We start from the raw sequence: 72,089 nt of genomic DNA, 5'->3' as shown, positions 1-72,089 counted from the left end.
GTTAGACTCTCTCAGGCAGCCAAATCTGCACAGCAGAAACAGAGAAATCCATATGAGCACAGGGAAAGGGGGAATCCTAGAATCAGAGAAACAAGGCCCACAGAACAATGAGTTCTCAAAAGAAATTGAGAAATTGTTTAGAAAAAATGCAACCTTACCAAATGTATTAATCCAGGAGTTAAATGATCACAGGGGACCAACACTCCAGCTTTGGGGATAAAACCCTCAGCAAAAAGAAAATGCAGGAAACCAACACTTGCAACAATTATTTACCCGCGATTTTATAAATAAACATCGATTCTGCAGGACAATAAAAAAATAAAAATTGAGGAGAACTGCCACCAACAAAAAAAAAAAAATTTAATCCCTTTTTTACTAAAGCAAGGATAACGTTTTTACACTTTTAAAGAATCTCAAGTCCTTTACGACACAAAAACTTAAACTTTTGGGTGCACACGGTTGCAAGGTTGGAGCAAAATGGATCTCAAATCAGTCTGCTACCACCTTTTGTAGCCTTGACCTAAACAATGGGGCAAATTGCTGAATTACTACCACAAATTAAAATTCTCAAAACCAAAAATGTCTTCTTTTACATACATGCCACAAATACAATAATAATCCATTTGTGAGTGTATGGGAACTCCAATGCGAAAGAAAAGCTACAAAGAACATAGAAAAGAAGTTAACATTCACCACTATGGCTAAGGGGAAATTATAGCAACTTTTCAATATGGAGACAAAGTGCTCTAAACCTATGATTTGGTCGGACTTATATGTGTGGATGTTAACAACCAAAACCATTTTCCACCTTATCCAACAGTTGTCAAAAGAAAGAAAACCAAAAGGAAAAAAAATTAAACAACTCATTTGAACTTTGATGTGATCAAATGATCAAAAAAAAGAAAACAAATGAAATGAAACAAACAAAAAAAAAAATAAATAAATAAAAAATATAAATGTATAAAGAAACACTGCTGCCGGTATTCGAACTCACGCTCACCGGTTCGTAGGCTGTAACGCTTCCCCTAGGCTACCGCCTATGATGCGTCTCTGTTAGCTAAGTGATTATAACACATGATCACACTAAGCTTTGAATCATCAACAGCGGTCAATGTAAGTGAATCCAACTGTAACAGTGCTACAAGGAAGAAGAAGAAGAAAAACAGCATAGGCAAAGCTCCAAATATGTTCCAATAAGGGAACAACATGAGACAAGCAATCACAACAACAAAAATACTCTAGCATCCACATTGTATGTTAACTCGCGTTGGGGTTGGAAAAAAAACAGGAATGTCCATATCTATTATCAGGCGGGCCAATTCCAAGAAATATATTCATATTGGGTACATCGACATGCGCCACTACAAATACCCCCCGCCAAAATCAGGCTTAATGGACAAATTGGAGATTAAGTCTGATACCGCATGGAGATGTAATCTATTGCCTCATATCTTTTGCATGATATGTACCAACCAACTTGCCTTGATGATCTTCAAGTTCATAATAACAAGTACCAATTCTACGACGAACCCTGCATTTAATAAACGTAGGCGCAAGTTTAGCATTGTATCCTTTTTCAAAACTGCTTTGGCTAAAATTTCGCCTGTACACCTCTTGACCAACATTATATGACACTTCACGCGAACGTAGGTTGTATTGTCTTTCATTACGATCATGTTGCACTCTCATCACATTAGCAGCTTTAGATCTAACAACATCAAAGGTGTCCGATCTATTAAATTGTATCGCCCTATCCTCTAAAGCATTCAGTTTTCTTAGCAGTTGGTAAATAGAACCATTAGTCACCATATTTTGACCAAAAACCATAAAATAAGGGGAAGTCCCAATGGCAGTATGTACTGTCGAACGCAAAGCACACGCAATGTGGCTTAGTTTTTCATCCCAATTTTTTTGATCGGGTTTTACATATGCTTTAATAGCAGAAATGACGGATCGGTTCACCCGTTCAGAGGCATTAGCCTGTGGCGAATGAACTGCGGTATAAATATGAGAAATCTTATAAAAATTCAAAAGATCATTAAATTTCTTTGCTTTGAACTGCGTTCCATTATCCGAGATAACGCTCTCTGGTACACCAAATGTGTGAAACAAATCTTCTTCCATATACTTAATAACAGCATCAGCTGTAAACTTTTTAACCGGGCGGAGAAAACAAAATTTTGAAAAATGATCAAGGACAATAAAAATTCCAATATTCCCTGAACTGGATCGAGGGTAAGGTCCTATGAAATCAACATATAAGCGCTGAAAGAATCTATGGGATGAACCAGTGTCACCCATGGGTGGTCTCATAACAACATTAGGGTGCTTTGTACTCTTACAAACTTCACACGAGTTAACATAACTCTTAACATCCCAAACTAAGTTAGGCCAGAAATAGTATCTGCGAATTCTTTCCAATGTTTTATTAATCCCACAATGCGAAGACAAAGGGTCATCATGATGTTTCTGCAATACCTCTGGAACCATACTTTTAGGAATCCATAGCTTCCAAATCATGTCATCAGCAAGCTGTTCTCCAACGGCGTGTTCCGTTCGTCTGTATAAATAACCATCGATAATCTTCAAGTCGGGAGTGGAATCGATATTATCTTCAACCCTTCTCAATAAGTCCTTGTAGTCGTCAGAGGAAAAATGTTCAGATTTTAAATCAACAAAAACCCCGCGTTCATTTCCTATCTCGGACAGACCGCATATTTCGGACAAGTCATCGGTATTCGTACGCGAAAGCGCATCAGGAACTATATTCTGCGACCCTTTTCTATGCTCAATTTTAAACCGGTATCCTTGAAGCTTCAAGGCCCATCTAGCTAGCCGCGTGCTTAAGTCAGTTTAGGACATGAGCCATTTAAGAGAGGCGTGATCAGTAATCACCGTGAACTCATGTCCCTCGACATAAGCTCGAAACTTTTTGATGCAAAGCATTGCTGCCAAGCATTCTTGTTCAGTGACACTATAGTTACGTTGGGCTTGGTTAAGTTTCTTAGACATAAACGCCACAGGGAACTCATCGCCCTCCGCATTCTTTTGCACCAAGACTCCTCCTATTCCTGTTTTGCTGGCATCACAGTGTATAAAAAAACGGCTGTGAAAAATCAGGACTGTGCAAAACAGGGGCTGAGCTAAGAATGGATTTCAAATCTTCAAAGGATTTTTGGGCCTCCTCGGTCCATACGAATTTTCGATTAGTCTTTAACAAATCAGTTAAGGGACTAGAAATAGCAGCGTAATTCCTGATGAACTTTCTGTACCACCCTGACATACCTAGAAATCGTCGGACTTGTTTAACCGATCTCGGTGCCGGGAATTCAGTAATGGCCGAAATTTTTCCTGGATCGGTACGAATGGTCCCGTCCCCAACTACATGGCCTAAATATCGGACTTCTGTCATACAAAATTTGCTTTTTCCTACGTTTATTGTAAGTCCAGCATTACGAAGACACTTAGCCACTTCCTTGAGTACCTCTAGATGCCGATCAAATGTGGGAGATACCACTAGAAGATCGTCCAGGTAGACCAAAACCTCAGCTCTGAGAGATGCCGGTATCACCCTATCCATAAGCCTGCACATGGTTTGCGGGGCATTACATAAGCCAAATGGCATAACTTTAAAATGATAAAAGGGGTCTCCCAGGAACCGTGAATGCAGTCTTACCTTTCGACGATTCATCTAGCGGTATCTGCCAGAATGCATCCTTCAAATCAAGGCTGGATATAAATTCAGCTTTAGGCAAACGACTCAAGATACCATCGATAGGTGGAAGTGGATAAGCATCCCCCTCTGTAACAGCATTAAGTTTTCTACTGTCCAAGCATAAGCGATTCTTGCCTGGTTTTCTATGCAAAACAATCGGTGAAGACCAAGGACTAGTGGACTCCTCTATTACACCCATAGCCAACATGCGATCAAGCTCTTCGTAGATTAGCTTCTCAATCGCCGGAGAGACAGGGAAATGCCTTTGTTTTATCGGGGTTGCACCACCCGTATTAATAGTATGGCAAATAACATTCGTTTTCCCTAGGCCCTCTTTCGCGAACGAAGGAAATAAATCAATAGCACATTGCAGCTGAAACTTCTGATCCACCGAGAGATATTTCTGGTCTAAATTTTGGGCATCGCCTGCTGAGAACGATAAACTGGAAATTCCATTTAAAAGAGACTGAGGAAGAAGGTTATATTTCCTCCAAAAATCAATGCCAAGTATCAAATCCTGTGACAAATTAGGAACCACATAAATAGTAATGGGCTCACTTTTATTTCTAAAAACCACTTCAGTCGTAAAAACACCCGCAATCCTTTGAGGTTTACCATCTGCCGTATTGACAGTGGTGTTTAATTTCTTATAAGGAATCTGAGATCCTAGAAAATCTATAGCGGCTTGAGCACCAAGACACGTCACGGAGGCACCAGTGTCTAAAAGACCTATCACATTTCTATCTAACAAACGCACCTCAGCATAAGGACGAACATCGCCTGGCCTCTCAAGTACTGAAACACTAAAGTTCCTTTTTAAATTCTTGACAATTTTCCAAAATTTTCTCATTCTTTTGCTTGACCTGGCAACCCTAGGCTCTTCATTGAATATCCTGTCTCTGACCTTGAGATAATTTTTTAACCTCACATGAAAAGGTATTATTGGACGAGGTCCTGTAGGGCAAGTACTTTGAATCACAGTATTATCCTGGGTATCATGATTTTTATTTGAATATTCAGTATTATGGGTTTCCTCAGGTTGAGTATCCGAAGGAAAATTTGAACGAGAAAATATTTTTACATGGTCTGTGAGGATTGTTGACAAGTTTTCGGTCTGGGTGCACTTCTCAGTGCAGAGCTCTGGAAGTTTTTTTGATTGTCATTACATTTCCTACAATTGGGTTTATATACTTGTGGAGTACCACAACCATAACAAAAAACACTGCGATCAGCTAAACATTCTTGGTATCTATGACCTGTATGCCTACAATTCCAACACACAGATGAGACCTCCGAAACTTCTTCAAACTCAAGTAATTCAGGCTCGTTAACTTCATTGAATTCAACTTCTGCTGCACGCTTTGAAAAATGATTATGCCTGCTACCGGAGAATCCATGCTTACGACTCATATCCTGTAGGAAGAACTCCCTACGCCGACAAATTTCACGCAATTGACCAACCGAGCTAATCGACATATTTAATATTTCATGCTGGATATCTGGTTGTAGATTGCGACGTAAGATTTCAACCAGCGTTTTATCATCAAGGGGCTTATCAAGTCTATCGACCAAGTCTATGACTGAATCATAAAAAGTGTCGAACGGTTCGTTTGGCTTTTGCTTCCTGTCGCGTATTAATTCTCTTATGTCAATATCAGTTCTGGAGTCCCTATAATGCTGACGTAATGCTCTACAAAGATCGAACCACTGAACAACACGTACAGTACGGTGGAACCTCCAAAACCAGTCACTGGCTTTGCCTTCAAAAAGTGCACTTGCGCTACGACAAAGGATGTCAAAATCACCATTTAATGTCTGTCTAGCTAGGGCTTCAACACGATAAATAAAATTATCAACAGGTAAGCTGTTCGAACTACCATCGAACTTAATCTTCCAATTGGCAATTATTTGGCTAACCTTATCAGGACGAAAGGCTAAATCATGGCTTAAATTTGGGGCACTAAATCGAGATCGGCTTGCAGAATTGCCATCATGGTTACTTCTACCAGAATCATTATTCACCTGTTCATTATTTGAATATGGCAACCCCAGCAACTGCTCTAATGTCCTCTGCTCAACCTCACCTACATTCAGCATAGAGGGACGGTTTCTATTGACTACCGGCGAAGATGCGTTAGCAATCTGTGGAGCCTGATTAATATTTAAACGAGCAAGACTAACCTCAACACTCTTCTCGACCCACGAAGTTACCTGATTGGAAAGAGACTGAACAATCTCTGTTTGTTGCCTATTCATCATTGCAGTCACTAAGTCCTTTATGCTGTCCAAAGTCAAGCTGGGTTGAGGTAGTGACATACCTGCACTAGCATCTAAATTTGTAGTTATATCCTGGTTAGAGGATCCTTCAGCCCTATTGGCATCATAGCTCTTGGCTTTTGCAGACGACCTAGTTGCAACCGATGAAGTTGTTTTCTGCGAAGTTGCAAGACCGGACTTTTTGCTGTCCTTGACTATGTTCGACCCACACACTGGACAATCAGACTGAGTTTTAATGTAATTCGTAATGCATATTTTATGAAAGGAATGTCTACAGGAGGTTTCTGTTAAAAGTAATGGATTCTGAATAACAGAACTACAAATCTGGCATAAAAGCAAGTTACCCTCAACAGCTGTTCCAGCAGCTGAAATATGTTCAGAACTTCTTTCAAGGGGCATTTTCAAATAACATTAAAAAAATCAAAATCTAAGGTAAATCAAGACAAAATAATAACTAAAAAAAAATCAAAAAGTAAATAAAAACAACAATTCAATCAAGAAAACCAAGTTTGATTTGTTCGGGCATAGGAGGTAAGGTAGGATAGTAATAAAAAAAAAAAATTATCGAACTATGCGAAAATAGATGGAAATAATTAAGGAGAAGAATAACAAATTGATAGGGGAGACAGAAAGAAAAATGGTTATTTACGATGGGTAAAAACATCCTCGATAATATTCATACATTCCAAATCGCAAATAGAGAAAACAAATAATAAAAGTTTCCAATCAGATATACGCTGAAGCCAGACTTAGAGCCTAGTCCAAAACCTGTATTCATTCAACCTGAACACCAACTGAAACTTTCACACGAGAGAAAAAAGGGCAGGACAACCTAACTCCTGGTTATATGCTTCAGCACCGCTGCATATCAAACATATAAATTCCAACGAAGTTTAGTTATCCCGACAAAAGAAAATAAATGGGGAAAAAAATAAAGGCAGTATAAAGAAAAGAGAGGAAAAATACTAGGAGCTGAGTGAAAAATCCTACGATATCTGAAATATCAAGCCGTTCAATATAAAAAAAAAATTTTAATTCACTCGGGCCCCACGTTGGGCGCCAAAAACTGTAGTGTGCAAGGGTCTAGTCTGAGCAAAACTCCACATAAATGTCTATAGATGAAACAAAACGGCATGGCACGCATATTTCACCGGCCTTATTGCTCGTCGGATGGGGGGGATCTTGCCAATGTTCATCGTTTAATTTTACCAACTACCAGCTTTAATGTTAATGCGTGCACGAATGATAGCAAAACCAAAACAAAAGAAAGTCAGATAGAATAGACAAATACACAAAGTATAAGGGGGTCACAACACCAGAGGATCTATTTCCGACATCATTCGATCGGCTGTGCTAAGGAGTAAGCTGCACAGCATGCCCTCCCTTCCTGTTTACCAAAAGCATCCAAAGAAATTGCTTCTTGGTTGGTAAACCCATAATATTTACCCTACCTTCCTTTACCGACCCTACAAATCAAACTCAAAGGTTTGGGCTTACTCCATATTTAACAAATTCATTAAATTTATTAAGAAAAAGTTCATTATCAAATCCGGTCGCTCACTATAGAGATGAATCACATCATACTTTAAAAACAGACAAAAAAAATATAATAAAAGAAATATTAAAGTCAAGGCTAACAACCAATTTTTTTGTATATCTAAATTGATCCTTTAATTTACTAGAATTATTTTCATAACTCTAAAAAAACTAATCATTTAAATTAAATCTCAAAACTTAACAAGAAGGGTTAAAAAAAAACACGGCATGAAAAAAAATATTTATATAATATATCAAATAAGAATCAATAGGCGAGTTTATTTGAATTCATAGCACGGCAGAAAAAACTAAATCGGCTGTGAAACAAACTTCATTTAAAAGGCTCATTATGAAAAAAATGATATGTAGCTGTGTGAGTGTATTTCCATTTGTACTTCTGTTAAAGTAAAACAGCTGTGAGTGCATTGACCCCTTTTCTCCCTTACTTCATTTTTTTCCTCTAATCACACATACATCAACACAACCCACTCGGTTGTATAAAACGAAAAACTAATTTTAAATCGCGAAGTTTTGACTAATATGCAGCCAAATTTCAATAAAAATGGTATCAAATGTAAAAACAATATTTTATAGGCATACTGGGCTAGATATGTCAATGATCAAAAGGCACAAAACGTACATTCATATAAAAAATATTGCCAAAAAAAAATGTATCAAAGCTATTTCAATCGAAGCAGTGCTTTTCAGACCCAAGAACATTTTCTGAGAGTCTTGTTAACAGCGAATCAACATAGTTAACAGAGGTTCCAATAGCATGTTAACACTTTAGCATTGACATATCCACCAGCACAGAATCAGATATATATGTATATGCAGGATATTTAACTGAACAAACACAAACAGATCATCTGAAAGTTGCCAACTTGCAAAAATTCCAATTTAAAAATTATGGGGGAAGATTTAAAACATTTTTAAATTAATTTAAAAGAAAAAAAATTATTTAATTTGACAAAAATTACCTGAGAGAGGTAACGGCATCTCTCTCACTCTCCGAAAAAAAAATAAATCTGTTTGGCTTTGCTCAGTGGTAGTATAACAGTTTGCACTTACTTGGTTTTTGTTGGAGCTCCCACGTTGAAAGGCCTTTCGAGGGGTGAGGGGTTATTAAAACAAACCAGCAAACTCCAGCCAATTGCAAGTTTTTAACAAAATACGCGGCATACACAAAAAATCACTTTTTTCAATATAGTCTTTAACATTTGATACGATTCACTCTATCGGTTTTTTTTATATTCGCCTTTTTCTAAAACATTGGATTGCCAAACTACTTTTACCAAAAAAAAAAAAAAACTCTCAATTAGGCATTAACTTTTTGTTTCACTTCCGATTCGGTTCTCCATCTCTGCCTTACAAATGAGCAAAAATTAAACTATATAACACTTGAGGCAAATTACATGGGCAAAAATACGGAAAAATAATTATTTTTTTAAGGTCTTTGTTTTAGCAAGTTACAAAACCTAAGAATTAGCACGCAAGAGTCTTTTTTCCTTTTCGAGAGTGATTTTTCAACCAAAACGCGTTTGTTTCGATTCCCGAAAAACAAAAACTAAATGAGTTGCACCAATCCCGACGGCTCTTTTTTTTTCTTGTACTTGAAACCAAGACAAACGATCCATTTAAAACACCAGAATCCACTGATCAAAAAAAATGAAAAGACTTTTGTTAGACTCTCTCAGGCAGCCAAATCTGCACAGCAGAAACAGAGAAATCCATATGAGCACAGGGAAAGGGGGAATCCTAGAATCAGAGAAACAAGGCCCACAGAACAATGAGTTCTCAAAAGAAATTGAGAAATTGTTTAGAAAAAATGCAACCTTACCAAATGTATTAATCCAGGAGTTAAATGATCACAGGGGACCAACACTCCAGCTTTGGGGATAAAACCCTCAGCAAAAAGAAAATGCAGGAAACCAACACTTGCAACAATTATTTACCCGCGATTTTATAAATAAACATCGATTCTGCAGGACAATAAAAAAATAAAAATTGAGGAGAACTGCCACCAACAAAAAAAAAAAAATTTAATCCCTTTTTTACTAAAGCAAGGATAACGTTTTTACACTTTTAAAGAATCTCAAGTCCTTTACGACACAAAAACTTAAACTTTTGGGTGCACACGGTTGCAAGGTTGGAGCAAAATGGATCTCAAATCAGTCTGCTACCACCTTTTGTAGCCTTGACCTAAACAATGGGGCAAATTGCTGAATTACTACCACAAATTAAAATTCTCAAAACCAAAAATGTCTTCTTTTACATACATGCCACAAATACAATAATAATCCATTTGTGAGTGTATGGGAACTCCAATGCGAAAGAAAAGCTACAAAGAACATAGAAAAGAAGTTAACATTCACCACTATGGCTAAGGGGAAATTATAGCAACTTTTCAATATGGAGACAAAGTGCTCTAAACCTATGATTTGGTCGGACTTATATGTGTGGATGTTAACAACCAAAACCATTTTCCACCTTATCCAACAGTTGTCAAAAGAAAGAAAACCAAAAGGAAAAAAAATTAAACAACTCATTTGAACTTTGATGTGATCAAATGATCAAAAAAAAGAAAACAAATGAAATGAAACAAACAAAAAAAAAAATAAATAAATAAAAAATATAAATGTATAAAGAAACACTGCTGCCGGTATTCGAACTCACGCTCACCGGTTCGTAGGCTGTAACGCTTCCCCTAGGCTACCGCCTATGATGCGTCTCTGTTAGCTAAGTGATTATAACACATGATCACACTAAGCTTTGAATCATCAACAGCGGTCAATGTAAGTGAATCCAACTGTAACAGTGCTACAAGGAAGAAGAAGAAGAAAAACAGCATAGGCAAAGCTCCAAATATGTTCCAATAAGGGAACAACATGAGACAAGCAATCACAACAACAAAAATACTCTAGCATCCACATTGTATGTTAACTCGCGTTGGGGTTGGAAAAAAAACAGGAATGTCCATATCTATTATCAGGCGGGCCAATTCCAAGAAATATATTCATATTGGGTACATCGACATGCGCCACTACAGTGGCGTATTTGGGTTAAGGTGAACCTATGATTCCTTCTAGACAAACGTATACAATCTATGAAAATGTTAAGGAAATTGGTTCAGCCAAGTATTATATAGTCATTATGAGTCTAATGGCGTTTTTGAGGGGTGGCGAGACCCTCTATACTTCGATCTGATTCGAAGTCTACTCTCGAATAACTTTTATTTGAGCCCCATATTGAAATGAACGTCCAATATGTCTGTTTGGGGGGTTTTGGGGTTGGTGCGGCACGATGAGTACATAGACTAGAATTTGATACCATATTCGTATTCTACTCTCCAATACCTTTCATTTGATACCAATATTGTCCCGATCGGTTCACTTTTGATAGGATAGGGGGAGGGTCCGTCCCCCTTCAGATACCGAAAATTACGTAGCCTATGTTTCCTTCCAGACCAACCTACACAATTTGCGTAAATTTCGAGAAAATCGGGTTTTCAGTCTATACGGAAGAAACAAAACGAGTCCCATATATCCGTGATTGGCTAATGTGCTAATTCGACATGAATTTGTATGCCAGATTCGTTATCTACTCCCGCATACTTAAAATAAACCTATTTTAAGGGGTTTTGGGGCTTGGCCGGCCTCCCAGGTACTTGGACACAACTTTTATTATGAAATTCGTACTCTACTCTTGAATACCTTTCATTTGAATCCCATATTGTCCCGAACGTTCCACTTTTTTTTTGTTAAGCACTTTTGGGGTAAGTGGAAGGGTCCGCCCACCTCCTTATATCAAAAAATTATATAGCCAACCTACACAATCTGTGAAAATTTCAAGGTAATCGGTTCAGCCGTTTTTGAGTCTATACGGAACAAACCGACAAACAAACAAACACAACATGGATTTCATATATTGAGTGGAACATAACCTGCCCATGGACTAGAAAAAATCTGTGCAAGTTTTTATCTCAATATCTCTATTTTAGAAGACTGTGATGTGATTTCAACAGACAGACGGACGGATAGACATGGCTAGATCGTCTTAGATTTTTATATTGAACAAGAATATATACACTTTATAGGGTTCGGATGTGTTGCAAACGGAATGACAAAATGAATATACCCCCATCCTTCGGTGGTGTGTATGAAAAGCAGAAAAATAAGAGGGAATGTGGAAACTTTAAAATTTACTAAAAACAAGTAAAAGCGTGCTAAGTTTGGCCGGGCCGAATCTTGGGAACCCACCACCATGGCTTCCGATAAAAATGTACCCTTATTAACTAAGATTGTATTAGAATTATTTTGGTCTCAAGAAGCCATATAGGGTCATCGGTACTTTGAGGGGGCTATATCACAATATTGACCTATTCGGATAAATCATGGCACTGATGTTGTAAGTCATAAGTAAACCATATCAGATGTAAATTTCGGTTTCTAAGGGCTGAAGAAGTCAAATCCGGGGATCAGTGTTATGGGCGCTATATCTGTTTATAGAACGATTTGGATCATACTTAACATGGTTGTTGCAAGTTAAAACTCAAGTATTTTTTTCTAAATTAAAGCCAAATTGGATGAAAATTAAGTTTATTAAGGGCTCAAGAAGTCAAATCCGGGTATCGGTTTATATGGGAGCTATATCTGTTTATAGATCGAATTGGATCATTCAGTATGGATCATGGATTGGACAGTATGAATATTGAAAGTCGTAACTAATGTCTATATTCTAAATTTCAAATATGTTCTAAAAGCCAAATCGGTATAAAATTGAGGCTTCTAAGGGCTCAAGAAGTCAATCCGGGATCAGTTTATATGGGAACTATATCTGTTTATAGTGCGATTAGGATCATACTTAGTATGTATGTTGGAAGTCATAATTCAAGTCTATGTTCCAAATTTCAGCCAAATCAAATGGAAATTGAGTCTTCTAGGAGCTCGAGAATTCAAACCGGAGGATAGGTTTTTATGGGGACTATATCTAAATCTGAACCGATAAGCAGTCCCCAACGACCTACACCAAAAAGAAGTATCTGTGGAAAGCGGCTAGCTTTACGCGTTCGACGGCTATCATGATTTCGACAGATGGACGGACGGAAGGACATGGCTAGTTAGACTTAGAATGTCAAGACGATCCAGAATATATATACTTTAGGGGGTTGCATATAAATATTTCGAGGTGTTACAAACGGAATGGCTAGATTAGTATCCTATGGTGGTGGGTATGAAAACTAGTCATATTGGCTTTCAGATTGCGGGGTGGTTTGATGTAAAAATGCGTCCGTTTTGCATTTTCTTAGGAAAATACAAAGAAATGATTATATCTTGATGCCAAAAGTTTCCGAAAACTTGTTGGAAATATAAGTATCTTATTAAGGCAATTTTGCAAATTTTTAACAAAAAGTCGCAATGTCAACTTTTTGCAAAAGTCGAAAAAGGCCCCGAACCCTTAAAGTTACTAAAATTTTGTATATGACGTCATACCTAAAATAAAAAGAAATCATTTTTCTTATGTGGCATATACTTTAAAGCCGTGAAAACTATGAAGTCCAGCACCATAAAAATGTCTACAAAACTATTCCAACTGAATGTCAAACCTCGCTTGACAATGACTGTTTCTCAATAAATTACGACAATATTGTATTCTTGAAACACTGGTAGGACTTCAAATGTCACAACAAACCATCTTATAGGTTCCAATCCGTATTTGGTTGTATTTGTAAACCGATGACACTTCTTAAAAAACTCCTACAATAAGGAATACGACAAATTTCTTTATGAAGTGCTTAATGTTCATTTCAGTTGATACGAAGTTAAAAATTCGTATTATTTCATATACTGAAACAGCCGTGATACACATAACCACTCACTAGCGAAGTTCCAGAAAAACTGATTTCTTTACAAGTGTCAGTACTTAGAAGGGCCAGCAAAGTATCTGCAGCTCGCTCATAAAGTCTGAATACTCACCACAGCTAGCTCCTACGTATTCATCTTTGCTGTTCGTTTCGCATGATGTCGTATTCGTTGGTAATAAGAATGTCCCTCTTGAAACTTACCTTTCTTGGGTATGTTTAGCAATCATTTCTTTATATGCATGTATATGTGCACATATACCACTAACAAAGATGCTTAGATGGAGGTATGGAAATCCTCGACATATATTTTTTTTTTTTTTGCTTTGGCATATTTGTGAGGGAATATATGAGAGCATTGTGTTTGTTTGGCATTCGAATTCCTGCATGTTAAGCAACAATTTAAAGGCATTACAAGTATCCTCAGCTGCTTCAAGTGAAAAGTGTGATGTTGCACAGTGCTTAAAATGGATGTGAAAGTTAATTTTTTTAAATTTGTTTTGGTACAATTAGTTCTTAATTTGGTATAAAGTGGATTTTGGAACATAATTCTCTGCATATGGTAAGGGCATCTGGACGACAACGAAAAGCGAGGTGGCATTCTAGTTGTCATAAAACAAGACATGATGTTGGCTGTAAATTTATAGTAGGTTAGGTTAGGTTAGGTTGAAAAGAGGGTGCAGATATTATTCCGCCACATGCCTCTATGGACATACAGGTGTATGTCCAAAGTCAGTAATCGGCTTGTTGGGCGCTCTAAAAACTATAAAGTAACTTCTAAAAAGAAAATTTTAAGTTAGGAATTCCGTGCTACTTACAAAATCCTTAATTGTTTCCATTACCACTCTCCTAAGTTGGTTCATGTCTGATATTGTGTCTCCACCTAAGTAAAGGTATCTGTTGGACGCGAAAGCCGGGCAATGACAAAGTAAATGCTCCAACGTCTCATCATCTTCCCCGCATGCCCTTCACATGCTATCACTTGCCGCACCGATTTTACATAAGTGAGCGCGTAGTCCTATGTGTCCCATTATGATACCATACTGATAACTATACTGACCTCCTTCTTGCTTCCTTTCAGTAAAGGCCTCGTCTTCTCACGATCTGGATCGCCCCATAGGATTTTCGCCGTCCTACCGACCGTTTCACTGTTCCACAATGTTGCATGAGCATTTGTCGCCCACTCCCTTAACTCGGACTGCGTCGACCCGAAAGGTTTCGGGTTAACCAAGTTTTATTGACGGCAGTCCTCTAGCCTTCAACGTCAAATCGACTGCCCTTTTATTTTCCCTTACTCCGTTATGACCCGGCACCCAAACCATGCTGATTTTGCCATCCTCAGAGAACGGCGTTCTTACACTGCAAGACTGTTCGTGACCATACAGTCCTGGTTGTTATTGCCCTTATGGCAATTTTACTGTCCGTAAAAATTTTCATACTCGAAGTTCTCGCGTTATCACCACACCACTTTACGCATTCCGTGATCGCCCGGATCTCACGGAGGCAGTCTAAAACAGATCTCAGCCCCTGGGTTCTCAATGTAAACCCCTAGGCCCACTCTGTTCTCTAGCTTTGATCCATTCGTGTAACATGAACTTCCAGATGCCAATACTAGGGTTCCGTCAATCCAAGACTGTGCCGATTGAAGCCGTACCTCGCACTCGACTTCAAGGTTCATCTCAGGTATCCTATCGGAATCCTCCTCCCTTCCTTCCAGGTTTCCTATCGTCGCCTCGATTCTACCGCGATGGTTTGAACTACTCCCATCCTCAATCCATTCTCCCATCGCCTTAAGTCTCATAGCCGCAGTGGCTGCCTCACACTTAATCTGTTTGTCAATGGGTCGGATATCTAGAATAATTTCCAGGGCCCTAGTGGGCGTGGCCCTCATCGCTTCGCCTGTGCCAAGACAACATGTTCTCTGAACCGATTGTATGGTCCTTATTTTGCACTTTTTCTCCATAGCAGTCCACCATACTACTGAGGAGTAAGTAAGTATTTGTCTTATCACGCTCCTGTAGAGCTAGTGGACTATCCTAGGATTCAGACCCAATTTCGAGCCTACGGCACGTCTACATAGTATCAAACATCTTTGGGCCTCCTCAGTACGCTCCAGAATGTGACATTTCCAATTCAGTTTCCTGTCCAAGATCATACCTAAGTATTTGACCTTGTCAGATATCGAAATCGTCTTATTGAGGAAACATGGTGCGTTAAATCCCTTCTCAGTCAGCATCCGTAATAGGTCATTTATAGTGTTCACCCTAGTGGCTAAAAAATATCACCATAGTGGCTATAAAATGTCCCCCTGTGGCGTGCCCTGTGCCACTTTCTCCTTTATATTGTATTTATGCCATGGGACACATAATTTATCCATCGTTCCTTAGCCAGTCTTTAAGGACTGGGTACACTCGGTACTGATCAAAGGATTGGATCAGTGTGTCGGTCCGCACATTGTTAAAAGCCCCCTCGATGTCAATGCATACCGCCAGTGTCTACGTTTTGGCATCGAGGGATTCTTATATTTTATTTACAAAGTCGTGCAGGGCAGTCTCCACCGACCTTCCTTTGTCTTAGGCTCACTCAATAATATGAAAAATCAAAAAGGTCTATTTTAAGAGAAGTTCTCTACTTCTCGAAAATCGGCGTGAAAAATGTAGAAGTATTACCAAATGAGATAGACAACAAAATAGACAAATTATGGTTTTTCAATTTTTAAATAGTTTGGGGGTATATACATGTTTGTTATAGCCTTCAATAAAGTACTGGAGTAAACTAAGTTCATCATTCTGAATGTATCACCTCGAAATATCAAAAACACTATAAAGTATAGGTGAGGTTAGGTTGAAAAGTGGAAGCGGATATTAATCTGCCACATGCCACTATGGACATACACCTAAGACAGTAATCGGCTTGTTGTGCGAGATTTGCAATAAGTAAGGAATTCCGTGCTACTTACAAAATCCCTAATTGCTTCCCATACCACACCCCTAAGTTGGTTCATATCTGGTATTGTTTTTTTTTTCCTACGTACCGATGTCTGTTGGCAACGAAAGCCGGGCAATGATATAGGAAATGCCACAACGTCTCATAGTCTTCCCCACATGTGATACACATGCTATCACTGGCTGATCCGATTTTGCATAAATGTCCTGCTATGATACCGAAAGCTATACTGGCTTCCTCCCTACTTCCTTGCTGCGATAGCCTCGTCTTCTTACGATCCGGATCTTCCAATAGGATTTTCGCCGTCCTACCGACCGTTTCGCTAATCCACAGTGTTACATACACATTTGTCACCCACGCCTTTAACTCGGACTGCGTCGACCCGAAAGGCTTCGGGTTAACCAAGTTAATTGACGGTAGATCTTTTCGTTGCCAAATCGTCTGCTTTCTCATTCCCTCTTACTCCGGCATGGCCCGGCAACTAATCGATGAGGATCGTGCCATCCTCAGAGAGGGCTCCTCCTACACTCCATGATTGTTCGTGATCTTACCGGCCTGGTTGTTATTACCCTGATGGCCAGTTTACTGTCAGTAAAAATGTTCACATTCGACGTCCTCGAGTGAAAACCACACCACCTCACGCATTCCGTGATCGCCCGCATCTCCGCATGCAGGACCGTATTATGGTCATACAGTCTAAAACAGATCGCAGTCCCTGGGTTCTCAATGGAAATCCCCCGGCCAACTCTGTTCTCTAGCTTTGATCCATCCGTGAAACATGATGGCAATACTAGGATTCAGTCAATCCAAGACTGTGTCGCTGGCAGCAATGCCTCACATTCGACTTTAAATGTAGTCTCAAGTATCCGATCGGAAATCTCTTCCATCCCCTTCAGGTTTTCTATCGTCGTCTCGATTATACTTCGAGGCATAAGTCAGTCTAGGTCTTATCACGCTCCTCTAGAGCCAGTTGAGTGTCCTCGGATTAACACCCCATTTCGAACCTACGTCCGTTTTGGGGGTGGGGTGGTCCCTCAGACACCAAAAAATAAATTTTTGTGTCAGATTTGTAGTCTACTTTTAAATACCTTTCATTTGATACCCATATTGGCCAAATCGGTAAAAGTGTCCTGTTGGGCGGCGTTTTTATGGTGGGTGGTAGGCCACCGACACTTAGGGTAACATTTTAAGGGCAAGTTCGTACCCTACTTTTAGATACCATTCATTTGATACCCATATTGCCCAAAGCGGTGAAAGTGTCCTCTTGGGGCTTTTTTGGGGGCGGGGGACCCCCCGCAAATTAAGAGTGCAATTTGTATACCAAATTCGTACTCTACTTTTAAATACCTTTCATTTGATACCCATATTACTCCATTCGGTGCACATGTCCGTTCGGGTGGGTTTTGGGATGGGACGTCCCCCAAGGTTATTTGACCACGAAATTTTTTACCATTTTCGTGTTTTTTGGTACCATAAGATGGCAATACAAAATTTCGCTTAAATCGATGCACTTATCTCCGAGATCTGACGTTTTTGAAAATTGGAATATGGGGGAGGGTCCGCCCCCCCCCTGCCACCCCTCCGAATATCAAAAAATTTAGTTTCATGGGGGGACCAAACTCTACCATTTGTGAATTTCATGAAAATCGATTCAGCCGTTTTTGAGTCTATGCGGTACAGACGAACAAACTAACAAACAAATAACAAACAAAGCGCGACAATTTCATTTTATATAATGGAAGATAATAGATGCCTTGCTATTCTATATTTATATTATCTAGACATGGAATACTTTTCTAGTCCCCTTTTTAGTTTTGCAAGCAAATTCTCAAAACTATAATTATTATAAGTTACATACATACTCTCACCACCACAGTGGTTGTGTTGGATATAAAACAAAACTTCAAGATCTTGCCGCAAAAATGCACCACAGGCAGCTACGCCTGAAGAAGCACATAAAATAATTTCAAGATACAGTGTAGGTATGAGTATAAGTGGTAACTTTAGTACCTCCACCGAAATGATATATAAACAGTTCTTCTCCAAAATATTGCTTAAATTAGAACAGATCCTTCATGAAATTGCTTCTTTACCCTTGGCGGGTAATAAAATCAACCCACGGTTCATTATATTTGACAAAACTCAGCAGTTTGTTCCCTTGTTGCATTCTGGCTTAGAAATGCCAATCTCATGTGTACATGTATATGTAAAACTGAATGTGTGTGTGTGTATGGACTTTGTTACATTCTAAAATAACCCATTAACCCACAAAAACCACAACACGAAGAAATACAAGCAACCATAGCAGCAAAAGCCATCCTCCATCAGAAGCAACAGCAACAGGACGAATGTTTACAAACAACACAAATTATAGGCCATGTAATGGGAATTTTATGACACTCTCATGCATCGTAAAGTTTTGTTTTCGTTCTTCTGGTTTTTTGTTTTTACAATGAATGGAAAAGCCAAAAACAAAACCACTGCGGCAGTAAACAGAGCCTAAAAGGCATCAAGCAACAGATGAAAACTATGGTGAGCATGCGCTTTGAAACAATGATTTTTCTTTTTCTATGTTAAAGGCAGAGAGAAAGTACGAGAGAGAGAAAGATAGAGGTTGAAAATATTTCCCTACATTTTATGTTGTGTCTTCAACGTTGGGTATGTTTTCCATGCATAAAAGCCAAAGAATTTCAACTTTGTTAGATTTAGCTAAAAAGTTGAGATATACAAAAACAAGACAAACATCCAACATAAGAAATTCCGGATAGTGAAAACGAAGAATTATGACGACATAATCTATCAACCGCTGTGCTAACGAATGGAGAAAGGTATAACCCCTGTTGAATAGCGCCAAGATAGGGATGCCAAATTTGAAGTTCTTACCAAGTACCATTTATAAATAGCGATGTCTCGATTAGGTTTCGCGAAAATCTAGCGCCATTTAGCGGGATTTAGCACTTAATTTTACAAACGAACAACACTTGCAAATTGCAAAGCAAATTTTGCCCATGAACATTCCACTAAGGAACAGGGGCAAACTTCTCACATATCAATGAGTGCAGTCCGATTCAAGTTTCAGTTCAATGATAAGGGACCTCCTTTTTATAGCCGAGTCCGAACGGTATGCCGCAATGCGACACCTCTTTGGGGAGAAGTTTTATATGGTATAGTAACTCACAAATATTGCCAGCATTAGGAGGGAAAAACCACCGCTGAAAAATTATTTCTGATGGTCTCGCCAGGATTCGAACCCAGGCGTTCAGCACTTTACACAGGCGTACAAACTTGCAAATTATTGAGTTTTATTATCAAAGTGCGTGCTCTGTTCAGAAAGTTCATCGCGCACTTCTTCCATTCAGCGACGAAGCTCATTTTTAGCTCAGTGGGTACGTAAATAAGCAGAATTGTCGATTTTGGTGTGAAGATCAGCCAGCAGCAGAAAAAGTCACAGCTTGGTGTGGTTTACGGGCTGGTGGCATCATTGGACCGTACTTCTTCAAAGATTATGCGAATCGTAACGTAACTGTGAATGGTGAGCGCTATTGTGAGATGTATCCAACTTTTTTTTGCCAAAAATGCAAGAGCTTGGCATGCATGACATATGATTTCAACAATGGACTTATTGAGAGGGGTAAGGATCCGCACCAGCTAGCCAGAAGGGCCGAAAGGGTCTTGCATATGGTATATGACTGGGCTAGACCACGAGGACGACGAAGGTGGGCCAATTTGACGTACCACGTTTCCTCAATAAAACTATTTCGATATCTGACAAGGTCAAATACTTAGGTATGATCTTGGATAGGAAACATAATTGGAAGTGTCACATTCAGGAGCGTACTGAGCCGTAGGCTCGAAATGAAGCCTGAATTCGAGGATAGTCCACTGGCTCTACAGGAGAGTGATTCTCCCAATACTTACTTAAGCCTCAGTGGTTTGGTGGACTGCTATGGAGAAAAAGTGCAATGTAAGGACCATACAGCAAGTTCAGAGTACATGTTGTCTTGGCATACGCGGAGCGATGAGGACCACGCCCACTAGGGCACTGGAGACTAATCTAGATAACCGTCCCATTGACATATGGATTAAGTGTAAGGCAGCCAGTGAGGCCATGAGACTTAAGGCGATGAGAGATTGGATTGAGGATGGGAACAGCTCATACCATCGCGGTATAATCGAGCCGACGATAGGAAACTTGGAAGGAAAGAGATTTCATATCGGATACCTGAGACGACACTTGAGGCCGAGTGCGAGGCATTACAGCCAGCGACACAGTCTTGGACTGACGGAACCCTAGTATTTTCGTCTGGAAGATCATGTCACACGTATGGATCAAGCTAGGGGACAGAGTGGGCCTTGGGTCTACATTGAGAACCCAGAGACTGAGATCTGTTTTAGTCCTGCAGGCACAGATCCGGGCAATCACGGAATGCGTGAGTTGTTGTGGTACTAATGCCAGGACGTCGAGTGTGAACATCTTTATGGACAATAAAATGGCCATAAGGGCAATAACAAACAGGTCAGTAACATCACAAATAGCTTTGAAATGTAAGAAAGAGATTAACGTCTTCACTGTGGATGGCACAATCCGCTTCGTGTGGGTGCCGGGCCAAAAAATAGTAAGGGGAAATGAAAGGGCAGACGATTTGGCAGTGAAGGTCAGAGAACTGCCGTCGATTAGTTAACCCGAATCATTTCGGGTCGCCGCAGTCCGTTAAGGGCGTGGGAGACAAACAGCGAAACAGTCGATAGGATGGCTAAGCTCACTTATGTGAAACCGGTGCAGCATGTGATGGCATGTGTAGGGCATGTTGTTGGAGCATTTCCTAAGTCATTGCCCGGGTTTGACAGGATTGGTCAATTAATGTGCTTGCAGTGGCTCTAGAAGTGAAAATCGGGAGATATACATATATGATAGCTATATCTAAATTTGACCCGATTTCTATGAAATTCACCAGCAATGTCAAATTTCGATGGAATCGGTTAACAAATGACCACATTATTGCAATATTAGTCCAATTCTGGTGAACATATATATGGGAGGTATATCCAAATCTGAACCGATTTTTTCCAATTTCAATAGGTTTCGTCTCTACGCCAAACAAAATAATGTCCGAAATTTGAAGATGATCGGTAATAATTGCGACCAGTACTTTGTACACAAATAAACATGGACAGACAGGGAAACGGACATAGCTAAATCGAAATAGAAAGCGATTCTGAGTCAATACCGATCGACTCAATAGGTCCCACCACTATAGGATGGCGGTATACAAATCTAGTCATTCCGTTTGTAACGCCTCGAAATATTTGTTTAAGGCCCCATAAAGTATATACATTCTTGATCGCCTTTTAGTTCTGAACCGATCTAACCGATCCGCCTGTCGAAATCACGATAGAAGGCGAACGCGTAAAGCCAGCCACTTGAAATTTTGAACAGATTAGCCATATCAGTTCAGATTTAGGTATAGCTTTCGGCTGGAGCATGGATAAAAAAACTCATAGTCTTGAGGCAATGAATTGGTTATTTTTCATCCGATTTCGATGAAATTTGGCACAGTGAGTGCTGGTAAACCCCTATTCATTTCTGTGGTATGGGGTTCAGAACGGACTATATTTGGATATAGCTGCCCTAAGCCCGACCTCCCGATCTCCCGTTATAGGGTATTAAGGCAGTAATAGATCTATTTATTACCAGAATTTGATGAAATTTGGCACAGTATGTTCTGGTAGACCCCTACCCATTCCTGTCAAATGTGGTACATATCTCTGGATGTGATACCGATCTCCGTATATTGTGTAATGAGCCAATAAAAACATAATTTTTCATCCTAGTTCCGGTACCCCTCTAAACCTTATTGTTGAATATCGTCCAGATCGGACCATTTAAAGAATGTGGACCAAGATGGTTATGTAAAGGTATTCAGAAAATAAAATTGACGTCAATAGTAACCTTGTTTTATGTCGGTACAAGTATCCGAATACTCCAACATTTGAGTGCCTAACCAAACTGCGGACTTTGTGTTTTCATAAATCTTCTCTATAATCCCGATAGTTTTTGGTGACAGTCTTACATCATGAAGCTTGTTTATAAGGAAGTCTCGTATTCTCGCTTAATTAAAGATTGACTTCTGCTGCGAGTTTAAAGATATTATAAATAGTGTTATAGCTTTTTCTGAAACCCACCAGGTATCATTCCAATCATGAGTTTTCAAATAAAATTCATGCCCTTATATGATGCTCCTATCGTTTAGGCCTCCTTTCTTGTGTATTGGAAATATTACGCCGAAGCTAAATATTTCGAAGTAGGCGAAGCCATTCAAAATCGCATTTTAACTCTCGCACAATTATACCCTACACCACTACTGTGGAACAGGGTATTATAACTAGGTGAATTTGTTTGTAACACCCAAAAAGAAGAGAGAGAGACCCATTGATAAGTATACCGATCGACTCAGAATCACTTTCTGATTCGATTTAGCTATGTCCGTCTGTCTGTCTGTCCGTCCGTCTGTCTGTCCATGTTAATTTGTGTACAAAGTACAGATCGCATCCGATCGTCTTCAAATTTGGTACAGGCATGTTTTTCGATCCAGAGACGAAACCTATTGAAATTGGAAAAAATCAGTTCAGATCTGGATATAGCTCCAATATATCGTCTGATTTTCAGTAATAATGCAATAAAATGGTCATTTGTTAACCGATTCTCTTTAAATTTAGCAGGAATGATTTTTTTACGACTCTCGATTTTACTGGTGAATTTCATGGAAATCGGTTCAGATTTAGATATATATCTCATATATATATATATATATATATATATATATATATATATATATATATATATATATATATATATATATATATATATATATATATATATATATATATATATATATATATTTATATATATATATATATATATATATATCACTTGATTTTCACTTCTAGAGCCACTGCAAGCACATTTATTGACCACTCTTGCCAAAATATTGCCCAACGCTTTCATCGACGTTTACTAAAATATACATTGAGTTTGGTAAAAATCGGTTCAGTTTTAGATATAGCTCCCATATATATGTTCGTCCGAGTTGCAGTAATATTGCAATAAAATGGTGCTGCCCCAGATTTCCTGAACTTAGAGGGCAATCACACTGTCTTCTTTCTGCTCTTCGGTCATTCCGTGTAGAACAATTTTTATACCCTCCTCCGTAGGATGGGGGGTATACTAATTTCGTCATTCTGTTTGTAACTACTCGAAATATTCGTCTGAGACCCCATAAAGTACATATATTCTTGATCGTCGCGAAATTTTATGTTGATCTAGCATATAAACGTATCTAGGGTCTTGACTTCTTGAGTCTCTAGAGGGCGCAATTCCTATCCGATTTGGCTGAAATTTTTCATGATGTGTTTCGTTATAACTTCCAACAACTGTGCCAAATATGGTTCACTTCGGTCCATAACCTGTTATAGCTGTCATGTAAACCGATCTGGGATCTTGATTTCTTGAGCCTCTAGAGGGCGCAATTATTACCCCATTTGGCTTAAGTTTTGTACAACGGCTTCTCCCATGACCTTCAACATACGTTTCAAATATGGTCTGGATCGGAATATAGCCTGATACAGCTCCCTTATAAACCGATCTCCCTTTTTTATTTCTTGAGTCCCTAAAGGGCGCAATTCTTATTCGAATTAGCTGAAGTTTTAAACAATGACTTATTCTATGGTCTCCAACATTCAATTCGGTTATGGTCCGAATCGGACCATAACTTGATATAGCTCCAAAGTATAGCAATTCTTATCTTTTATCCTTTGTTTGCCTAAAAAGAGATACCGAGAAAAGAACTCAACAAATGCGATCCATTGCGGAGGATCCCGCCGATCTTAGCACGATTTTACTTGTTAAACTGACATTTTAAGTGTTTGAGCTCTTCAGATAAGACTCGAAAAAAATTTCCATTAAATAGTTTATCGTCGGATTTAGCGGTAGAGTGCGGAGATTTCTATTCAAGGAGCTCTGGTACACGACTTTATTTGTGTGTTTTCATGTTTCAATTTTAGCAACAAGTTTAATCTGTCGGATACATTAGGACTTTGTGCATAGTAAGAATACAGTTAGGACTAAAAGGTAGTGGTCAGACCAAATCTGATCTTCAACTCTTTATGTCATTGTGCATCCCAAAGTTTTCGACGTTACAGCACACAAATCGACCATGGAGTTACCGTTTTTGTTTGCAAATGTAAACCTACTTCTTCACCACCTGGCGTTCGTCCATTCGAAACTACAAGGCCGCTATTGTAACAAAATGTTAAATATTTTTTCCGATTCGATTTACCAGTCTTATCATTTGATTGCATGGTGGTAAGACAAGTTTCCAACATCTATTTAGGTACCTCTTGTTCCTCTCCGATCAGAATATTATGATCTCAGAACCACCGATTTCTATTTCTTAAAATCTCTACCCCATTCAGCTCCATTCTGGTATATTGTTCAAATTTGGTGAAAGCCTAGTTCTAAGTACGATGACTGTGAGGTAAGCCTTTCAGACAGAGTGATATAATTGCGGCTTTTATTAGCAATTTGTGCATTCGAAATCCCTAATACATTTTTAAGGATTGGCCAGGGCTTTCACAAGCCAAAAGGAAAACACACACTTGCCTGTTTTAACATATTATCCAAAAAGGAAACGGAAATCCATCTTTATGATGGGAGTTTTTATAGCAAAGAGTTTTTTATCCTTCCAAGGTGAAACACCGACGCAAGGAAACAAGAAAGCAATCCCAAAAAAATCTTAAAGTTTTTCAAACAAAAGATCCTTTGTGTTGTTTTCCTTAAGTCTGTTTTATTGTTTGAAATATACTTTTCAAGGAAGCATTGGAGCTTGTCCTTAATCTCTGTAGTTCGAGTATAGCTTTTTTGTATTTACTTAGGTGGAGGTTGTGACATACACAAGCCTCTAAGATACCCGACCGACTACTCTAATCGCCGGCTATAAGGAGGCCTGTTGAATGTAAAGATTTTGTCAACTTGAGTTATCTTTAGTTTGCCTTTTCCTTTACATGCATCGAGTTTAGAGCTTATTGACACTTGAAAAGGGGAGGGGGGCCTCGGCATGCAAAATGTGTGGCCATGTGGAGGCAAATATCCTTATTACACTTGTAACATTTAGTCAAGTGATGACAAGAGGGTGGTGAGAGTATAAGGCTAAAAGTTTTTTTTTTTTTTGAGGGAACTTTCCTGGAGCATAAGTGACTAAACTCAAAGGGATTGCTACAACTGCTTCCTCCAGCATGGTTTGGCAATTTTCACGGACCATTGGCGAAGGGGAAGGCTATAATGATTTATGAAATCTTAATGAAAAATGACGCTTCTGTCAAATTAAAGGCATAGCATGAATATTGTTTTAAGAAAGGATAACAATAGGGACAAGTAATTAAGGTCATTATTCACTGAACAAAAGATTTGCTAATGCCTTGAGGAGTTTTAATGGAGTCTATGTTAATTTTATTTTAAATAGTTAAATGAAAACTCTTCCTTGCAGAAGAAAACTGCTAAAGAATTGTTTTCGATAATTAAACTACCAATTTGAGGTCTAATAAAACTTAGTCATTGGAGGCAAGTGAATTGTGCCTTTAGGACTGCCCCAGAGATTTATTAATAAGGTGGATGTTATGACATTACATCTCAGCCATTCTCCCACTTCCATAATTACAAAAATCCTCACTTGATAAACACTACATTGGTCGGGTAGGTTTCTAGATTCGACCAGTCCAAGTTCTTAAGAGTGACCCCAAAACCCATTTGGTCGTCTAGTTTGGAACCATCCATATAGAAATTTACAAAAAGACGTTGCAAAATCACCAATGTTGTCATTATTGTATACCGACGTTGTTGGAAATAATGTTAACAAGCGTGTATGATTTTGTGAACACGCGTTGTTGTTGTTAAGAAACAACAACATCCAACAGCAGTTGGCATAGAGATTGGACCAGAATTTTATTGCTGCGCTGCACACAAGTTATTGTAGCAGTTTGTTGTGTTCTAAAGGGTGATTTTTTTGAGGTTAGGATTTTCATGCATTAGTATTTGACAGATCACGTGGGATTTCAGACATGGTGTCAAAGAGAAAGATGCTCAGTATGCTTTGACATTTCATCATGAATAGACTTACTAACGAGCAACGCTTGCAAATCATTGAATTTTATTACCAAAATCAGTGTTCGGTTCGAAATGTGTTCATTCACCGTAACGTTGCGTCCAACAGCATCTTTGAAAAAATACGGTCCAATGATTCCACCAGCGTACAAACCACACCAAACAGTGCATTTTTCGGGATGCATGGGCAGTTCTTGAACGGCTTCTGGTTGCTCTTCACTCCAAATGCGGCAATTTTGCTTATTTACGTAACCATTCAACCAGAAATGAGCCTCATCGCTGAACGGTGAATGAACACATTTCGAACCGAACACTGATTTTGGTAATAAAATTCAATGATTTGCAAGCGTTGCTCGTTAGTAAGTCTATTCATGATGAAATGTCAAAGCATACTGAGCATCTTTCTCTTTGACACCATGTCTGAAATCCCACGTGATCTGTCAAATACTAATGCATGAAATTCCTAACCTCAAAAAAATCACCCTTTATATTTCGTCTGCTTGATTCTGTTGAGTGTCAAGACCCAGGAACTCTGCGAATAAGATGGGATGCGTCCACGGGGATCTGAGTCTGAGTCGAGTGGGTCTGGATGGGCACTTAAACAGGTGACGTGTATTCTGTGGTCCCTGGTTAAAATCGGGATATACATCGTGCACGTCAGCATCAATCCTTGCTCTGTAGGAGTTGAGGCGGCTGGATCTGCCGGAACGTAATTGAGCCAGAACTACTCTGGTTTTTCGGGAGAAATCAATTTCTTCAGGTGCATCGGGAGGCGGTCGTTCTTCAAGGACTACATTCACCCGGTTGTCATTTACCGCATCTGCTACCGTGTCTGAAGAATGTTGTCTAGATCTGCTTGATGTTCCGCTTGATCTAGAGGTTCTCTCTTGTAGCGTTGAACCTCACGCTCTAGATCATGTAGATCTACCTTAAGGCTTCTGGGCGGTGGATATATATCCACAAGATGATGATTTGGATGGTCTCTACGATAACAGCCCTAAAGATAATGCTCCTGATGGAGGTGGTCCACATGAGAACTGAGGAGACAGCCCGTCGCAGTTCGGAGGGCGGGATTCTGACAGATCTGAATATTATTCCACTGCGTCTCACAAAGTTGACGAGACCACACTGGCGCTGTGTAACTTACCACAGATCGGCCAATTGCTTTGTACGAGATCAACAAGGTTTCTTTGTGTGCACCCCAAGTGCTGCCAACAAGTGACTTGAGGATCTTTTGACTTAATCGCAAATTTCTGTGGCATTTGGGGAGAATGTGTAAGAGCTGTCAAATGTGACGCCAAGTATTTTGGGACACTTAATGGTCGGAATCATTTCTGCATCGACCATCACAGTCAGCTCAGTATTCACCACACGCGTAATTGTAGTGATTAATGTGGCTGAAGGTTTGGTGGCAGATATCTTCAAATTTCTTGCAGCGAAATATGGGGCAAGTTCGTTGAGGTAGACGTTCAACCTATCGCAGATGTCAACAATGGGTTGGGGGCCTGATGGCATGATAGTACAATCGTCCGCATATGATACGATCTCTACGAAATCTGGAGGGATCTGGAGGATCTGGAAGATAGGTAGAGGTGAAATAGTGCCGGAGATATCACCCCACCTTGGGGAACTCCCTGTTTCACTCTACGGTGCTTCGAGTTGCTATCCCTAAATTCCACAAATGACTGGCAACCACACAGATAATTCGCGACCCAGCGTATCAGGCCTGGCTGTAGGGACGTGTTGGTGATGTCCTCAAATAGTTTGGCATGGCTGACCGTGTCGAATGCCTTCGATTGGTCCAGTGCCATGAGAACCGTCTTGGACATGGCCTGGGCTGATTGAAGCTACGGCAAATGTGTGCGGTGATGGCATGCAAAGCAGTTGTTGCGATATGCTGTCTTCGAAATCCATGTTGATGCTCGGCGAATGGAAATTCTCCTACGAGGCTCGGGAGGAGTAATGACTCAAGCGTCTTTGGTGCTACTGGTGAGAGAAGGGAGATCGATCTTTACGACTCCCCCAAACTCGGGTCCTTACCAGGCTTCAGTCACTATTCCCATTTTCCAGTCATCGGGAACTGTAAGAGAGTTCAAATACAGTTTGAGGACAGTAGTAAGGTACTCAACTCGAGGTAAATACAGATTTTTCAACATCAATGTAGAGATTCCGTCGGGGCCAAACGCATTGGATGATTTACCGCCATGAATGACATTCCTAACTTCGCCCACGGTAAATTGCGATGGCTGTCCATCGACTCGGAGACCACGGATACGTTGAATGGCTCTTCTCCTTGCCCTGTCACTCTCGGGTTGCACAATAAATTGATGGTTGAACAACCTGGAGCATCTCTACGGATCAATCACGGTTACTTCGCCAAAAGTGATTGAGATCCTGTCATCCCGTCTACCGGGGTTCAAAAGTGACTTAACAGTAGACCACAGATTGCCTAAACTGGTGCCTTGACTACCCTGTTTATTTCCAGATCAGCTAGCTGATTCGGGAGTTAGTGGGGTCCATACAACGAATCCCATCACGCTCGTCTGCGAGTACCACTGCCTGTGCGGGGAAATTGGGCCGCATTTGGGGTATTCGACCTGCTGGTATAAATCGAGTGGCTGCTGCGTTAATGATGTCTCGGAATTTCCTCTCGGTAACTAGAACATCCAAGGGGGTGGCAGTTCACTGAAGCGGCGATTGGTATATTCTCTGAAGCCAGCCCAATCGGCCTTCTTCTTATTGATAAACGTCCGGCACTCAGAGGTTATGAAGTCGGGTGGCCGGACGATGATGAGATTTATGGGAGGTGGTCTGACCCCAAAGAGATGACGGCTTGCCGGGACACATAACTCAGGAGATCAGGGGATGCAATGGAGATGTCTGGCGAGCTGCTGCACCTTCTCGTAAGCAGATGTCTGGTGAGCTGCTGCACTTCCTCGTAAAGCTAGTGACACCTACACTCCATGTAGGTGTCACTAGCGCCAGGCGCAGGCGAGATAGGTCTATATTGCACGCGAATGGTATATCACGAAGACAGATCCCCCACCTCCATTCCATGAGCGATCCTTACGTAGCATATTGAATCCGTGACAACTGTGCAAGCTGCAAGTGTTGGTCAGCTTTGTCTCCTGGACCGCTGCAGCCAATGTATTATTCCGACTCATAAAATCAACTATCTCATCGATATTGCCACGGAGACCGTTGAAGTTAAGTTGCAAAAATGATACATTTCCCGGCACTGGCCTGGCAATATTGGGGCTGCGATGCTGCTGTTGCGTATATTGCCGAACGAGAGAGATCGGGGCGACAACGACGACGCTTGTGACCCACTTCTGGCTATGTTTGCATAGCACCTTGCAACATACCCAGTATGACTATACTCACGTAGTGAAGGGAGGCCAGAGCAAGATCGGAAATGTATACCATGCACCGGTAACAATTCACCGACACCGACCGATGATGAAGGCGGTTCTGGCAAACCAAACAGAACCAGAGTTCAATCCCAGCACGGACCAGAAGCGTGCAGAGAAGGTATTGCGGGATGTGCCTCTCCCGTGACGAAAAAAGACGAACACGTACACAGAGGCGGTAGCCCTTCCCAATGAAGGGTTCCATCGGGTCAATCCGGTGCGTACAACCGGTTGCCATGGGATTGCACACAAGTGATACGATGATGCTGTTGTTGTGTTAACTATCAGCAATTGGAAATCAACATAGGACAAATGATGAACTACTCAAACATGAAATACACTGAAAAAATGTTGTCCCAAAATCCAAGATTTTTCATTATTCCCTTCAACACCACTGTGGTACAGGGTATTATAAGTTTGTGCATTTGTTTGCAATGCTAGGAAGGAGAAGAGCTAGACCTATTGATAAGGATGCCAATCGACTTAGAATCACTACCTGATTCGATTTAGCCATGTCCGTCTGCCTTTACAAAATCTTTACAAAATTTGGCACGGAGTGTTTAATTTAAGGTCTACATATGTTTGCAAAATTTTATAATAATCGGTTCAGATTTAGATATAGCTCCCATATATATCTTTCATTCGATATGGACTTTTAGAGCTGTATAAGCCACAATTTTAGTCCGATCTTTAAAAGATTTTGCGCGAGCTGTTTTATTTGACGTCCTAATGTGTCTGAAAAATTTCATGAAAATCGGTCCAGATTTAGATATAGCTCCTATATATATCTTTCATCCGATATGGCCTTATTAGCCACAATTTTTCTCCGATCTTAAAAAAATTTAGTAAGAGGTTTTGTGTTTAAGGTTGTCATATGTGTGCAAAATTTCGTCAAAATCAGTCCAGATTTAGACATAGCTCCCATATATATCTTTCATCCGATATGGATTTTTCAGGCTGTAGAAGACACAATTTTAGTCCAATCTTTTCAAAATTTTGCATGAGGTGTTTTCTTTGACGTCTACATATGTGCGCAAAATTGCAAAAAAATCGGTTCAGATTTAGATATGGCCCACACATACATATTTCATCCGATATGATGATTTAAGGTTGTAGAAGCCACAATTTTAGTCCGATCTTAACAAGATTTAGCACGAGGTGTTTAATTTGACTCCCCAATACGTGTCATGAAATTCGGTTTCGATTTAAATTTACTACTCCTATATATATTTTTTATCCGATATGTTAATATTTCAATAGGTATGCAAAATTAAATTCTGACCAGATTTGGAGATAAGTTTTATATATTAAAAGTAGCACGTATACTAGGTGGTGTAGGGTATTATATAGTCGGCCCCGACCGACTTTTGCCTCATCTTGCTGGTTTTAGTAATGAAAACGAGCCTAAGAACAAAACTTTAAAATTATCTATATTATATTAGATGCTATACTTAAATTAAATTTCCTATTTACTCAAGGACATGGCTATCAGTTTTAAGTGATAGATGGTGTCAAATTTTTATTTTTGAAGAATTTTTTTTATACCCATCACCATACGATCTGAGTCGATCTTGCCATGTCCGTTAGCCAGTCTGTTGAAATCATGATAGCGGACGAATGCGTAAAGGTTCCAGCTTGAGATTTTGCACAGATACTTACAAATAATATATGTCGTTGGGATATAGCTGCCATATAGACCGATCTCTCGATTAAAGGTTTTGGGTCCATAAAAGGCGCATTTATTGTCCGTTGTCGCCGAAATTTAGGACAGTGAGTTAGGTTAAGCCACTCCACATATTTCTGCAATTTGGCCTAGATCGATCAAGATTTGTATATAATAGCTATGTAGACCGATCTCTCGATTTAAGGTTTTGGGCCCATAAAAGGCGCATTTATTGTCCGAGGTCGCCATTTTTCTGTAACTTGGCTCAAATCGGTCCATATTTAGATATAGCTGCCATGTAGACCGATATCTCGATTTAAAGGCTTGGCCCCATTTAAGGCGCATTTATAATCCGATTTCTCTGAAATTTGACACGGTGACTTATGTTAAGCTTTTCGCCATCCGTGTCGTATATGGGTCAGATTGGTTTATTATTCCCTACACCACTTCTGTGGTACAGGGTATTATGACCTAGTGAATTAGTCGGTAACGCCCAAAAGGAAGAGAGATAAACCCATTGATAATCGTACTGATCGACTCAGAATCGCTTTCTGATTCGATTTAGCTACGTCCTTCTGTCTGTCCGTCTGTTCATATTAATTTGTTTGCAAACTACTGGTCGCAATTTTCATCCGATCGTCTTCAAATTTGGTATGTGCATGTTTTTGGCTCTGGAGACGAATCCTTTTGAAATTTGAAAAAAATCGGTTCAGATTTGGATATATCTCCCATATATATGTTCGTTCGATTTGCAGTAATAACGCAATAAAATGGTCATTTGTTAACCGATTCTCTTGAAATTTGCCATGAAGGATTTTCCTATGACTTCCGACATTAGAGGTGAATTTCATAGAAATCGGTTCAGATTTGGATATAGCTCGCATATATATGTTCGCCCCATTTGCAGTAATACTGCAATAAAATGGTCATTTGTTAACCGATTCTCTTGAAATTTATTAAGAAGGATTTTCTCTTGACTCTCGTGATTACTGGTGAACATTATGGAAATCGGTTCAGATTTAGATATAGCCCTCATATATATATCGCCCGATTTTCACTCCTAGAGCCACTGCAAGCGCATTTATTGACCTATCTTCCCAAATTTTGTACAACGCTTTCCTCGACGACTTCCACAATGTCTATAAAGTTTGCTCGAAGTCGGTTCTGATTTAGACATAGCTCCCACATATATGTTCGTCAGATTTGCAGTAATATTGCAATCAAATGGTCATTTCTAGCCTGCCGCCTTATTTAAACCAATATATACAGCAAGAAGTAACTATTATATTAAGTTATTATTTTTTTGTTTCATTTTGGGATTTTGATAATGTAAACTTGTTTCATAAAAATTATGCCGGCTGTCTGCTAAGATGAGAAACTTTAAAAGTAAATATCCCTTGGAGAGAGTACGCAACACCTTGTGTACTTAAACGTCTCCAAGCGCCTCTCTTCTTTAAATACAACAGTATATGTCTAACTGAGTTTAGTAGATCCAAAGCAGCATTCGATTGAAGATGACAACCTTGTGGAGAATTGCCAGTCTTTTTTCAATGTTTACGCTCTTGGTGGTTTCATATCAAGAACCAGAACCTAGTGCGGAGTTGAGATTTTGCTTAAGCCAACCGTCTACATCCAGCACATTGGAATCGTTTTGGCATGACGCCTCCGAGAACTGTGAAATGGATCCAAAACGTTTGTTAGGCCTTATACAGCAACTAAACAAACACTCCGACCCTAATGTTGAAATACGCTGCACTTCTTTATTCCTCCATCAAATTCGTAAAAAACTTATCGCTGTCGCTAGTCAACAACTGGAAAAGGCACTCATAACACAAGCACTCAATGCCAATACAGAACTTAAAGTCTTGCTTGAGCAGATTCTCGAGGCAGATAGGCTTATCTTGGAGGCAGTGTGGCAGAGAACATTCGATGAAATTTATTTGCTAACCGAGAAAGAGACACTGATTGAAGGTCTCATTTCACTCAAACACGAAGAGATAAGATTTATGGCTTTGCAGGGGCTCTTCATTAAGAGCATGGCTAGATTGCAAGATAATCGGATAATACTGCCCACCTTAACATATGCTTTAACAAATCTCTTTAACTCAAATACTTTGCCTACAGAGACTATGCATACATTAAAGCATTTATATCAACAAATGCCTCCCGAATTGCGGTTGTTATATTCACAAACGGGAAATGATTCGGACATCGGATTGCTGAATTTACACTACTGGGAATATTTATATGCTCCGCGTGATAATGGTCCAGACGATGAAAGGCGCATCCCGCTCAGCTGGAGCAAAGAAAAAAACTCTACCGATTCGGATGGTCATTTTCAAGTTTACTTTAACAACGTCGGCTCTATAACAATTACAAGTCTTTTCGGATCCAGCCGCAAGGTTCTGTATGCAGATGTAGATCATAAGGCCCCATTTTTTTGGATTGGACTTGGCGACAGACCCAAACTGCAGTGGTGGCGCATTATTTGGCCTCACACCTGGGCAATGGGAAAAGCAATGGATGAGCATGCAATTGCCTTTAAAAACAAAGCAACTGGGCAATATCTCTGTGCTACATTGACCTACGACGAAAATCGACGCTATATCACTCTAGAGACTGAATCGGATATAACGAGTCGACCAGATTGCCAATGGTTTGTGAAGAAGTTAAACCAGTTCGATGTCAGTGAATTGTAATGAAACCAAGAAACTATTTTGATTTTAAAATAAGCTTGCTGAACCGGGCCCGCTCCGCTGCCGAATATTTATTTTCAACAATTAGAGAGCTTTTCATGGATATGTATATGTATATCGTTTGACTAACAATATAAATGCCTTTATCTGAATCCCATATTATCTTTATTGATCTATGAATTCGCTCAGAAGGTTTAGGGTCCATTAAGTTTGTATATTAGATGTAATCCATTCTTTCAAAGACTTCATTTGAGCCCGATATTCCCATGGGAATTTTGGGAATCGGAAGGCCCCCAGAGTTGTGGTTGGTGAGTTTAGGGAGAGGTGTGGACCCCCAGTAACTATGAGCACCGCACAGGCTGGAACTTTGAGGTCCGACTTGTGTGGTGTCCATCGTTACCGCGGAAGCTTAGCTGAAAGCTACCGGGCACGTCCACAGGTTGCGGATGGTGGAAAGCTCCTTTTTTATGCCGAGTAGCTGTAAATGCGGCCGCGGACAGTCAGCGATCTAAAGATCGCAGTCTCAGTGAGGAGTCAGGTGGCACTGGATCTTAATTAAATAAAGAGTGCCAACGATACTCGAGGTGACAAGGCGAGTTATTGGCGCCTTCAAATAACCAATGGCCAACATCAGCGTCTGTTCCCAGGTTAGGGGCGGCAGGAAGCGAGCGTCGGATCTTGGAGCAAGCGGCTCGCCACAACAAGGGATACATATGCAATCCCACAAAACCCATGCGGTTGGGGCGCTGGGCCAGTAACCCGCCCCGGAAAACTATAAGTATCACCATGAGAATCACAGGAATAGTGACAAGGAAGAACGTGCTAAGTTCGGCCGGGCCGAATCTTATATACCCTCCACCATGGATCGCATTTGTCGAGTTCTTTGCGCGGTATCTCTTTTGAGGCAAACAAATAATAACGAATAAGAACTGTTCTGCTATTGGAGCTATATCAAGTTATAGTCCGATTCTGACCATATATGAATTGAATCCTGAACATTGTAAAAGTCATTGTGTAATATTTCAGTTCATTCGGATAAAAATTGCACATTGTAGAGGCTCAAGAAGCTTAATCGGGATATCGGTTTATATGGGAGCTGTATCAAGCTCTAGATCGATTCATACCACATTGGATACGTATGTTGAAGGTCATGGAAGAAGCTGTTGTACAAAATTTCTGCCAAATCGGATAAGAATTCTGTCCTCTAGAGGCTCAAGAAGTCAAGATTCCAGATTGGTTTCTATGGCAGCTACATCAGGTTATGTACCCATTTGCGTTAACACATCACGTGCAAAATTTTAGTCAAATCGGACGAGAATTGTGCCCTCCAGCGGCTCAAGAATTCAAGATCCACGATCGGTTTATATGGCAGCTATACCAGGTTATGAACCGATTTGAATCATACTTAGCGCAGTTGTTGGAAGTGATTACAAAACACCACGTGCAAAATTGCAGCCAAATCGGATAAGAATTGCGCCCCCTAAAAACTGAAGAAGTCAAAACCCCAGATCGGTTATCGGTTATGAACAGATTTGAACCATACTCAACACAATTGTTGGAAGTGATACTAAAACACCATCTGCAAAATTTCAGTCAAATCGGACGAGAATTGCGCCCTCTAGAGCGTATAGAGCAAACCTGCAATAAGTAGCAACGCGCCAGATGAAGGAGAGGTATCGGGAGAAAAGGAGAGAGGAGAAACGTCTATTCCGCAGAAAGGAAAAGTAAATGGAAAGAAATGAGTGTGAGCGAATTGAGATGTACAGGAGTCAGAATGAAGTCTGGAAATTTTACCAAAGAATTAAACATTAAACCGATGGCTACGGTACAGGCAACTCATTCTGCAGAGACAAAGAAGGAAATCTGCTAACTGACACAGATAGAATGCTGAGGATATGGAAAGGACATTTTACACAACTGCTGGTATCCGACTTTGGTTGCGAAAAGGCTACCGCAGAACCAATCCCTGATGATGGTTTACCTCCTAGTTAGAATGAGGTCCAATTAGAAGTGATCCGACTGAAGAACAACAAGGCAGCAGAGGCCGATGGGTTGAACGATGAACTATTTAAGACCGGAGGCGACACTTGTCTGCTCAATCTGGCTAGAAGAACGCATACCCGATGATTGGAACCTCAGCATACTATATCCCGTACACAAGAAAGGAGACAAGACGGAAAGTCTTGATAAGACCAATACTTACTTACGCCTCAGTAGTTAGAAGGACTGCGATGAAAAAAAAAAGTGCAACATAAGGATAATGCAACAGGTTCAGAGAACATGTTGCATTATCCCCCACGCCTACAGTAGGGCACAGTAGACAATTCTATATATCCGAACAAGAGACATACATTTTATGTGTGACGCAGCCACTGCAGCTATGAGACTGAGCTGAGATGGGAATATAGATAGCGGATAGGAGCAGGTCACATCATCGTGGTATAATCGAGCCGACAAAAGGAAACCTGGAAGAAATGGAAGAAGTTCCCGATCGAATACCTGAGACGACACTTGAGATCTAGTCAGAGGCACTGCTGCCAGCGGCACAGTTTTGGATTGACGGAGCTCTTGTTATTCCATTTGGAAGATCATGCTACACAGATGAATCCCCAGTGGGCCTGGGGGTCTTCATTGAGCACCCAAGGACTGAGATCTGTCTTAGACTGCCTGACCACAATACGGTCCTGCAGGCGGAGATCCTGACGATCACGGAATGCGTGACGTAGTATGGTAATAAAAAAATAAGTGATTTCATGTGTAGGGCATGCGGGGAAGATGATGAGACGTTGGAGCATTTCCTGTCATTGCCCAGCTTGCGCGGCTAACACACATCGGCACTTAGGTGGAGACACAATATCAGACAGGAACCAACTTAGGGGAGTGGTATTGAAAACAATTAAGGATTTTGTAAGTAGCACGGAATTCCTGTTTTTGTTTTTTTTTTCGAAGCTACTTTTTAGTATTTAGAGCGCACAACAAGCCGATTACTGACTAAAGTGTATGTACATACTGGCATGGGGCGGATTAATATCCGTACCCTCTTTTCAACCTAACCTAATCATAGCTATTTTTATATTTGAGCTATATATATATACAAATTTCATTCATGTCGACTGAACGTTGATCTTCAAACATGTAAATAGGCGTTAATTTCGGCCAGGCCGAACTTTGGATACCCACAACCTCGGGAATATACGTAAACCACCTTTCATCAAAATCCAGTGAAAATTTTATACCTTTTGTCCCATAGCAGTTATATCAAAATATGTTCCGATTTGGACCAAATACTTATAAGTACAAGTCATTGTTCAATTGTGTATAACAAAATATTGGTCTTTTAAGTAGCTTTATCTAAAAATAAATCGATCTGGGCTACATACGACACGGATTTCGAAAAGCCTAACATAAGTCACTGTGTCAAATTTCAGTGAAATCGCATTATAAATGCGCCTTTTATGGGGCCAAAACTTTAAATCGAGATATCGGTCCATATGGCAGCTATTTCCAAATCTGGACTGATCTGGGCCATATTGCAGAAGGAAGTCAAAGGGCTTAACCTAGCTCACTGTCCTGAATTTCGGCGACATCGGACAATAAATGCACCTTTTATGGGCCCAAAACCTTAATTAGAGAGAGAGGTCTATATGGCAGCTATATCCAAATCTTATCCGATCTGTGCCATATTGCAATATTATGTCGAGGGGCTTAACTTAACTCACTGTTTCAAATTTCGGCGACATCGGACAATAAATGCGCCTTCTATGGGCCCAAAACCTGAAATCGAGAGTCTATATGGCAGCTTTATCCAAAACTCGACCGATCTGCACCGAATCAATGAGGGATATCAAAGGGCCTAACACAATTCACTGTCCCAAATTTCAGCAAAATCGGATAATATATGTAGTATTTATGGGCCTAAGACCCAAAATTGGAGGATCGGTCTATAGGGCAGCTATAGCCAAATCTGAACCGATCTGAGCCAAATTGGCGAAGGATGTCGAAGAGCCTGGCAGAACTCACTGTCCCAAATTTCAGCAAAATCGGATAATAAATGTGACTGTTATGGGCCTAAGACCCTAAATCGACAGATCGGTCTATATGGCAGCTATATCCAAATTTGGACCGATCTGAACCAAATTGACGATGGATGTCAAAGGGCATAACACAATTCACTGTCCCAAATTCCAGCAAAATCGGACAATAAATGTGGCTTTTATGGGCCTAAGACCCTAAATCGGAGGATCGGTCTATATGGCAGCTATATCCAAATCTGAACCCATCTGAGCCAAACTGACGAAGGATATCGAGGGCCTAACACAACTCACTGTCCCAAATTTCAGCAAAACCGGATAATAAATGTGGCTTTTATGGACCTAAGACCCTAAATAGGAGGATCGGTCTATATGGCAGTTATATCCAAATCTGGAACGATCTGAGCCAAATTAACGAAGTATGTCGAAGCGCCTAACAAAACTCACTGTCTCAAATTTCATCAAAATTGGATAATAAATGTGGCTTTTATGGACCTAAGACCCTAAATCGTCGGATCGGTCTATATGGGGGCTATATGAAGATATAGTCCGATATAGCCCATCTTCAAACTTAACCTGCTTATGGACAAAAAAAAAAGAATATGTGCAAAATTTCAGCTCAATATCTCTATTTTTAAAGACTGTAGCGTGATTTTAACAGACAGACGGACAGACGTACGGTCGTGTCTAGATCGTCTTAGATTTTTACGCTGATCAAGAATATATTGTATATACTTTGTGGGGTCGGAAATGGATATTTCGATGTGTTGCAAACGGAATGACAAAATGAATATACCCCCATCCTTCAGTGGTGGGTATAAAAATAATAATTTGAATCTGCCCTTATAAAGGGTGATTTTTTTGAGGTTAGGATTTTCATGCATTGTATTTGACAGATCACGTGGGATTTCAGACATGGTGTCAAAGAGAAAGATGCTCAGTATGCTTTGACATTTCATCATGAATAGACTTACTAACGAGCAACGCTCGTTATTTATTACCAAAATCAGTGTTCGGATCGAAATGTGTTCATTCACCGTTCAGCGATGAGGCTCATTTCTGGTTGAATGGCTACGTAAATAAGCAAAATTGCCGCATTTTGAGTGAAGAGCAACCAGAAGCCGTTCAAGAACTGCCCATGCATCCCGAAAAATGCACTGTTTGGTGTGGTTTGTACGCTGGTGGAATCATTGGACCGTATTTTTTCAAAGATGCTGTTGGACGCAACGTTACGGTGAATGAACACATTTCGAACCGAACACTGATTTTGGTAATAAAATTCAATGATTTGCAAGCGTTGCTCGTTAGTAAGTCTATTCATGATGAAATGTCAAAGCATACTGAGCATCTTTCTCTTTGACACCATGTCTGAAATCCTACGTGATCTGTCAAATACTAATGCATGAAAATCCTAACCTCAAAAAAATCACCCTTTACCAGCCACTATCACTATCCTGAAGAGTTTCATGCGGTATTCAAGAGTAGAGTACGAATTTCATAACAAAAGTTGGGTCCAAGTACCTGGGGGACCGCCGCAGCCCCAAAACCCATTAAAATAGGTTATATAGGAATAGGCTTTATAATTTATGGATAACTAAAGTGGACGGACTCTCCACCGTTACCACATAAACACCATCCAAAATCAAAAGTGGACCGATAAGGACAATATGGATATCAAGTGAAAAGTATGTGGGAGAAGATAACGAATCACTCCACCCCCACAAAAACGGTCAAAATGGCACATAAGCCAATCATGAATATATGGGACCAAATACCCCAAAATGGGCATATTAGCCGACCATGGATATATGGGACTCAAATGAAAGGTATTAGGGAGTAGATTACGAATATTACATTTAAATTTTCGTTCAAGTCTAGGTGGCGCTTTTCCTCCGTAAGATACGTCAAATGGGTTAATTGGCCCGTTATGATAAATATGGGATTCTAATGAAAGGTATATGAGAGTAGAAAACGAATTTGATATCCAATTTTGGAGCCAAGTGTTTTGGGGTACGCCCTAAAGCACCTCCTAAACTGAACTTCAGTCTCTTTGCGAATAAAGAATGAATTTGATATCTATTTTCAGTGCAAAGTGCCGGTGGCCGCCCAAGCCCCAAAACACCCTCTAAACGGTTCATATTTATAGGCCATGGCAATATGGGTCTCCAATAAAAGGGATTTGGAAATGCAGCACGAATTTGATATCCATATTTGAGTCGAAATGTCTGAGGTGCCATCCCTCTCCTAATGAGAACATTACCATAAGGAAAAACATTAAGGAAGGAACCGAGAAGGGGCAAATAAGGGGCAAAATCTCACACATCATGAGTGCTTTTCGATTCAAGTTTAAACTCAATGATAAGGTTGCTTTTTTATAGGCGAGTCCGAACGGCGTCCCACAATGCGACACCTCTTTGCAAATGACCATGCATGGTTTTGTACCTTGCAAATGTCGCCAACATTAAGAGGGGGTAAACACCGCTTTGTCCGATATTCTCGCCGGGATTCGAATGCGTTCAGCGTCTTAGGCTACAACGGCACGAATTCGATATCTGCATTCAGGGCGAAGTGTCCCCATCCTAAAAACATATTAGAGAGTTAAAGAAGGCGCAGCGGTGTGGGCCCGGTTCGGCTAGTTTTATATATAAGATTATTTCCAGCTTTGTAAATTCATGTGTATTTGCTTAAAAGTATCGACACCTTCCCAGAAATTGAAATTTTCTTTTAAGTTAAATTACGTTGGCCCACGGCTTCATCACACATGAGATCTTCACAAACCTCTAAGTGAATGCCACCCTTTATTTGAATGATAGCTGCTTTAGGATCAAACACTGGATGCTTTTGCGTTTGATCGCAGACTCGAACGTAGTGATTTTTCAAAAATTGTAACAAACCAATTTTAACCTGAATCATACCAAGGCGAGCACCAATGCAGTTGCGAGGTCCAGCGCCGAAAGGAATGTATACCATGGGATGGATGCTGCCTTTGTTGGTGGGTGAGAAACGTTCCGGATCGAATTTTTCAGGATTGGGCCAATACTAGGAAAGAAAAAAGAAAATATGATAATTTATTAAAAAAAAAACATTTGCAAATTACCTTCTCGTCATAATGCAAGCCATAGACAGATATGTAAATGGGAGTTCCTTCGGGTAATATCATATCATAGAACGGTTTGAGAGTGTAAGGATCTGTCCTGTTCAACGGCCTTTCGTATTTTCTCTCCAAGAAAGTGAAGAGGGGATACAAACGCATGACTTCATGCACCACCATATCAAGGTATTCCATTTTTCCAATTGCCTCATATGTTATAACGCCGTCGCCATCAACAAAGGCGTGAAGTATTTCTGCTCTAAGTTTTTCTTGGATTTCTGGTTGCTTAGCTAATTCCAAGAGACCATGAGCAATGGCGGACGAAGATGTCTCAAAGCCGCCCAACAAAAATATGGCTGCTTGGGCATACATAACATCCATGAATTCGTTGATATCTTTCCCACTTTCGATAGCCTCTTGCCTCAGTTTAAGAATAATGTCAATCAGGTCATTACGTTGCTCCCCGGACTTCTCCCGATACCCAATGACTTGATCTAGGGTGGATTTTACAAAATGCTCCGATGTTCGATGGAATGACCTAACTCCCAAGGTTTCACATAGATCAGGAATGAAAAATAAACACATGTGATTCAAAGCCCTTTGCCAACTGAAGTCCACCATGCGCCTGGCTTCAACATTCATTTGTTCTTTGGGATTTTTCAGACAATGAGTCTTAAGCCCAAAAATGGTGGTGGCTGTTATATCGATGGTATAAAGCGAGGAAATGTCCTTTATCTCGGCAATGAAACGTTTGCCTCTGCTCTTCAAGTGTGCATCCAAATCATCGCCCACCTGCTGAACTAGGGGAAACATATGCTTCAGCTTTGCACTGGAAAAAAATGGAGAAAACTTTGTGCGTAGTTCTTTCCAATCGGAGCGCTTCAAAAAGAACAGCATCAGACTCGCTACTCTATCACTTTTAACAGCAGGTCTTGCAAAGCGATTCGTAAAGCAATCAAAATCTCGAATAAAGATTGATTTCAGCAACTCTGGATCTCGCACCAGCAAAGTTGGCTTGTAAAGGCCATAAACACCAACCGCCGCTTCCTTGCTATACTTGGGATCATTGTAAATGGTCCTCAGGTGGAACCCAAAGTGAGTTTTAAGTGTTATAAAATCGAGCACATTACCACTGAAAACACTTCCAGGAACCGAGGGCAATACGGATTTAAATTTTAACCAATAGCTGAAGTTTTGTTTGTACCATTGAAAGACTTTAAGAACTAGTACAACCAGCAATATTGAAAATAGAAACAAAAACATCTTTTTTAAATGCGCAAATCTAAAGCAACCTATTTGTGCCGAATCTCACGAAGAATTGATTACGTATTTGAATATGCAAACTGCAATGTATTTTCAGCAAAGCTTCTTTTGTTTATGAATACGAATTAATTACTGTTTTATCACTTTGTACCCTACATGATATTCGAATTTAAAACAAGTAAAAGCGTGCTAAGTTCGGCCGAGCCGAATCTTATATACCCTCCATCATGGATCGCATTTGTCGAGTTCTATGCGCGGTATATCTTTTTAGGCAATCAAAGAATATTGAATAAGAACTGTTATGCTATTGGAGCTATATTAAGTTATAGTCCGATTCGGACCATAAATGAATTGAATGCTAAACATTGTAGAAGATTTCAGTCCATTCAGATAAGAATTGGGCCTTGTAGGGGCTCAAGAAGCAAAAACAGGGGGATCGGTTTATATATATACCATATTAGACACGTACGTTGAGAGAAGCCGTGGTACAAAATATCTGCCAAATCGAATGAGAATTGCGCCCTCTAGAAGCTCAAGAAGTCAAGATCCAAGATCGGTTTATATGACAGCTATACCAGCTTATGAACCGATTTGGATCAAACTTAACACAGTTATTGAAAGTGATACCAAAACACTACTTGGAAAAAAATCGGATGAGAATTGCACCCTCTAGAGGTTAAGAATTCAAGACCCAAGTTCGGTTTATATGCCAGCTATATCAAAACATAGACAGATTTGAACCATACTAAGCGCAGTTGTTAGAAGTGCACCATGTGCAAAATTTAGTCAAATAGGAAGAGAATTGCGCCCTCTAGAGGCTCAAGAAGTCAAGACCCAAGATCGGTTTATATGGCAGCTATATCAAAACATGGACCGATTTTAACTATTTACAATTCCAACGGACCTACGCTAATAAAAAGTATTTGTGCAAACTTTCATGCGCCTAGCTTTACTCCTTCGAAAGTTAGCGTGCTTTCGACAGACAGACGGACGGACATGGCTGGAACAACATAAAATGTTATGACTATCAAGAATATATATATACTTAATGGGGTCTTAGCATATTTCGAGGTGTTACAAACAGAATGACGAAATTAGTATACCCCCATCCTATGGTGGAGGGTATAAAAAATCATAATATTAACACAGTGAAAGATTAGAAAATCGATTAAGAATATATGGCGATCATGAATATTATTGATCGCCATAATATTCTTATACGTCTTAAGCTAGTACGAGGCTTACCTATTATATTTCGGGATGGGAGAACACAAAAATAAATATGAATCATCGAAAATCGCTTTATTGATTTCCAAAGTATTCCCCATTAAGATCTAAACACTTTTGCCACTCCGATTGAGGTATCTCCAAAACATGCATTCTGATCGCATCAACCGCTTCTTCAGATGTCGAAAAACGTTGACCTTTCACTTTAGTTTAAACGTACGTGAATATAAAGAAGTCATTCGGTGCCAAGTAAGGACTATATCAATATATCATCGCCAAAAAAATTGAATTAAGTTAATCCATGTCGGAAGCTGTAAAAAATAATGGCACGAAAATGTTCACAATTCAATTCCATTTTTTGGACGAGGTGAATCTTTTAAGTTACTGTAAACAACACAAATAGCGCTCGTATGTCAAAATGTTTAGAGTACGCGTAACCTCAAAAATGTCATCCTTAACGATAGAGCTGTCAGTTGGCAGATTGCAAGACAAGGGTTGTCCAATCCCGAAATATAAAAGGCAACACTCGTATTTTTAGTCGCTACAAACAGAATAACAAAATATCTCTCTAATGCTGGCGGTATAAAACTTTTTTACGTAGTGGTGTCGCTATCTGCTACCTTGCGGACTAAACCGAAGAACAAAAACAAAATGTCTTAATTTAAACATTTGAGTCAAAGATAATGAAATTTAATTAAAGGTATACAATTTCAAGGCCACCGTAGCGCAGAGGTTAACATGTCCGCCTATCCGCGATGAACGCATGGGTTCGAATCCTGGCGGGACCATCAAAAAAATTTTCAGTGGTATTTTCACCCGGTAAATTGGGTAAATACCCGGGTATTTACCCATATATACACAAAATCTGAGTACTTATAATTTTGCAGATATCTTGGCTATATAAACCCATTTGCAAAAACTTGTTGCTATTTTTGTATTTTTCGGATCTCAGAAAATCGGAATTTAGTTATATGTAGACCGATCTCGAATTAAAGTTTTGAGACAATAAATTATTTAAATTTCATTCGGTTTCGATTTAATCGGCACCCTGAGCTCTGGAAGACTTTACCCATTCCTGTCAAATATGGTCCAGATAGGACTATATTTGGATACAGCTGCCAAATAGCCCCATCTCCTTATATAGAGTACTAGCCGAACCGGGCCCGCTCCGCTGCGCCTACTTTAACTATTTAATATCGTTTTAGGGTGGGGACACTTCGCCCTGAATGCGGATATCGAATTCGTGCAATTGTAGCCTATGACGCTGAACGCGTTCGAATAGTGGCGAGAACATCGGACAAAGCGGTGTTTATCCCCTCTTAATGTCGACATTTGCGAGGTGCAATGCCATGCATGGTCATAAAAAAATTTTACCCAAAGAGGTGTCACACTGCGGGACGCCGTTCGGACTCGGCTATAAAACAAAGGTCCCTTATCATTGAGTTTAAGCTTGAATCGGAAAGCACTCGTTGATGTGTGAGAGGGGAGGGGCCCACTGGTTACTTGGAACCAAATTTTAATACCATATTTGTTTTCTGGTCTCCAATACCTTTTTTTTGATACCCTTATTGTGCCCATCAGACCACTTTCGGGTATGGGTGGCGTTTTTGGGGCAAGTGGAAGGGTCCGCCTGCACCCGATGGGTACTTAGACTCATATTTTAATACCATATTCGTATTCTACTCTCCAATACCTTTCATTTGATACCTTTATTGTCTCGATCGATTTACTTTCGATCTGGGGTGGGTTTTGGCATAAGGGGGAGGGTTCGTCCCCTGTCCGATATCGAAAAATTATATAGCCTATGTTTCCTTCCAGACCAACCTACACAATTTGCGAAAATTTCGAGAAAATCGGTTCTGCCGTTTTTCAGTCTATACGGAACAAACAAACCGAGTCCCATATATCCGTGATTGGCTAATGTGCCCATTTTGGGCGTTTTTGTGGGGGTGGGGTGACCCCCTATACTTCAACATGAAGTTTTATGCCAGTATTGTTATCTACTCCCGCAAACTTTTTATTTGATACCTATATTGTCCTTATCGGTCCACTTTTGATTTTGGGTGGTGTTTTTGGGGTAATGGGGGATGGTCCGCCCCCTTCCGTTCTCATAACATTATCACGCCTATTCCTATGTTCTGACAATACCTAATCTACTCCCGAATACCTTACATTTGAGTCCCATATTGTCATGATCGTCAAATAAACCTATTTTAAGGGGTTTTGGGGCTGGGGCGGCCCACTATGTACTTGGACCCAACTTTTAATATGAAATTCGTACTCTACTCTTAAAAACCTTTCATTTGAATTGCATGTTGTCCCGATCGGTCCAATTTTATTTTTGGGTAGTACTTTTGGAGTAAGGGGGAGGGTCCGCCCCCCTCCCGTCTGTCTGTTGAAAACACACTTCAGGCTTTAAAAATATAGATATTAAGCTGAAACTTTGCACAGATTCTTTTTTTGACCATAGGCAGTATAAATTCGAAAATAGCCTATATCGGACTATATCTTTATATAGCCCCAATATAGACCGATCTGCCGATTTAATCTTAGACCCATTAAAGCTACATTTATTATCCGATTTCGCTAGGCCTCTCAACATCCCTGTTTAGTACAGACCAGATCGGACTAGATTTAGATATAGCTGCCATATGGACCGATTTCCCGCTTTAGGATCGGGGGCCCATGACAGGCGCATTTATTTTTCGATTTCGCTGAAATTTGGGACAGTAAGTTATTTTAACCTTTCGACATCCTTGTTTAATTTGGCCGAGATAGTTCCAGATTTGGATATAGTTGTCATATAGACCGATCTCTCGATTTAAGGTCTTGGACCCCTAATAGGCGCATTTGTTGCCCGATTTCGCAGAAATTTTGTACAGCAAATTGTGTTCGACATCTTTATTCAATATGGCCCAGATCGGTCCATATTTGGCCATAGCTGCCACAAAACTGTCGATTTAAGGCTTTAGACCCATAAAAGATGAACTTATCAACCAATTTTGTCAAAATTAAGCACAATGAGTTGCGTTAGGCCCCTCGATATTCGTACCGTATATGGTTTTATGGTTTATACCTTCTCTCAATTTAAGGTCTTGGGCCCATAAGAGGCGAATTTATTGCCCGATTTCGCTGAAATTTGGTATAGCGGTTTGCTTTATACTCCTCGACATCCCTATTCCATATAGCCTAGATAGGTCCAGATTTGGATATAGCACCATATACACCGTTCTCCCGTTTTAAGATTTTAGACCTTTAGAAGGTGTATTTATTAACCAATTTTGCTGAAATTAGTCCTAATAAGTTTCATTTGGACACTCGACATTCGTACTGAGTATCGGGCTATATTTGGATATAACCGCTATATTTGGATATAACCGCTATATTTGGATATAACCGCTATATGTATCGATCTCCCGGGAGATCGGGCGGCCGATCTATATTGCAGCTATATCCAAATATGGTCCGATCTGAACCCCATTTGACAGGAGTGGGTATGGTCTATCAGAACTCACTGTGCAACATTTTATGGAAATCGGATGAAAAATTACCAATTGATTGCCTCGGACTATAATTATATTGCTTTATATAATTATAGTCCGTTTTTATGTGATAGGAAAGTAAGTTTTTTATATAAAGCATAAGAAATTATGAAAAAAGAATAAAGAATAAAGCGTTTAGTTCGCCCGGACCGAACTTTGGATACACATCACCTCGGATATGTATATTAAAAACCTTTCGTGATAATACAGTGCAAAAACATCATTTATGAATCAATAGCAGCTATATATAAATATAGTCCGATCTCCACCATATTCAAGAAGGCAACGTAAGCCTCTAACACAAACCATTCGATCACATTCATCGGTTAAAAAATTCACATTTTATAGGCCTTAGAATTAAAATCAAGAGATCGGTATATATACATACATACATATCCAAATATAGACCAATCTGAACTATATTGAACACGAATATCGAATTTCAGCGAAATCGGATAATAAAAGTGCTTTTATTGCCCAAAGAACTTAAATATGGATGTTATAACCAAATATAGCCTGATCTTGACCATACTCGGTACGAATGTCGACGGTCCGAACGCAACTCAGTGTAACTAATTTCAGCAAAATTGGTAATTAAATTAACCTTCTATGGGTCTAAAACTTTAAATCAGGAGATCGGTGTATATGGCAGTTATATCCAAGTCTAGACCGATCTGGGTAGGTATTGAACATGGATGTTGAGGAGCCCAATATAAATGAAATGCTAATTTTGCCTACGAACATTCCACTAAGGAACAGGGGCGAACTTCTCACATATCAATGAGTACAGTCCGATAAAGTTTTAAGCTCAATAATAAGGGGCCTCCTTTTTATAGTCGATTCCGAACGGCGTGCCGCAGTGCGACACCTCTTTGGAGAGAAGTTTTACATGGCATAGTACATCACAAATGTTGCCAGCATTAGGAGGGGATAACCACCGTTGACAATTTTTTTCTGATGGTCCCGCCAGGATTCGAACCCAGGCGTTCAGCGTCATAGGTAGCCATGCAAACCTCTGCGCTACGGTGGCCTAACATAACTCACTGTCCCAAATTTTTGAAAAATCGGTCAATGAATGCGCCTATTATGGGCCCAAGACCTTAAAGCATGAGATCAGTCTATATGACAGCTAAATCGAAATCGGAACCGATTTGGGCCAATTTAAATTAGTAAGTCGAGAATCCCAACATTTCATACTGTCCCATATTTCAGTGAAATCGGACAATAAATGCGCTTTTTATGGACCTAAGACCCTATATCGAGAAATCGGTCTAAATGGTCACTATATGTAAACCTGGACCAATCTAGGCCGTATTGAACAATAATGTCGAAAAGCCTAACGCTGTTTCACAGTGTTATATGCGCGGTTGCCGACCACCCCCTTAACCCGCATTGCGTCGACCCGTTTTGCGTTTTCAGGCAGGCTATAATCTCCTTCCTAGACTTCATGACTGTTCGTAACTTTACAGTTTTGGTTGTTATTACCCAAATTCTCTGAACCAGTTGAATTATTCTGACGTTGAGCTTTTTCTCCATTGCAGTCGACCATACTATAAAGGCTTAAGTACGTATTGGTCTATTAACGCTCCTGTAGAGCTAGAAGACTATCCACGAATTCAGGCCTCATTTCGATGGGCCTACTACATAGTAACATCTACATAGCGACCAACTTCTGTGAGCCTTCTCAGTACGCTCCTGTGTGTGACACTTCCAATTCAGTTTCCTATCCAAGATCAATCCGAAGCTTTGACAGATATCGAAATCCGTCTATTGGGGAAACGTGGTGCGTCGAAGTGGCTCACCTTCATCTTCCTCGTGAACAAGCAGATATCAATCTTCTCTGGGTTAACATTAAGATCCCTAGGTCAAGCCCAGTCGTATGCAATCTGCAAGACCCTTTCGGCATTTCTACATAGCTGATTCGGATCCTTACCCCTTAGAAGTTTTATAACAAATCCCTCCTCAGTCATCAATCGTAATTGGTTTTTATGGTGGTCACCCATAAGAATGGCGATGTAATTTTCCCTTATATTACGTCATTTACACGTCTACAATGACATGGTCGTTTATTGTGATGTTTCTATCTTCATCAGTTTGGTCTTTGCTATGTTTATGCTCAGGCGTTCCAGTTTCGCCTTTATGTGCTCAAAGCGATGCGCAAAGAGGCATATATCATCCGCGTAGTCGATGTAGCCGAAGAAGTCTATAATACCCTAGCTAATGCCATGAGGTGCCTCAGCATTAGTTGCTTCTAATACGGAGTCTGATAAAATTAACCCTGCTTCACCCTTCGATCCCCAAAGGTCGGCTCTCTTTTCCATTGAAACGGACTGAAACTTCGGCTTCCTAATTAGTGTCACGATTTTTTCAGGGATGCCTTTATTCAACAACGTCCTCCACATTGCTCGAAGTCGATGAATAAAAAGTATAGGTGTGTATAAAGTTCTGCAGACTGTTCAATGATTATGCGCATGGGAGTTATTGTGGTCGGCACAAGAACGTCCTGTCCGAAAAATGCCTGTTCCTTCACCAAAATACGGTCAAGTGCACGCGAAATACGTTGCAGACGAAGACTTGCCATCACTATATTAGTGCGTTAAGCAATGTAATCCCCCTCCAGTTCTTAAACTGGGTGAAGTCACCCTTATTTGGGATTGTGAGGATGATTCCCTTCTTCTATTCCGTGGGGACATCGTTTGTATGCTAGGCCTCCCTCATTATTGGGGTGATCGCTTGAGCTATGGGGTATGCTCCATACAGCAACAGTTCAACAGGTATATTACCATTTTTGAGTGAGACCAGAACGGCCTCAATTTCTTCGCAGGTGGGTGGGTAGATATATCCCTGTTCAGGTGTTGTTAATTCCTCATCTTTTATTATTGCCGTTGGCCTTATATTGTTGCCACTAATTTGTTTCACTGACACGTATACACCACGCATGTTTCCAATTTTAGTTGGATTTTCGGCTTGCTCTGCCCGCATATTAAAATATATTCGTTTATCTCTGTAAACTAGGCGCTTGACCAGCAAGGAGGAGGCGCGATATTCAGGCCTGAACGCGATTTTAGTTACACTTGATATTGTCTGTAGCAGAGCGTTGCGTGTTTTATTACCTCTATAGTTTCGTTGTTTTCCATGGTTTTTGGAATCGTCGAGCAATGCCTATGATAGAGTTGGCCGTCTCTGCACATGCTGCTGTTATATCGGCCCATGTGTGAGTGTTATTTTGCAGCTTCTCCGTTAATGTTGCCTTGTTTTCGCGCGCTGTTTCGGGGTCTTTTAGGTTTAAGAGGTTGAACATTGTGTTTGAGTCCTATTCACGACAGCTGGACGTAGAGTGGCCACTTAGAGCATGTGATCACTATCGATGTCGGCTCCCCGTCTAGTTTTCACATCCAACAGTGAATCCAGAAAGAGAATGCTGATAAGTACGTGATCGATTTGATTACGGGTGCTTCCATCTGGTGATTCGCAAGTGTATTTGTGTATATTTTTATGGGGGAACTTTGTGCCTCCAATAAATAGCTGGTTGCTTGCGCAGATATCAACCAATTTGTAGCCATTGTCATTCCTGGTATCGCCAAGTCCTTGCATTCCCATGATTGATTGTAGATTATTATTGTTATTGCCCACCTCTACCATAACATGTCTCCTTTTGGTAGAGAGCGTGTCACTGAGTTGGGAATAGAATTGATCCCTTGTTTCGTCGTCTTTGGTTTTGGTTGGCGCGCATTTTGGATATTTTGCGGAATTTTGAATTTAATTTTTCCGTCATGATGCGTTGAGATATAACATTGTATAATAGAAAAGCTCGTTTTGCTTTCGGCGACAGTTAAAGACCGACCCCATTTATTAGGTGGATTCCATTGCCTGAAAAAAATGAAGTGGTAGCCAACTTGATGATCCATAGTTTCGGATTTTGGTAGTTTGACATCTCGTTCAGGACTTGGTACAGTCTCGGTGCTTTTGAGAGTGTTCTGACGTTCCATGTTCTAATCATAAACCGTGTTCTGAATCCATAGTTCGTCATAGGGGGGTTGTTAGTTCCATTATTTCTTATTGATGTTTCTGTAATCGTGTTTTTTTAGGTAGATGGCGGATTGGCTGAGGCTAACAGCGACCCACTTGGCCAGATTTTCTTGGTGGTGGCTCTTCTGAAGATCTGCGAGCGCCACCGTTGCCCATTTCCTTTGGCTCATCCGCTGCCGACCCTATTGCACGAACCCATCGTGATCGTATTCGTATCCGTGCAAGCGGTACACCCCCTGCTTGTGCTAACTTGCTGGTTCGACCAGCATATTCTATTTCTGCTGTACCCGTCATATCTGAGGAGCTTCCCCCAATCCACCACATGGGGAGGTGTCCGATGGGAAAAGTAGCATGAAACTCTGCAATAGATGCAACGTTATCCAACGTCGCGTAGCCTTTTCTGAATCCAGCCTGATATACTGTTAAAATTTGGTGGTATCCCATCTTTTGTTTCACTTAACAATTCATGATCGCAATTCCTCAATAATTTTTTGGTTGGTACAGCTCACTTTTTTTTAATGGGAAATGTTACCGTCTTTACAAAAGCATTATCAATTATTCCAGTATCGAAAATTGTGTTATATCTTCTTAGTAGCTATTTATGGAAATCCTCTGAGGCATATACGTAGGGCTGTTATGGGATACGATCCTCTCCTAAAGCTTTGTTCATCTTTAAGTTTTTTGAAACATATTTGAGCTCATACATGCTAATTTCTTGCCTATAAACAGATTACGGGCAAAGATCTTGACAAATGCGATCCATAGTCGAGGGTTTATATAGGATTGGGCCGAACTTATCACCCTTTCACTAGTTCTCAAATATTCTTTATTATACATTTATCTGAATAAACATTTATCATTTCTTAATTAATTAGCCATTTTTTCGCATTTGTTATCTCGAACCAGCTCCAAATGTATGCCACCTTCCAGTTGGAAAACAACAGATTTTCTATCCATTTTTGGTTGAATATTGGTTGCATTGCACACACGTACGAAGTGATTTTTGAGGATATGCAACAAACCGCACTTTACCACCAACATACCCAAACGACTTCCAATGCAATTATGGGGACCATTTCCGAAGGGCAGATAGACCATTGGATTTATAGATTCCTTGTTTTCCTCAGAGAACCGTTCCGGATCGAATTTTGTGGGATCATGCCAATACTGAAAGTGGTATGGAAGAAACGTAAGATTAAATTTTTCTTGAAAATGTAACTAAGTGTAAAGTCGATTGAGAAAAACTAACCTTCGGCGCATACGGACATACTGTGCGAGTGCTTGTAAACAAACCCTTTTGAAGTCATTAAACTATACGCAGCATATTGATATTGCCTTTATTCGGTGGCGCTGAATTCTCCGCGCTAGTGCAAGTGAAGGTTTCGCAATGTGCGCGTGGATTATTGAACAATTAATTAATAAAAAGATTCATTTTAATTCTTATCAAATCACAAAAATTAATATAAGAGAAACTCTACCGACAGAGACGAAGATACAAATAAAAATTTATATACAAACAACAAACATCTGTTCTGCTTCAGCAAATACTGGCATAGAAGCGACAGTGTTACCATATCAAAAAAAAAAAAAGGCGGCATCTGCTAATCAGCTGATTGTCAGTCCAGTCAAAACGGTGTTATCGACTCTGCTACGGTCGTTAATTTCAAGAAATGAGTCTCAACGAGTTTTCTTCTCTCGATTCTCCCCGTAACAGCTTAACCCTATTTAGGGTAAATAAAATGAAAGAATTAGAAAAAATCAATTCGGAGCTCATGCAGCGTATCCAATCTTTGGAACAATACTGTGCCCAGTTAAAAGAAGAAAATAAAATATTAAAACAAATGCCTATGGTTCAATGTACGAGTGCAAGTTCAAGTTATAATTCAAATGGAAGTACAAATTCCAAGCCTTGCGAAGATCAAACCATACACTACCAAACTGACGAGGAAGAACTAGCTCGAGAAACCGAGTGGATTCTACAAAAAAATAAAAAGAAAAGAAAAAAGTTAAATAATGATGTTTCTCCTCACCAAAATCAGCAAAGTGACAACGCACATCAAATTTCGCCAAAAAATAATATAAATAATAAAAATAAAAACGATGAGAAATATCGCCCACCGCCAATAATGGTATCAGGCATTACTGACTACATAAAGTTTCATCATGATTTAAAACAAAATATTACAAGCTCGTTTTTAATTAAAATGCTAAGTAATGAAACATACAAAGTGAACACATTTAATTCTGATGATTATAGAAAGTTGACAAAACATCTCTTTTCAATCGGGGTGTCTTGGCATAGCTATGAAAATAAAAATACGAGACCAATTAAAGTGATGGTAAAAAATCTCCACTATGCAACCGATAAAGAATCAATAATTGATGACCTCAAATCTCAAGGTTTTAATGTTCTTGATGCCCAAAATAAACTTAAATTCAAAACTAAACAACCTCTTAATATGTTCGTTTTATCTTTTGATTCCAAAGAAGACATCCAAAAAATATTCAAAATAAGAAGTATTTGCCACTCCATTGTTCAAATCGAGGAAATAAAACAACAAAGAGTGCTTCCTCAATGTAAACAATGCCAAAGTTTTGGTCACACCAAAAATTACTGTAATAAACCTCCACGGTGTGTCAAATGTGCGGGCAAACATAATTCGTACGAATGCGATAAAGAAATAGACCGTCCAAAATGCTGTAATTGTGGTGAACAACATCCCGCATCATACCGAGGATGTCAAGTCGCCAAAGAGTTGCAGGAGCAAAGAAACAAGAAATTACAATCAACCAGTAAGCGTACTATACCATACACCAATATTCCACGAAATAGCAATGAAAACCCGCAATCATATGCGAGTGTCACCGGAAATATCGCTTCAGAAGCTCCAAACAATATACTGTCACAAATACTCAGTAGGCTTAGTACTCAAGAAAACTTTTTTAAAACTATTGAAATCAGACTAGCTAATCTCGAGAAAACATCAAACGTATCTAAACATGTATAACCCGCTTAAGATTATGTTATGGAACGCCAATGGCCTCCACAAACACCAAAGGGAGCTTGAAGTCGTGCTCAACAACGAGAAAATAGATGTTTGTCTAATATCAGAAACCCATTTCACTACTGAATCATATATAAGATTCAAAAATTACGAGGTGTATCATACCACTCACCCAACGAATACTGCTAGAGGAGGTAGCGCAGTTATAGTTAGGAAGTCGATAAAGCATATAGAAGATGAGGAAATAAAAACGGATGAATTTCAGGCTACCACAATAAAAATATTCACTAAAAATGAAAATTTACTCATAACAGCTCTCTACAGTCCACCGAAACATCAAATTAAATACGAACAATATAAACAGCTGATAGAAAAACACAACGACAGGCACATTATTGGAGGCGACTTTAACGCCAAACATACTCACTGGGGATCCCGATTAACAACTACAAAAGGCAGAGAACTACTCAAAGCGTCGAATGATACTGGTTGCTCAATAATCTCATCAGGTACACCAACCTATTGGCCAACTGATACAAACAAAATTCCCGACTTAATAGACTTTTTTCTGGTCAAAAAAATATCGACGTCCCGAATAAAAATAGAAAATGGTTTTGATCTAAGCTCAGACCACTCTCCAATCTTCCTTACACTTTTTGAAAAAATACTAACAAAAGAGCCTCCACCCTTTTTGATAAATAAATTTACCGACTGGCAATATTTCAATTTAATCTTGTGGAATGCAGATTTGAAAGTCGAAGCACCAATCTCTGTAGACAATTTGGAAAATGAAGTTGAAATACTAACTGCAACTATTCAGAAAGCCGCATGGCAAAGTACTCCTGATTATCGAAGTACTGCTTCTGAACAAACCTACCCGGTATATATTAGAGAAAAAATTCAACTGAAACGCAAAATACGTAAGAAATGGCAGCAAACTAGACATCCGTCATACAAGACACTCTTAAATAAAATCACTAAGGAACTCAGTGCAGAAACCAAACTTTTCAGAGATATGGAACTTAGGCAACATCTGTTGTCGTTAACAAATGATAAAAGTACCGACTATTCACTTTGGAAAGCAACAAAAGGAGTTAAGAGGCCTGTACCAAGAAATTATCCAATAAGAAAAGATGACTCATCATGGGCCAAAACGAATATGGAAAAGGCGCAAATATTTTCAGAACACATGGAGAACGTTTTCTCCAATAACAATGAAGTTCCAACTAATGGTAATGAAGGTATAGGAAATTTCGAACAAAGCATCGAGAATGTTACAGTTGGTGAGGTATATGCAGAAATAGGCCGTATGCAGCTAAAGAAATGTCCAGGTTTCGACTTAATAAATACTGAAATACTAAGAAATCTTACATATAATTGCATCATTAAAATAACCCAATTATTTAATTCCTGCTTCAAGTTAAGAAGAATGCCAACTTTTTGGAAAATTGCAGAAATCCGTATGATACCTAAACCAGGTAAACCTACAACAGAGGTAACCTCATATAGACCAATATCTCTACTACCAATGTTATCCAAACTGCTAGAAAAACTGTTTTTGAGTCGTTTAAACCCCATATTGCAGAAAAAAATCTCATACCAGACCATCAATTTGGTTTTAGAAATTCCCATTCAACTATTGACCAGATACACCGCATAACTAATACTATTGAACAAAGCTTTGAGGATAAAAAAATATGTTCTGCTGTATTCTTAGATGTGTCGCAGGCTTTTGACAAAGTATGCCATGTCGGGCTTATAAGGAAATTAAGCAGGATGTTGCCTGAAATATATGTTGAATTTCTAAAATCATTCTTATCGGATAGATTCTTCAGAATTAAACAGGATGACTCCTACTCAGACATGAAGAAAATTGGTACAGGTGTGCCTCAAGGAAGTATCCTAGGTCCCGTCCTATATCTTTTATACACTAGCGATTTGCCAGAACCACCAAACTCAGTCATTGCAACTTTTGCGGATGATACTGCTATACTTGCTGTGGCAGATACAGAGGAGCAAGCAATCACTAAATTGCAACAAGCTCTTAATGAAATAAATCGTTGGGCCTCTGTTTGGCAAATAAAGTTGAACCATTCGAAGTCGGTTCATGTAAACTTTACAAATAAAGCTACCAGGAACATCCCCGTGCATATAAATGGAGTCAGTATCCCTTATTCGGACAATGCGAAATATCTTGGTATGACCCTGGATTCGAAATTACGCTGGAAAGCGCATGTCAAGAAGAAAATCGAAGAACTTAATATTAAATGGTCAAAACTCAAATATCTTATGGGCAGGAAATCTGAACTTTCCATTCAAAACAAATTACTTTTATATAATCAACAATTAAAACCAATATGGCTATATGGCATCCAACTATGGGGTTGCACGCATAAGAAATATATCTACATGATTCAAAATTTTCAAAATAAAGTACTAAGGAGCATAGTTAACGCCCCTTGGTATGTTCGCAACAGTGATCTCCATAGAGACCTCCGCATGAACACAGTGTCAGAGGAAATATCAATTGCAGCAACGAAACATGATGCCAGATTACGCCTTCATGTAAATCCAGAAGCCATTAATCTCAATGATCCAAGTACCAGACGTAGACTGAATAGAACTAAACCCTATGATCTCTTAATATCATGAGCTTTAAACTTATTTATTTTCTTTTTGTTTCCAATGTAAAATAAATTTACAGATAGATTATATAAAATTTACATATTTTCAATGATAATTATGTTAAATTTGAAAAAAATTGCTTGTTAGCTTCTTATTGAAAGCTAGTTGCAATTAAAATAAAAAAAAAAAAAAAAAAAAAAAAAAAAAAAAAAAAAGTGTAAAGTCAGAATAAAAGAAGTAACAAGTAAAAACAAGTAAAGTTCGGTGGACCGAATGTTATGTATAGTTCACATATAACGAGATCTATCAAGTTATAGGCCGTACTTGTCGTGGCTGTTAGAAATCATAAACAAAACAACGTCCAACGTTTTCAGCCAAATCGGATAGTAATTGTAAAGAAAATTCAAATCGAGAGATCGGTACATATGGCAGCTATAAAAGGTAATGGATCGATTTGCATGAAAACAAACAATTCAAAATAAAAGATCGCGTGCAAGATTCCAGCCAACTGTTCGTTTGTCCGTCTGTCTGTGTGTTGAAAGCACGCTAACTATCGGCCGAGTTTAGCTAAGCGCTTGAAAGAATCCTTAGATCAATTAAGCCATGTCTGTCCGTATGTCCGTCGAAAGCACCTTAACTTTCGGAAGAGTAGAGCTAGCCCCTTGAAGTTTTCCACAAATATTTCCCATTTGTGCTGGTCGATTGGGATATTGATTGGGATGAGCCTCTAGAAGACGCAATTCTTATCCGATTTGACTGAAATTTTGCATGATACGTTTTGACTTATAGCAACTGTCGCAAGTATAGTCTAAGTAGATCCACAACCTGATGTAGCTCCCAGATACACCGATCCTTAGATATGACTTCTTAAGCCTCTAGAGGGCGTAGTTACCACTCGATTTCACTGTGACTTCCAACAGCCGTGGCGAGTATAGTGCAAACTGGACCGTAACTTGATGTAGCTCCCGATCCCGATCGCTTGATGTAAACCGATGCCCGATTTGTCTTATTGATCCACTAGAGGTCGCAATTTTTATCCGATTCGTTTGGTGTCTGAACCTTATACCACTACCGTGGTACAGGTTATTATAACTAAGTGTATTTTTTTGTCCGAGTTTGGTCGAAATCGGTTCGGATTTGGATATAGCCCTCGTATCTATATTCTTCCGATTTGAACTAATATTACAATCCAAGTTGGCATTTGTTCACACTAAATTTGGCACAACGGATTCTTTTATGACTCCCGACATTGCTGTGGAATTTTACAGAAATCGGTTCATATTCAGATGTTGTCCCCATCAGGGGCGTAGCCATGATTTTATTTATTTATTTTTTTTTTTGGGGGGGGAGGGGGGGATAGGGTGTATATTCATTTAGTCTTTCCTTTTGCAACACATCGAAATATTCATTTCGACCCTACGCAGTAAATAAATTTCGGATAGTCGCAAAATTCTAAGACGATTTAACCATGTCCGTGTGTCTGTCCGTCCGTTTGTTGTAATTACTCTACAGTCTTCAAAAATTGAGATATTGCGCTGAAATTTTGCACAAATACGTCTTTTTGCTTCACGCAGGTTAAATTCTTGAACGGACGGGCCAGATCGGATCATATATGGATATAGCAGCTATATATACCGAGCTGCTTCTAAAGGGTCTGAAGACCATAAAAGTTTTATTTATTACCCGATTTCGCTGAAATTTGAAGCAGTGAATTGTTTTAAGCTTCCCGCCATCTGACCCACTTATGGGTAAGATTAGACGATATATAGATATAAAAGCTTTATTTATTACCCGACGCAAAAATGAGTAAGATCAGACTATATAGATAAATCTGTCATATAGACCGATCGTCCAATTTAGGGTCTTTATCGCATAAAAAGCGTTTTTATACCCTCCACCATAGGTGGTGTTACAAACAGAATGGCGAAATTAATACTCCAATTTCGCCATTCTGTTTGTAACACCTCGAAATATGCGTCTAGGACCCCATAAAGTACATATATTCTTGATCGTCATGACATTTTAAGTCGAACTAGCCATGTTCATCCGTATGTCCTGTCTGTCCAACCACCTATCTGTCGAAAGCACTCTAACTTTTGAAGGAGTAAAGCTAGCCGCTTGAAATTTTGCACAAATATGTGTAGATCGGTCGGGATTGTAAATGGGTCAAATCGGTTCACGTTTTGACATAGCTGCCATATAAACCGATCTTGGGTCTTGATTTCTTGGGCGCAATTCTCGTCCGATTTGACTGAAATTTTACATGTAGTGTTTTGATATCACTTTAAATAAATGTGCTAAGTATGGCTCAAATCGGTTCATATCCTGATATAGCTGCCATGTAAACCGTTCTTGGGTCTTGACTTCTTCAGCTTTTAGAGGGTGCAATTCTTACCGATTTGGGTGTAATTTTGCACGTGGTGTTTTGGTATTACTTTCAATATTTGTGCGGAGTATGGTCCGAATCGGTCTATAACCTGGTAAAGGTGACATATAAACCGATCTTGGATCTTGACTTCTGGAGCCTGTAGAGGGCGCAATTATCGTCCGATTTGACTGAAATTTTGCATGTGGTGTTTTGATATGACTATCCAAAACTGTGATCTTGGGTCTTGATTTCTTGAGCCTCTAGAGGGCGCAATTCTCGTCCGATTTTACTGAAATTTTACATGTAGTGTTTTGATATCACTTTAAATAAATGTGCTAAGTATGGCGCAAATCAGTACATAACCTGATATAGCTGCCATATAAACCGATCTGGGATCTTGACTTCTTGAGCCTCTAGAGGGCGCAATTCTTATCCGATTTGGCAGATATTTTGTACCACGGATTCTCTCATGACCTTTAACATACGTGTCTGATATGGTCGGAATCGATCAATACAGCTCCCATATAAACCGATCTCCCGATTTTGCTTATTGAGCCCCTACAAGGCGCAATTCTTAACCGAATGGACTGAAGTATTACACAATAACGTCTACAATGTTCAGCATTCTATTCATTTATGGTTCGACTATAACTTGATATAGCTCCAATAGCATAACAGTCCTTATTCATTATTCTTTGTTTAAAAAGAGATACCGCGTAAAGAACTCAACAAGTGCGATCCATGGTGTAGGGTATGTATGATTCGGCCCGGCCGAACTTAATGAAAACATCATTCAAAGAGCGTGTCAAATGTGATCTATGGAGGGTATATAGGATTTGGCACGGCCGAATGTAATGACTGCAGCATAACACAAAAAGATAGACGGAGGGATGTGACTTATTAACAATATTACGACTATCAAAAATATTTATATATACACTATTTTTATAGGGTGGGAAAACGATATTTGGATGGTGCGAGGAAGGCTGCGAACCCCTCACATCAATCCTATCATATCCATTCATTACGAGTATCTAGCTTTCGCTTTTGCCTTTTCCTTGGGATCTATGGAATAACGCTAATTGAATTCGCGGCGATATAATTAATGCCAACAACACAAACCTACCTGTGGATCGAAGTGCAAGGCATATGCTGATATGTAGACAGCCATTCCTTGTGGTATGTCATAATCGCAATATGGCCTCAGAGAATATGATTCGGATTTACCACATATTCTTTCCAGAAAAGGTATTACAGGATACACGCGAAGTGTCTCATTTATAAACATTTCCAGGTACTTCATTTTTTTGATGGCCTCATACGTCACTGTTCCCCCTTCCTGCTGAACTGTGCAATGAATTTCTTCTCTTAACTTGTTCTGCATTTCCTGATTCTTGGCCAGTTCAAATAAAGCATGAGCTATGGTACTTGATGAGGTCTCGTAGCCACCTGCCAAAAATATAATAGCTTGGGAAAGTATAATTTCAAAGAATTGTTCAGTATCTCTCTCCTTTGTCTTGGACTTCCTGTTTGAGTTTCACAAATATATCCACTAGGTCGTTGCGTTTCTCTCCGCTGAGTTCACGCTCAGTCATCACATGGCGCAGGGAATGCCCAAGAAATTGTGCACTTTCTTGATTCCAATAGCGGCTTCTAAAGAGTTTGGCTAACTGAGGCGCCATAAAAATAATCAGACCATCGAAAGCTCTTCTCAAATTGTATGATCCGAATTTACGCGTCTCAATATGCATAGGTTCCTTGGGACATTCCAGAGAGTTGGAACAAATTCCAAACATGGTGGTGGCAGTTACATCAGTGGTGTATCGGGCACACAGATCCTTAAGCTCTGCAACAAACACATCTCCATGCTTGTTCAGATAATTTTCCAAATTTTCAGCCACATTCCGCACCAACGGATACATGTGTTTCAATTTACCGCTAGAGAAAATGGGAGAGAGTTTTGTACGAACATCTCTCCACAGCTTGTAGCGGGCAAAGAACATACAGTTGGCTCCATAAAAATCATGAAGTGGATCGGGTGTGGAGAATCGATCACAGAACCATTCAAAGTCACTTATCAATATGTTCCTTATTATCTCCGGATCTTTAATCAGCAGCGCGGGTGTATTAATGCCATAGATTCCTACTACGGCTTCATTGGCAAACTTTGGGTTCTCGTAGATTGACTTCAATTGTAGAACGAAACTGGTTTTCAACGTTACAATATCAAGAAGTTCTCCATTTAGCACATTGCCTGGTACACTGGCCACAACCTTCTTATATTTCGCCCAATAGCTGAAAGTTTTTCTGTACCACAGAGAGAAGGCGAGGAATACAATAGCCAGTAATGATAGAGAAGTCCAAATCATTGCTTAAATAAACGTCTTTAATCACTGTGAACTCAAAACTAAAATACTTGTTAGCGCTTTATGTTAACAATCCGAAATATTGTTTTTAAATGAGGTTCGTTGAAACGTAAAAATACATAACAACATCAATATGGGAATTTGATATAATCATGATTACTAACGAACTATTTTTTAGCAAAACACAAGAATAGATAATGCTTCGATGCTCTATCTATTTTAGAGAGGCGCACTGTGGGGAAGTTTCGTTTAATTTAAAATTAAAATTTCAAATTACAACAAAATATTATACACCGATTCGATAGGCTATAAAATTCTGTTTCATGAACTTGTTTAAAATAAGTTGATGCCAAAAAATAAAACATTTTGTGTTTTATGCAAACATTTATATTGCTCATATGCCAATCTTTGGCATATGGTCTAAACACGCTCCTGTAGAACCAGTGGACTATCCTCGGATTCAGGCCCCATTTCGAGCCTACGACCCGTCTACGTAGTGTCCAACATCTCTGAGCCTTCTCAGTACGCTCTTGAATGTGACACTTCCAATTCAGTTTCCTATTCAAGATCACACATAAGTATTTGACCTTGTCAGATATAGAAATCGTTTTATTAAGGAAACGTGTTGCATTAAATTGGCCCACCTTCGTCTTCCTCGTGAACAGGCATATTTCAGTCTTCTCTGGGTTAACATTGAGACCCCTGGGCCTAGACCAGTCATATGCCATATGCAAGATCCTTTGGGCCTTCTGCATAGCTCGTTCGGATCTTTCGGATCCTTACCCCTTAGAAGTAATGTAACATCGTCTGCGGCAATTTTTTTTTAATCTCTCCTCAGTCAGCATCCGTAGTAGGTCATTTATGGTAGTCACCCAAAGTAGTGGCGATAAAATGCCCCCATGTGACGTGCCCTACGCCACATTCCACCTTATATATGTCATGATTCTCACAATTTATCAAATGTCTAAGAACCCGTTCCACCCGGTACTGGTGTAAGGATTGGATCAATGTGTATGTCCGCACATTGTTAAACGCCCCCTCGATGTCAATGCATACCGCCAATGTGCACGTCTTGGCATCGAATGATTCTTGTATTCTATGCACAAACTTGTGCAGGGCAGTCTCCAACGACCTTCACTGGGCATAGGCATGCCGTTTGTATTTCAGCAGTTCGCTGGATATACTATTCTTTATAATTAAATCCACAATACTTTCCATTGAGTAGAAAGGATGTAAGGCTTATAAGACTGTAGGCCTTTGGTGTCACATAGCCTGCCTTGCAGGGCTTGGGTATAAATACCGCCCTTGCCTCCTGCCAGGCTTTCGGAGTATATGCAAGTCTTAAGCACGCTGTGAAAATACAGACCAGATTTTAGGCCAGATAGTCCGTCTCCTTTTGCAGTAACGCCGAAAATATTCCATCAGGTCCGGGTGACTTAAATGATTTTCAGCTCCTCAAGGCTTCCTTGATCAAGAAGCCTTGAGGAGCTTCCGCCAGGGCTTGGCCCCGCTTATTATTGTTGGTACTACCCCACGAAATGTGTTGAGAGTTCGCATCGCAGCTCCGACGTAGGTGGTGGTGTCGGGGAGTCAAAAGGCAAATAAAGTGATGCTAGGTATGTTTCACCGTCTTCCTGTCTCATCACTGTTGCATCCGACGTTGACAATAAAATGTCTATGACAAATCCTCGGCCGAGTACCAGTATTATCATAGAATAGTTGGTAGCTGATATGGTTCAGTCCAGAAACTTTGTATTGAATTTAAATAACAGACAAAAATAACTACTACTATTATATTTATGCTTTTAAAGAAAAAAAACCGCCTGAAATTCAAAATTTGTATACCCTCCACCATAGGCTGGGAGCATACTAATTTCGTCACTCTGTTTGTAACTACTCGAAATATTCGTCTGAGACCCCATAAAGAAATTTTGCACAAATACTTCTCATTAGTATAGGTCGGTTGGGATTGTAAATGGGCCATATCGGTCCATGTTTGGATATAGCTGCCATATAAACCTATCTTGGGTCTTGACTTCTTGAGCCTCTAGCGGGCGCAATTCTTATCCGTTTGGAATGAAATTTTACACGACGTGTTTCGCTATGACTTCCAACAACTGTGCTACGTTAGGTTTAAATCGGTCACTAACCAGATATAGCTGCCATATAAACCAATCCTGAATCTTGACTTCTTGAGCCACTAGAGGGCGCACTTCTTATCCGTTTGGAATGAAATTTTACACGAAGTATTTTGTTATGATATCCAACAACTGTGCCAACTATGGTTTAATTCGGTCAATAACCGGATATAGGTGTCATATAAACCGATCTGGGGTCTTGACTTTTTGAGCTTCTATAGGGCGCAATTCCTATCCGATTTGCACGACGTGTTTGGTTAAGACTTCTAATAACTGTGCCAAAAATGGTTCAAATTGATCCATAACCTGATATAGCTGCCATATAAACCGAAATGGAATCTTGACTTATTGATCTTCGAGAGGTCGCAATTATTATCCGATCTGCCTGAAATTTTGTACGACGGATCCTCTCATGACCATCAACATACGTGTTTATTATGGTCTGAATCGGTCTATAGCCCGATACAGCTCCCATATACATCGATCTCTCTATTTTACTTCTTGAGTCCCCAAATTGCACAATTCTTATTCGAATTGGCTAACATTTTACACAGGTCTCCAACATATAATTTAATTTTGGTCCGAACGGAGCCATATCTTGATGTCGCTCTAATAGCATAGTAAATCTTTTCTTTTATCCTTTTTATACCCACCACCGAAGGATAAGGGGTATATTCATTTTGTCATTCCGTTTGTAACACATCGAAATATCCATTTCCGACCCTATAAAATATATATATTCTTGATCAGCGTAAAAATCTAAGACGATCTAGAAATGTCCGTCCGTCTGTCTCTTGAAGTCACGCTACATTCTTCAAAATAGAGATATTGAGCTGAAACTTTGCACAGATTCTTTTTTTGTCCATAAGCAGTTAAGTTCGAAGATGGGCTATATCGGACTATATCTTGATATAGCCCCCTTATTGACCGATCCGGTGATTTAGGGTCTTAGGCTAATAAAAGCCACATTTATTATCTGATTTTGCTGAAATTTGGGAAAGAAAGTTGTGTTAGGCCCTTCGAGATCCTTCGTTAATGTGGCCCAGATCGGTCCAGATTTGGATATAGCTGCCATATAGACCGATCTCTCGATTTGAGGTCTTGCGCCCATAAAAGCCACATTTATTATTCAATTTTGCTGCAATTTGGGCCAGTGAGTAGTGTTAGGCACCTCGACATTCTTCGTCAATTTAGCCCAGATCGGTTCAGATTTGGATATAGCTGCCATATAGAGCGATCCCCCGATTTAGTGTCTTAGGCCCATAAAAGCCACATATTTTATCCGATTTTGCTGAAATTTGGGACAGTGAGTTGTACTAGGCTCCTGGACATCCTTCGTCAATTTGGCCCAGATCGGTCCAGATTTGGATATAGCTGTCATATAGACCGATCCTACGATTTAGGGACCTAGGCCCATTAAAGCCACATTTATTATCCGATTTTGCTGAAATTTGGGACAGTAAGTTGTGTTAGGCCCTTGGACAACCTCCGGCCATAAAAAGCGCATTTATTATCCGATGTCGTCACAATTTGGGACTGTGAGCTGTGTTAGGCCCTTCGATATCCTTCTTCAGTTTCACTCAGATCGGTCCAGATTTGGATAAAGCTGCCATATAGACCGATCTCTCGATTTAATATTTTGGGTCCATAAAAGGCGCATTTATTGTCCGATGTTGCCGAAATTTGGGACAGTGAGTTAAGTTAAGCCCCTCTACATATTTCTGCAATTTGGTTTGGATCGATCAAGATTTGCATATAGCTGCCTAATAGACCGATTTAAAGTCTTGGTCGATCTCGATTTAAAGTCTTAGCCCCAAAAAAGGCGCATTTATAATCCGATTTAACTGAATTTTGACACATTGACTCATGTTAGTTATTTCGATATCCATGTTGTATATGGTTGAGATCGGTTTATTTTTGATATAGCTACTAAAAAGACAAATATTTTGTTATGCACAATTAAAAAATTACTTGTACTTATTAGCATTTGGTCCAAATCGGATCATATTTCAATATAACTGCTATGGGATATAAGGTATGCAATTTTCACCGGATTTTGATGAAAGGTGGTTTACATATATACCCGAGGTGATGGGTATCCAAAGTTCGGCCCGGCCGAAAACCTTTTTACTTGTTTTGCCTAAGAAGGGCAAGGGCCTCCCTTTTATAGCCGAGTCCGAACGGCGTGCCGCAGTGCTACACCTCTTTGGAGAGAAGTTTTACATGGCATAATACCTCACAAATGTTGCCAGCATTATGAGGGGAAAACCACCAATGAAAATTTTTTCTGATCGTCTCGCCAGGATTCGAACCTTGGCGTTCAGCGTCATAGGCGGACAAGCTAACCTCTGCGCTACGGTGGCGGCGATATCAGCAGACTAATTTTTCTGGTTGTAGTAGTTTTAATATGGTAGTAGTTCCAAATATAAATCCTAGCTGCGTCCCTTATCAGATATACATATATAAATCTTAACCGATTTGCTTCATACATATAAATTTTCTTTTTTTACACCCTTTTGTCATGCTTGCGAATTTCACGAAGATCGGCAGGCCCGTTGATTTAATCGACACTTTTAGGTTCAAATTTCCCACTGTGAGGCATGAAGAATTTTTTTTACAGATTATATACATACATTAAAATAAAAAAATAATCAGTTATTATCAACTGCGGAACAAAATAAAAGCAAACCGTGACATCGTATACAGGTTGGTTTTTGAAATACTGCTTTTTTGAGTTGATACCTCCAATCACCTACACTACATATCTTGCCAATACTCAGTTTTTAAAACGCTTCAATAAAAAAGAGTTGTTTTTTTAAAACGAAACTTTTTTGGATCGCAGACCTCCCACTGACAACCAAATGATTGATTATTCGACATAAAACAAGTAAATGCGCGTTAAGTTCGGCCTGGCAGGATCTTTTATACACTCCACCATCGATCGCATGGGATAAGTTCTTTGAATGACTTCAAATGGCTGTTGCAAAGGCAAATTTTTCCATTACCATTCCACTAAGGAACATTTCAATTAGTGCTGTCCGGTTCAAGTTTAAGCTCAATGATAAGGGACCTCCTTTATAAAGTCGAATCCAAACGTAGTGCGAAGCCTCTTTGTGGAGAATTTTTTATATGGCATACCAAATACTACAGTGCCTCACAAATGTCAACAGCATTGAGACGGGTAAACCACCTCTGATACATTTTTTTGATGTTCTCTGTCGTGGCTGTTAGAAGTCATAAAAAAGTAAAAGCGTACTAAGTTCGGTCGGGCCGAATCTTGGGAACCCACCACCATGAAATCTGTAAAAACTTTTACAAACTAAATACAGTTGATGGGCATAGTTTTATTCTACATCCCAAACTTCTGTCAAACCAGCAGAAATTAAAGCTTTTAAGAACCGAACAAGGAGAATCGAGAGACCGGTTTTTATGGGAGCTATATCAGGTCATAAACCGATTTGGACCGTACTGTTGTTGGACATGCACAACATGCAAAATTTTGAAACAACTCGGACAAAAATTGCGGCTTTTGAGGACTCAAGAAGTCAAATCGGCAGATGTGTTTATGTGGAAGACTTGATGCAAAATTGCAGCCAAATCGGACAAAAATTGCGGCTAGTAGGGTTTACATAGTAGCTATATTCAAATCTGAACGGATATGGCCCAGTGAAATTCCCAGCGACTTACATCAGTATTTAGTATCTGTGCAAAATTTCAAGTGGTTATCTTTACACGTTCGACCGCTATCTCGATTTTGACAGACGGACATGGCTATACCGACTCAGAATGTCGAGACGACCCAGAATATATATACTTTATGGGGTTTTAGACGAATATTTCGAGGTGTTACAGACGGAATGACTCGATTAGTATGCCCCCACCCTATGGTGGTAAGTATAACAATTGTGCTAAATTCGGCCCAGGTTATGGGCCGATTCGGATCGTATTTGGTTTGGATGTTGGAGATCATAATAGAAGTTATTGTGCGAAACTTCAGCCAAAGGGGATAAGAATTGTCCCCAATATTGGCTTAAGAAGATAAATCGGGAGATCGGTTTATATAGGAGCTTAGGGAGGACTCCTTTTTTTAAGACAAAATTATAATGAAATCTTTTTAAAGACGACACAATAATAAAGGTTTTCTATATACAAAATTTAAATATATTTTATCTGAACACGGAATGAAATTAAATTTTATCTAAATACAAAATTTCAATGATGTTATTTCTAAAGACAAAATTTTGATAAAATTTTTTCTAGACACAAAATTTCAGTAAAAAATTCTGTAAAGCAAAAATATTGCCCTTGCTTGGAGCCCTCTAAATTATTTTTCTAAAGACAAAATTAAAAAAAAAATCGAAAGGATTTTTTTGAAATTTTGAACTTTTTATACACACCACCGAAGGACGGGAGTATATTCATTTTGTCATTCCGTTTTCAACACATCGACCGTCTGTCTGTTGAAATCACGCTTTAGTCTTTAAAAATAGAGATATTGAGCTGAAACTTTGCACAGATTCATGTTTTGTTCATAAACAGGTTAAGTTCAAAGATGGGCTATATCGGACTATATCTTGATATAGCCCTCATATATACCGATCCGCCGATTAAGGGTCTTAGGCATATAAAAGCCACATTTATTATCCGATTTCGTTGAAATTTGGGACAGTGAGTTGTGTAAGGGCACTCGACATCTTCCTTCAATTTGGCTCACATCGGTCCAGATTTGGATATAGCTGCCATATAGACCGATCCGCCGATATAGGGTATTAGGCCCATAAAAGCCACATATTATCCGATTTTGCTGAAATTCGGGAAAGTGAGTTGTGTTAAGCCACTCGACATCTTTTTTCAATTTGGTCCAGATCGGTCAAGATTTCAATATATAACTGCCATACCGACCGATCTCTCGATTTAAGGTTTTGGGCCCATATCGCCGAAATTTTGGACTGTGAGTTGCGTTAGGTCCTTCGACATTTTTCTTCAATTTGGTCCAGATCGGTCCATATTTGGATATAGCTGCCATATAGACCGATCTCTCGATTTAAGGTCTTGCGCCCATAAAAGGCGCATTTATTGTCCGATGTCGCCAAAATTTGGGACAGTGAGTTGTAATAGGCTCTTCGACATACTTCTTCTTGGCACAGATTAGCATATAAGGGCAATATTTTATTCAACAAATTTGAACAATGACTTGTGCTTAATAGACCACTCAATATCGGTGTCGAATTTGGTCCAAATCGGACCATATTTCAGAATGTAACACCTAGAAATATTCGAAGCTATGAGCTTGAAATTGTGCACAAATACTTTTTATTAGGGTAGGTCGGTGGGGATTGTAAATTGGCCAAATCGGACCATGTTTTGGTATAGCTGTCATATAAACCGAATGGACTGAAATATTACACAATGAACTTCAATTAATTTATGGTCCGAATCGGACTATAACTTGATATAGATCCAATAGCATAACAGTTCTTATTAATCATTCTTTTTTCGCCTTAAAAGAGATACCCCGCAAAGTACACGACAAATGCGATCCATGGTGGAGCGTATATAAGATTCGGCCCGGCCGAACTTAGCACGCTCTTACTTGTTTTTCTTTACCTTTAGCCGCGCACATTATAAACAATTGGTAGGCTGAGTTCATGGCACATCTGACTAGCAAACGCGAGATCATATGTTCAAACTACACAAGCGGCAAAAGATAAATGTAGCGCTAATACGCATGGAAAAGTGGTAAAACAATAAGAGTTTAATAAAAAACAACTATTATTAAATGCAAAAAAAAACTAATTTTTTTTTTGCAATTTAAGACATTATAAAAATGAAGTAAAAGAGGCCTGTTTTCAGCGGTATTTTAAAAAACATTATTTACGCACTCTTTCAACAAGGCTTATATAAGTGCTAATAGTAGAAGTCAGAAGTGATGACCCCTTCGCTAATGACAGGCCGTGTAAATTTGAAAGTGAGCGCGTATGTCTTTGGAATGCCTCCAAACTTCTTTACAGGCATTCTTAAAAGCCTGCTGCACACCTCTTTCCGTTGCTGGGCATCTTCAGTTTGGTCTATAATATAATCATGAATCGTCTTACAAACGAACAACGCTTGCAAATTATTGAATTTTATTATCAAAATGTGTGCTCTGTTAAGAAAGTTCATCGCGCGTTCATTGTGTCCAGCGGCGAAGCTTATTTTTGGCTCTATGGGTACGCAAGTAAGCAGAATGGTCGACTTTGGAGTGAAGATCAGTCAGAAGCATTGCAAGATCTACCAATGATCCAAAGAAAGTAATAGTTTGGTGCGGTTTATGGGCTGGTGGCATCATTGGACCGTACTTCTTCAAAGATAATGCAAACCGTAATGTTCCGTGAGATGATATCCAACTTTTCTTGCCCAAACTGCAAGAGCTTGACTTGCATGACAAGACGGTGCCACATGCCACACAGCACACGAAAGAAAGGACTTATTGAGAGGCGAGTTCTGTGAGCATTTTATTTCACGTTCGGCACCGTTCAACTGGCCACCTAGATCGTGCGATTTAACGCCTTTAGACTATTTTTTGTGGGGTTATGTTAATGCTCATGTCAAGCCCGCTTCAATGTTGGAAAGAGTATGTCGCAATTGGACTAAGTGGATGGACCATTTGAGATGCATAAAATAATTTTCAAACATTAAATTATTGGGTTGCCCAAAAAGTAATTGCGGATTTTTCATATAGTCGGCGTTGACAAATTTTTTCACAGCTTGTGACTCTGTAATTGCATTCTTTCTTCTGTCAGTTATCAACTGTTACTTTTACCTTGCTTTAGAAAAAAAGTGTAAAAAAGGTATATTTGATTAAAGTTCATTCTAAGTTTTATTAAAAATGCATTTACTTTCTTTTAAAAAATCCGCAATTACTTTCTGGGCAACCCAATATATGGACCGTATCAATTCAAATAAAGATTTCATGAATTTGTCTGAATTTTATGAGTTTTTTTTTTTTTTTTGAAAACCTCCATTTAGCTGATATCAGCTATTTACGAGAGACAACCTTATTAGTGAGCTACGCGTTGGAAAATAACATACCAATTCATAATGTTGCAGATTCATTGTTGTGTTGTGTAAAAATTTTATAGAACACATTGATTACTCTGATTGATTATTGAACTCATTGATTAAATATCAAGTGGATTCATTTATTTCGGACACTGAATATGATACGAATGAAGACGGCTTGTCGTGATTTGAGTTTGAATTAAAATGGATTCATTTGAATATGTTATCATTTAATGGGCCAAAATATTATGTCGTTGTATTTGGGATTGATTGTTAATTGCACCAGGTTAAAATTCTTCTGTAATTTTCAGCATTAGTTATTATTACCTGTTATTGTCAATAGCTGAGTCTTACCACAGATAATGTACAAAAAGGAGAGACTGTTTTGGCCAACAAAAGGCCGATTTGTAATCCAAACATTTAACGTATTATATTTATTACCCGATAATGCTCAAAGACCTACAAAAGTTGGCTTTTTGAAAATATGATCATGGCTTGCTTAACTAAATTGATCCAATATGTAACATATTTACAAAATTTCACAATAAGTTTCGATAATAACAACACCGACCAATAATGCCAAAAAATGTGGAACATTCTTAAAATAATGCAATCTCTGCGGCAAAGATCTAAGCCCCAGATATGCACCCCTCCCAAGTAAGTGTTCTTCAATGCTCGCTCATTCATTATGCAATCTTTTCAAACTTGCTTACATTACGCGTGTTTTCTATTGCGTTGGAAGCATGCGAATGTTTAGCCGGTCAATAGCGACGTAAAGAAATAAAACAAGTCATAACCAGTCAGGAAAGCCAAAAGTCGGGCGGAGCCGACTATATAATACCCTACATCTACCCTACAATCATAAATTCGGGCAATATATGAATATATATGTATATGAGAGCTATATCTAAATCTTAACCGACTTTTAAACAGATCGTTTGAAAAATCCAAATCCAAATCTGAACGGATTTTGATGAAATCTCGCTGATATGTTAAGATCAGTAACAAAAGAATCCGTACCAAATTTTGTGCAGATCGGTCACAAATTGTGTTTATTACAACCTTATAAGTGCAAATCGGGCGACACATATATATGGGAATTAT

General features: G+C 39.5%; 1 protein-coding gene across 1 annotated transcript; it reads right to left on the bottom strand.

The window, feature by feature from the left end:
- Window positions 1-41,014: 41,014 nt before the first annotated feature.
- LOC106092110 (uncharacterized) lies at window positions 41,015-61,809 on the bottom strand. The gene is made up of 6 exons (XM_059369839.1): window positions 61,028-61,809; window positions 60,567-60,966; window positions 52,319-52,609; window positions 50,197-50,575; window positions 41,388-42,673; window positions 41,015-41,329 (listed from the first exon to the last, which is right to left on the bottom strand). Exons 1-6 carry the CDS (start codon window positions 61,807-61,809, stop codon window positions 41,015-41,017), a joined length of 3,453 nt encoding a protein of 1,150 aa, XP_059225822.1.
- Between the last annotated feature and the right edge of the window lie 10,280 nt (window positions 61,810-72,089).

This window comes from Stomoxys calcitrans, chromosome 5, assembly GCF_963082655.1.
Source record: "Stomoxys calcitrans chromosome 5, idStoCalc2.1, whole genome shotgun sequence".
Taxonomy (NCBI): domain Eukaryota; kingdom Metazoa; phylum Arthropoda; class Insecta; order Diptera; family Muscidae; genus Stomoxys; species Stomoxys calcitrans.
Note: the sequence above shows the minus strand (reverse complement) of the source record. Positions and strands in the feature narration are given on the sequence as shown.

Excerpts from the sequence above, each read along its gene's own strand:
- LOC106092110 (XM_059369839.1), bottom strand. The coding sequence starts at position 61,809 with ATGATTTGGACTTCTCTATCATTACTGGCTATTGTATTCCTCGCCTTC. Across the intron at positions 50,576-52,318 it reads ATAACAAATGCGAAAAAATG|GCATTGCTCGACGATTCCAA; the intron begins GCTAATTAATTA and ends ACTCTATCATAG. Across the intron at positions 41,330-41,387 it reads GCTTGCATTATGACGAGAAG|TATTGGCCCAATCCTGAAAA; the intron begins GTAATTTGCAAA and ends TTTCTTTCCTAG.